The 72,089-nt window shown below is 41.7% G+C and overlaps 3 protein-coding genes and 2 pseudogenes across 7 annotated transcripts in view; 3 read left to right on the top strand and 2 right to left on the bottom strand.

Moving 5' to 3' along the window:
- Positions 1 to 720, bottom strand: part of LOC135510550 (uncharacterized) — a 3,724-nt gene extending 3,004 nt beyond the window's left edge. For 2 of the 3 annotated variants that reach the window (XM_064931564.1, XM_064931565.1), the window contains exons 1-2: positions 386 to 585; positions 1 to 236 (exon numbers count right to left, since the gene is read on the bottom strand). The exon at positions 1 to 236 is cut by the window's left edge and continues 76 nt beyond it. In XM_064931564.1, the coding sequence (XP_064787636.1) occupies positions 1 to 236; positions 386 to 488 (339 nt within the window). In that variant the 5' untranslated portion in view covers positions 489 to 585. The other variant, XM_064931566.1, reaches the window with a different exon arrangement.
- A 16,126-nt stretch (positions 721 to 16,846) lies between these two features.
- On the top strand, positions 16,847 to 19,405 carry LOC135510560 (uncharacterized). Its single transcript, XM_064931575.1, has 6 exons — positions 16,847 to 16,976; positions 17,128 to 17,493; positions 17,656 to 18,006; positions 18,135 to 18,254; positions 18,358 to 18,407; positions 18,511 to 19,405. Exons 1-6 carry the CDS (start codon positions 16,919 to 16,921, stop codon positions 18,628 to 18,630), a joined length of 1,065 nt encoding a protein of 354 aa, XP_064787647.1. The 5' UTR covers positions 16,847 to 16,918; the 3' UTR covers positions 18,631 to 19,405.
- A 1,851-nt stretch (positions 19,406 to 21,256) lies between these two features.
- LOC135510540 (uncharacterized) lies at positions 21,257 to 23,838 on the top strand. 3 transcript variants are annotated; one of them, XM_064931550.1, is made up of 7 exons: positions 21,257 to 21,336; positions 21,484 to 21,849; positions 21,952 to 22,299; positions 22,391 to 22,519; positions 22,661 to 22,710; positions 22,833 to 22,952; positions 23,280 to 23,838. In XM_064931550.1, exons 1-7 carry the CDS (start codon positions 21,294 to 21,296, stop codon positions 23,472 to 23,474), a joined length of 1,251 nt encoding a protein of 416 aa, XP_064787622.1. In that variant the 5' UTR covers positions 21,257 to 21,293; the 3' UTR covers positions 23,475 to 23,838. The 3 variants fall into 3 exon arrangements, with proteins under 3 accessions (XP_064787622.1, XP_064787623.1, XP_064787624.1); XM_064931551.1 differs by having other exon boundaries at positions 22,833 to 23,366; XM_064931552.1 differs by lacking the exon at positions 23,280 to 23,838 and having other exon boundaries at positions 22,661 to 22,744; positions 22,833 to 22,946.
- Positions 23,839 to 37,223: 13,385 nt separating this feature from the next.
- On the bottom strand, positions 37,224 to 62,930 carry LOC135510080 (uncharacterized; annotated as a pseudogene).
- LOC135511209 (uncharacterized) lies at positions 49,908 to 51,974 on the top strand (annotated as a pseudogene).
- Positions 62,931 to 72,089: the final 9,159 nt, after the last annotated feature.

Below are 72,089 nucleotides of genomic sequence, written 5' to 3'. Positions count from 1 at the left end.
GTTGGATGTCGTGGAATCTGAGATGGTCAGCACAAATCTGGTGCCACTCTTCCTTGTAGCAAAGCAAAGCTTTTTGTCAAACTCTCCAAAGACAATTGCAGTGAGAATACAGAGATAACATCTGGGGCTTGTCCTGTCATCGTCATCCACAGTGATGAAGCATTCCAAATCAACTGCGTCTCCAAGAGTGAAGGTGCTCCAAACAGACTGAGTGACAACAACAGCAAGAGACAAAGCTAAAAGATATATATTTATATTAATAAAGACTCCACATATCATAGTTCATGCATGTACTGTAAGAACTCAAAAGATCTGTTTTCTTAAATACATAAGCATGATTGTCCCTTTAATAGTAAGTTTGCACTCTTACTACCCCTAGCTTTACCTGTTCGGAATAACACATAGATTTTCTTCATATAACAGACAGTCATACTGGTCATCTTGTTTGTCAGATAAGAGTGAGAAAGGGGGTTAGCTGTCGTACACATCAGGAGGTCAACATTCTTATCTGTTTCTGTATTTTAAATTGTACCTAAATGATTTGTACATAAATTAACAGTATTTTCAAGTTAAAACAAAATACAATAGTCACAATGAATGTACCTTTTTCTCCAAAGTCCATCATGAATAGGCTTCATCCGCAGTACGTTGCTGTATCAGACTCAAACGTGTGAAAAGATTCCTACATAGGTGTCAGCTATGCCCCTTTCTTGTAGTGTGTTCTTCATGATCTAACTGATATTAGAAAGATGACGAGAATCAACCACAGTGTGAGGTGACAGGAACTACAAGTCTGGAGCCAGAGATGACCTGATATTATTGGTTAGTAGCTCTGACACCCAGACAGAACTGCAGGTTTTGATGATGAGCTATGAGACCTCTCTGCCTTTGTAGCTGGAGCTACAGCCGGGCTATAGGGTTAGCTTTAGGGTTAGGACTAGGGCTATAGGGTTAGCTTTAAGGTTCGGACTAGGGCTATAGGGTTAGCTTTAGGGTTAGGACTAGGGCTATAGGGTTAGGGTTAGGGTTAGGTCTAGGGTTATAGGGTTAGCTTAGGGTTAGGACTAGGGCTATAGGGTTAGGGTTAGGGCTATAGGGTTAGCTTTAGGGTTAGGATTAGGGCTATAGGGTTTGCTTTAGGGTTAGGACTAGGGTTAGCTTTAGGGTTAGGACTAGGTCTATAGGGTTAGTTTAAGGGTTAGGACTAGGGCTATAGGGTTAGTTTAAGGGTTAGGACTAGGGCTATAGGGTTAGCTTTAGGGTTAGGATTAGGGCTATAGGGTTTGCTTTAGGGTTAGGACTAGGGCTATAGGTTTATCTTAAGGGTTATGACTAGGGCATTGGGGTTAGGGCTAGGGCCATAGGGTTAGGGTTAGGTTTAGGACTAGGGCTATAGGGTTAGCTTTAGGGTTAGGACTAGGGCTATAGGGTTAGCTTTAGGGTTAGGACTAGGTCTATAGGGTTAGGGTTAGGGCTATAGGGTTAGCTTTAGGGTTAGGACTAGGTCTATAGGGTTAGGGTTAGGGCTAGGGCTGTAGGGTTAGGGTTAGGACTATGACTATAGGGTTAGCTTTAGGGTTAGGACTAAGGCTCTGGGGTTAGCTTTAGGGTTAGGACTAGAACTATAGGGTTAGCTTTAGGGTTAGGACTAGGGCTCTAGGGTTAGCTTTAGGGTTAGGACTAGGACTATAGGGTTAGGGTTAGGACTATGACTATAGGGTTAGCTTTAGGGTTAGGACTAAGGCTCTGGGGTTAGCTTTAGGGTTAGGACTAGAACTATAGGGTTAGCTTTAGGGTTAGGACTATGACTATAGGGTTAGCTTTAGGGTTAGGACTAAGGCTCTGGGGTTAGCTTTAGGGTTAGGACTAGAACTATAGGGTTAGCTTTAGGGTTAGGACTAGGGCTCTAGGGTTAGCTTTAGGGTTAGGACTAGGACTATAGGGTTAGCTTTAGGGTTAGGACTAGGGCTCTAGGGATAGCTTTAGGGTTAGGACTAAGGCTATAGGGTTAGCTTTAGGGTTAGGACTAGGGCTATAGAGTTAGCTTTAGGGTTAGGACTAGGGCTATAGGGTTAGCTTTAGGGTTCGGACTAGGTCTTTCGGGTTAGGGTTAGGGTTAGGGCTATAGGGTTATCTTTAGGGTTAAGACTAGGGTTAGCTTTAGGGTTAGGACTAGGGCTATAGGGTTAGCTTTAGGGTTCAGACTAGGTCTTTCGGGTTAGGGTTAGGGTTAACATCCATAGACTATCTGTAGGGACTGTCCAAATAAAGCATCCCAGCAGCTATAACCATGCATTGAAACAAATTCAACACCCACAAATGTTGTTGTTTCAAATTATTATTCAAGTCAAATGTTATTCGTCACATGCTTAGTAAAGAACAGGTGTAGATAAAAGTGAAATGCTTACTGATGAACCCTTCACTACCAAGGCAGATAGAAATAACATAGAAAATGAAACAAAAGTAATAATAAATACACAATGAGCAACGATAACTTGGCTACATGCCCGGGGTAACAGTAGCAAGTTGTATGCAGGGGTACTAGTTAATTGAGGTAGATAAGTACATATAACTAGGAATAACGTGACAGATAATAAACGGTAGCAGCAGCGTATGTGATGAGCACAGGGGGTTAATTAGGGAGAACTGGCTCATGGTAATGACTGGAGTGGAATCAGCGGAATGGTAACAAATACATCAAACACATGGTTTCCAGGTGTTTGATGCCATTCCATTTGCGCCATTCCAGCCATTATTATGATCCATTCTCCCCTCAGCAGCCTTCTATGGTGATGTGTCAAAAAGGTTAGTGCAATGCAGATAGTCCGGGTAGATATTTGGTTCACGTTTTATCTAACTATACTCAACAAAAATATAAATGCAACATGCAACAATTTCAATTATTTTATTGTTACAGTTCATATAAGGAAATCAGTCAATTGAAAAAAATCTTTAGACCTTAATCTATGGATCTCAGATGACTGGGCAGGGGCCCAGCCATGGGTGGGCCTGGGAGGGCATAGGCCCACCCACTTGGGAGCCAGGCACACCCACTGGGGAACCAGGCACACCACTGGGGAGCCAGGCCCAGCCAATCAGAATGAGTTGTTCCCTACAAAATGGCTTTATTACAGACAGAAATAGTCCTCAGTTTCATTAGCTTTCCGGCTGGCTGGTCTTAGACGATCCCACAGGTGAAGAAGCCGGATGTGAAGGTCCTGGGCTGACGTGGTTACACGTGGTCTAAGGTTTGTGAGGCCGGTTGGACATACTGCCAAAATCACTAAAACGACATTGGAGGCAGCTTATTAATATGAAATTCTCTGTCAACAGGTCTGGTGGACGTTCCTGGAGTCAGCATGCCAATTGCATGCTCCCTGAAAACTTGAGACATCTGTGGCATTGTGTTGTGTGACAAAACTGCACATTTTAGAGTGGCATTTCGTTGTCCCCAGCACAAGGTGCACCTGTGTAATGATCATGCTGTTTATTCAGCTTCTTGATATGCCACACCTGTGTATGGCAAAGGAGAAATGCTCAATAACAGGGATGTAAACATTTGAGAGATATAAACTTTTTGTGCATACGGTAAATGTTGGGGATATATTATTTCAGCTCACGAAACATGGGACCAACACTTTACATGTGGTGTTTATATTTATATGTTGCATTTATAGTTTTGTTCAGTATACTTTTGACTTTTGGCTTGGGGTAGAAGCTGTTCAGGGTCCTGTTGGTTCAAGACTTGTTGCATCGGTGTCACTTGCCATGTGGTGGCAGAGAAAAGAGTCAATGACTTGGGTGGCTGTAGTCTTTTTTAGCTCTTTCCTCTGTCACAGCCTGGTAGAGAGGTCCTGGAAGGCAGGGAGCTCAGCCCCAATGATATACTTGGCTGTACGAACTACCCTCTGTACGGCCTTGCGGTCAGGTCCTTAGTTGAGTTTGGGAAGGCACTATGGTGTTGAACGCTGAGCTGTAGTCAATGAACAGCATTCTCACATAGGTGTTCCTCTTGTCCATGTGGGAAAGGTCAGTGTGGAATGCAATAGAGAGTGCGTCATCTATGGATCTGTTGGGGCGGTATGCGAATTGGAATGGGTCTAGGGTGCTCTGAGTACGCGTCCTGGTAATCCGTCTGGCCCTGCGCCCTTGTGAACCTGTTTAAAGGTCTTACTCACATCGGCTACGGAGAGCTCAATCACACAGTCGTCCAGAACAGCTTGTGCTCTCCTGAATGGTTCAGTGTTGCATGCATCGCAGTGAGCGTAGAAGGCATTTAGCTCATCTAGTAGGCTCGTGTCACTGGGCAGTTCGCGGATTGGTTTCCCTTTCCCATACATTTGTAATCTGTAATAGTTTGCAAGCCATTCCACATCCGATGAACATCAGAGCCGGTGTAGTAGGATTTGGTCTTAGTCTTGTGTTGACGATTTTTCTGTTTGATGGCTCGTCAGAGGGCGTGGCAAGATGTCTTATAAGCATCCAGATTACTGTCCCGCTCCCTTTAGTTTACTCAACTTTTGGGTCCAAGTGTAACCTGAACAATAAAAAAATTGTTAGTTTCAACTTCAGTCAATTTAAAATGTAAAATGATATGTTTGCTCAACTTGTCTCATAGGTTCATTCAACTATCAATTATTATTTTGGCATCTTAACTAAAAAAGGGTGTGGAAATAGTTACTCATACACAGTGCTCTTAAAATACAATGCCAACTTACATATTTGACACACATTATGCATGTTTATTTATACAGTTCTTATTATTCAACGTGTCCTCACCTGGGATTTGAACTCACAACCTCTTGGATCATGGCTACACTGATCTTCCAGCTATGCCACCATGTCTGTTGTAATTATCAGTTAGGCTGACTATTCTCTCATCATTGATTTAATTTCCTTATATATGAAATGTTCTGTGGTGTCTTCCTCAAAATCACAAAAGTAGAAATAGCTGACAGTAGCCTGTAATTCTGTGGATTGTTTCCACAAGGCTACATGTCAAAAAATGCTATGTACGTTTTCCACTATTTGTCTGGCTTTTGATACATGTGAAAATGTTTATCAAGCTAATCAGGAGTTATCACAAAAGAAATGCAAACCATTGCTGGCCATATTTTTTATCATTTTAATTTTGAGGAAAATAAATTATATATTCTACTGATCCTGATGTTATAGGACACAAAGGACATGAGGAAAAGCTAGAGTACTTTAATTTAAAGACAGTGGGTTTCTCTTTCTTTCCACGTAGATGCAAAACAATTTTCTTTAAATAAAAAAAAAGTACTGCATTTTTAGCTCTATCATTAAAGGATCACAAACTGATTTAATTACATTTCATCTAATAGGACATTTTAATAGAACTATCGGTCCTGTAGGAGAGAATGAAGAAACCGCCATGATCCTGGGTGTTGTGATTACTGTTCACCTGATAGTCATCCTCATCCTGGTCCTCAGGATCAGACAAGATGCAAACACACACAATAAAGTTACAATGAAAGACCATGAGCATTTTCTAGAAGGTGTATGTCTCAGATGATTAGACTATCAACTGAGTGTACAAAACATTAAGAATACCTGCTCTTTCCATGACATAGACTGACCAGGTGAATCCAGGTGAAAGCTATGATCTCTTCTTGAAGTCACTTGTAAAAATCCACTTCAATCAGTGTAGATGAAAGTAAAGAGATTTCACAACAGATTAAGTGTGTGCCTTAAGGCCACTACTACCACATATCTACAACACAAAATGTGTGTGTGTGTGTATATACATATTGTGTATGTTATAGTGTGTGTGTGTATATTGTGTGTGTGTATATTGTGTGTGTGTGTGTGTGTGTGTGTGTGTGTGTGTGTGTGTGTGTGTGTGTGTGTGTGTGTGTGTGTGTGTGTGTGTGTGTGTGTGTGTGTGTGTGTGTGTGTGTGTGTGTGTGTGTGTGTGTGTGTGTGTGTGTGATTGTGTGTCTGTGCCTGTGTGTGTCTCTTCACAGTCTCCGCTGTTCCATGAGGTGTATTTTTATCTGTTTTGTAAATCTAATTTCACAGCTTTCATGAGTTACTGGGTGTGGAATAAAGTACCATGTTGTCATGGCTCTATGTAGTACGATGCACCTCCCATAGTCTGTTTTGGACTTGGGAACTGTGAAGAGACCTCTGGTGTGCCATTCAGAGGGTGAATGGACAAGACAAAATATTTAACTGACTTTGAATAGGGTATGGTAGTAGGTTCCAGGTGCACCGGTTTGAGTGTGTCAAGAACTGCAACGCTGCTGTTTTTTTTTAACCCTCAACAGTTTCCTGTGTATATCAAGAATGGTCCAAAACCCAAAGGACATCCAGCCAACTTGGCACAACTGTTGGAAGCATTGGAGTCAACATGGGCCATTATCCCTGTGGAATGTTTTCAACACCTTGTAGAATCCATGACTCAATGAATTGAGGCTGTTCTGAGGGCAAAAGGGATGCAACTCAAAATTAGGAAGGCGTTCCTAATGTTTTGTACACTGAAAGAAATGTTTGTTTGTGTACTGACCGAAATTCCTCTTTACTTATTCAGATATTGAGGCTCAACTACAACCACAAAATAGCCAGGTAATAGAAACTGTTAAATGTACTTGATATGTGTACATAACCTAAAGATAACAGTACTTGGACTAAGCTATCTTTTGGAAGTGTTTGTTTTGTTGATACAGTATTTGCATGTGTTGTGTAATATTATAATTTGTTTTCTACAGGATCCGGGTCAGGACCCAGACTCTCTGAACTACAGAGTTGAGATTCAGTCAGAAGAGGACAAGGAATAAGAAAACAGCTAAATGTCTAATAATGAAGATGAAGCATCTTGTGTACGCTGCCACAAGATCATGTTTTAATGTTGATTTGATTAGCACTGATGAAGAACAAATGTAATACACTGAATAGTTGTTTTATAATTGACTTTTGTTGTGCTCTGCCCCCCTATTTCAAGTTGTCAAAAATCCCCTTTTGACAGCCATCATGGTTAGAGGTAGAGTAGGAGGGGCCAATGAGCAATGCATCACTTGCTGTAGTGTGAGTGACAGGAAGGAGCCCAGTGTTGAGTGAGACCTGCTGAGGTGAACATCATTGGGCCTCTCATGACATTTGTCTGAAAGACAGTAGAATAAAACATTTTTTAAATAACTATAGAATAGATTCCCAGTATTTTACCATCTTTTAAAATGAAAGATGACATAGCCCTGTGGTAATATATCTAATTCTGTGTAAATAAGATTACATAATAATACTTGTGGTAATGTACTGCACTATATATTTATGGGGAAATATCCATTAAAACTAACAAATCGTACCAAATAATACTTTTTGTAGTTTGTGTGCATAATGTTGACTCTCTCGCTCTATCTCTCTGTGCACCAAAATCGCACACATTCTCTTCTCACCAATCATGCCTCACATCTCTTTCCATCTATACCACCAGACTACAAATACCTGACCAAAACCAAACTACCCCAGGCTTTTCTCTCTCTCTCTCTCTCTCTCTCTCTCTCTCTCTCGCGCTCTCATTTAAACAATAATACATTTGAATTTAATTGAATGCTGGACACCTGGGGTTTGGGACACCTGCACAACGTCATCATATGAAACACTTTGGAGCTCTTGTAGGTCTACTTCAGTCATAGTGCATCCATGAGGTATTTGCATGCAGAGTGAATTCATCCATAAACAATAGACCTACTGCTGCAATGTTGAGTGTACAGAGGCAGGTGTCAATCCTCTCCGCAGACTCTCATCTGATGCATTCGCTGCAGACGCTACATCCTCGGCCTGTGGTCAGTGTCACCTCGCTGGTAAGAACAGGGATGGAAAACAACACACACCTCATACAAAGATCTCTGTGGTCAGAAGTTTCCACTCAACAACTCAACAAACAGACATCATGCCTTCATACATTTGGCATACACATTTCTTTCTTAGGTACTTTTGATTTCACACCTCATATTTCCTGTGACATGGTGTGTTTTATGTGTTATAGTTTGCTACCAATGCAGTTTGATTTGCATACAGATCATTTGTCTCATTGTATTTATAAGGCCTGTGATGAGCCTTGTGATGTCTTTGGTCATCATGCACTTTTTCAATTTCTGTATTTGTTCTGAACAGAGGGATTCAGAAAAAGTTGATGACCAAATGTCACAGGGGTATTTTGACGTCTTACACTTATGGCCCACGGTTGTTTTCATGTCCTCATTGTTTAGGCGGACATGAGGGTGCAGTAAGGACATGCACACATCAAGACTGCCTAAAACCATTATCTACCTACCACAGGAGGCTGCTGAGAGGAGAACAGCTCATAATAATAGCCAGAATGGAGCAAATGGAATGGCATCAAACACCTGGTAAATATGTTTCATGTATTTCATACCATTCTACTGATTCCACTCCAGTCATTACCACAAGCCCATCCTCCCCAATGAAGGTGCCACCAACCTCCTGTGCTACCTAAAGCATAAACCAAATGACAAATGAGCTTCCAAAATGGCACCTTGTGTGCTCTGGTCAAAAGAAGTGCACTATGTACTGTAGGGCAGGGATCATCAACTAGATTCTGCCACGGGCTGATTTTTCTCTTGAGCAGATGGACAAAACATAATGGATCACAGCATTAATCAAATGACAAGTGTAACGGCTTTCTTGGTGTGAAGGAGAGTCGGACCAAAATGTGGCATGGCTATTGAGATTCATGTTTAATAAAACCAAAACAGCCTATACTGGTGCAAAGTAACACAGAGACAGAAACAATGACAATCCCCCACAACACACTCAAAGAATATGGCTGCCTAAATATGGTTCCCAATCAGAGACAACGATAAACACCTGCCTCTGATTGAGAACCACTTTAGACAGCCATAGACTTTGCTAGCAAACCCCACGAAGCCACAATCCCAATACCTATGAAAAACCCCAAGACAAAACACACCACATACCAAAACCCATGTCACACCCTGGCCTGACCAAATAAAGAAAGAAAACACAAAATACTAACACCAGGGCGTTACAACAAGTGTGCTTCCAAATATTGTGGGCCCTATTCAAAAGTAGTGTACTGTACAGTCTTAGATTTTTTTTTTTTACAGAAATCTCAAAAATCTATATTTATTATCATGTGACTATTGATTATCAGGCTCTCCACGTGGTTATTTTGTAATATAACAAACAATTATTAGAGCCTTGGTTTTATTGTGTAAAAGGTGCAGATTCCAGGAACAATCATCTTACTCAGCAGTCTGTGTCTGAGTCAGTACAGCAATGAGACTCTGAACTGTACAATACACACTGAGACCTGTGCAGGAGAACACAGTGTCTATCGGTTCAGACATGGCTCAGGAGAATCCCATCCAGGAATCATTTACACCCATGGAGACAGGAGAGATCAGTGTGAGAGGAGCCCTGAGGTTGGGTCTCTTACACAGAGCTGTGTCTATAACCTCCCCAAGAGGAACCTCAGCCTCTCTGATGCTGGGACTTACTATTGTGCTGTGGCCTCATGTGGGGAGATACTGTTTGGGAACGGGACCAAGCTGGATGTTGAATGTGCTCACTCTGATCCACAGATGAGAATTCTCAGAGAGTTCTCCTCTGCTGTCTGACCATCTTCATCATCATCTACCTCACCAGAAAATACATAAAGCTCAGGCCAATGTCTGCAGAGCTTAGATTGTCATTGCAGTAATTGTTGGATATATCATCACTATCTAATGCAACTTATAATTTATTGAGATTTCTGAGTTTGATATTGCATTTTTTTGTATTAATGGCTGCGAACTGATGTGTCTTCTTTTTTATGAATAAATATCAATTTAAACAACTGATACTGACTAAAATAGACTTCTTCCATCTTTTGTGTGAATACCCAATGTGTGTATGAATGAATGTGTGTGCAGAGAGCTTGCAAAGGGAAGATTTAAACTGACCCAAAACGTGGGTGTTACCATGCTAAACACAACCACACATGCACGCACACAGTTAGCTGTTCACACGTATCTGAACCCGTTGGTCTCCTGTAAGCACAAAACGAGGCCACTACTATGCTTTGGACAGGCGTGAAAGCCTTCTACACACCCTCTCTCTATGTGGTTTTCAGCAGGATGTCTGTGTGGTGTCACTGTTTTCTCTTGTTGTTCATGACAATGACAATTAGCAATACAGTCCACTGACATGTAAGACCCACACAGTATACTATCACCAAAACTGAATAGAAAGCCAGGTTGAATGAATTATTGGGACTACAATCATTAGCTCATAGTGTCTAAATTGCATTTATCTATTTATCCCAGGCTGCATCCAGAAGGTCTTGTCAGTTAACCGTTACACCCAAACTAAACCGACAGGTGTTACACTTCAGTTAGAGCATGAATCTGTGAATGATAGGTAATGAGACTGACATAAAAATAGACTTGTGTCATCCTGTAGTGTATGTTATTCCCCCATATACACTCATGATGCTCCACCACTGTTCCCCCTGGTACATATCAAGACCTGTTGTAAACCAAACAGACCTCCTATTGGTCATCAGGAGAACTGTAACTGTTACATGGGGTTGGGCCAAGTCTAAGGAAGATAACTGGGTGTCAGACCAAGAGCCTATACAGGTCCTTGTACTGTAACTGTAGCTCTTTACTGTTTGTACTCTGTTTGAAAATGTATTGTATGCTTGACAGATAACAATTTCTTACTGAAGAAAATGCATCTGTTTTCACACTGCAACCTCAGTATTGTAGGTTCTTTATCACAGTGCCATCCGTTTGTCACCAAAGCCCCATACACTACCCACCATTGCGACCTGTACGCTCTCGTTGGTTGGCCCTCGCTTCATACTCGTCGCCAAACCCACTGGCTACAGGTTATCTACAAGTCTCTGCTAGGTAAAGCCCCGCCTTATCTCAGCTCACTGGTCACAATAGCAGCACCCACTCGTAGCACGCGCTCCAGCAGGTATATCTCACTGGTCACCCCCAAAGCCAATTCCTCCTTTGGTCGTCTTTCCTTCCAGTTCTCTGCTGCCCATGACTGGAACGAATTGCAAAAATCTCTGAAGCTGGAGACACATCTCCCTCACTAGCTTTAAGCACCAGCTGTCAGAGCAGTTTACAGATCACTGCACCTGTACTTAGCCTATCTGTAAACAGCCCATCTATCTACCTACCTCATCCCCATACTGGTAATTATTTATTTATTTATTTTGCTCCTTTGCACCCCAGTATCTCTACTTGCACATTCATCTTCTGCCGATCTACCATTCCAGTGTTTAATTGTTATATGTAATTACTTCGCCACCATGGCCTATTTATTTCCTTAACTTACCTCATTTGCACTCACTGTATATATACTTTTTGTTTTCTTTTGTTCTACTGTATTATTGACTGTATGTTTTGTTTATTCCATGTGTAACTCTGTGTTGTTGAATGTGTCGAATTGCTACACTTTATCTTAGTCCATGTCGCAGATGCAAATGAGAACTTGTTCTCAACTAGCCCACCTGGTTAAATAAAGGTGAAATAAAAAATAAATCCAACCGGTGAAAGAAAATGATACAATGGTTCCACAAAATGAATTGATCATCTAGACACCAAACAGTGTATATACTTCACACACCCTGCACAACATATCCTACACGGTAAGCATTGGTCCACTTAAACGGGATAGTTACATATTGGTTTCCTTACCCCATAAGCATATAAGCATTCTATGGACAAGGTATAAAAGCAATCCATGCTTTGGTTCAGTTTCCCTGGCACTGTTTCCAAATGCTAATGTTTTAGCATTTGTGGCACAAATCCCATTCAAGTCATGGGACCGATATTATCATTTTTCGCACATCATGTCCAAATCATTTGAAAGTATCTCAAATTAACTGTGAAGCTCAACAAAGCCATCGTTAGATGATTGAACATCATGCTAAAATCTGTACCTTTTGCGCTTTTTTGAATATTATGTCTTGAACATGAGGTAGCTATGCATATAATCAGATATCACTGTATAGGAAACAGACTTAGTGACATGTAGACTTTCTTGACAGGTTAGATACGGGACCAGGCTGGACATCAAAGGTAAGTGTGTCACAACTCCTGCCGAAGTCGGCTCCTCTCTTTGTCTCGGCGGTCGATGCGACCGGTCTTCTAGCCACCGCCGCTCCACCTTTCATTTTCCATTTGTTTTGTCTTGTTTTCCCGCACACCCTCACACTCTACGTGTATATTATCCTCTGTTCCCCCTCCCCATGTCTGTGAGTGTAATTGTTAGTTACGTTTATTGTGTGACGCGTCAGGTTGTTTTTTTCCAGGCTTTGTTTAGAACCCGTGGTATTGTATTGTTGTACATTATTTTGTGTGACTAGTGTGCAATTCGCTTTTGCCTTTGGCTGGAGTGTTGTGGCTGTTCCATCAGACTCTTTTGCTTCTGCTAAATAAAGTGTGCCCGTTCACTCATCTCTGCTCTCCTGCACCTGACTCCAGTTGACCAGTTGCGCGCACACAGTCTGACAAAGTGACACATCTTACTTTTGTTTATAACAATTGTACAATATACTGTGTCAAAATGTATACAGTACTAGTTCTTTATATCACATAAGAAATTGTGCCAGCCTCAATATAGTAAGTATACCACGATACTATATACAAGGGTATATGTAGTTACTGTACCATACTTCTATCACCATATTAATTGTCTTTGAATTTTGAATTGAATTTACAAGATTAACAAGAGTGCATGTCTGCAGTGCACAGGGAAGTGACTCTTTCTTAGAAGTTGCTCTTCTTTGATATCACCATCTACAGATGGAGGAAGAGACGGTGTACTCTGGGGTCAGACAGTAAAAGAATACTATACAATACAAACAACACAAAATACGTCCATTAAAATGAATTAGCTCTTTATTGACTCCAGTTTTTAAAAACTTTATTAGCTGTATTACTGTAACTGTAGCTACTAATGAATAAAGTAAATGATTTGACATGGACTGGCTTGTGATAAAGCATTTAACAATAATCAAGACAAAGGATGGTAAATGTATTTATTTAGGCCTTACGCAGTCCTCTTTAAAGAGTAAGTGACAAAGATGTAGCACCATAAAACATATAAAATATAATATATATAGAAAAGTATGTGAGTGAATTTGGCTATTTCAGTCAAACCCATTGCTGACAGGTGCATAGAATTAAGCACACAGCCATGCAATCTCCATAGACAAACATTGACAGTAGATTGGCCTTTCTAAAGAGCTCAGTGACTTTCAATGTGGCACTTTCACAGGATGCCACATTTCCAACAAGTCAGTTCCTCAAATTTCTCCCCTGCTCAACTGTAAGTGCTGTTATTGTGAAGTGGAAACATCTAGGAGCAACAATGGCTCATCCATGAAGTGATATGTCACACGAGCTCACAGAATGGGACCACTGAGTGCTGAAAAGCGTAGTGTGTAAAAATCGTCTTCGGTTGCAACACTTACTACCCAGTTCCAAACTGCCTCTGAAAGCAATGTCAGCACAAGAATTGTTTGTCTGTGTCGCACCAGCCTTCGCTTTGGCTCCCCCTCCTGTCCAGCTCAGGTGTTCGGCATCGTCGGCCTTCTAGCTGCTGCCTAACCTACTACTGGCAAACGCCCTTCACTCATCAACCCTGGACATGTCTCATCATTACACACACCTGGTGTAAAACTCGCCGCAATTGGACTCTGGAGCAGTGGAAACGTGCTCTCTGGAGTGATGAATCACACTTCACCATCTAGCAGTCCGGCGTACAAATCTGGGTTTGGCAGATGCCAGGAGAATGCTAACTGCCCCAATGCATACTGCCAACTGTAAAGTTTGGTGGATGAGGAAAAATGGTCTGGGGCTGTTTTTCATGGTTCGGGCTAGGCCCCTTAGTTCCAGTGAAGGAAAATCTTAAAGCTAAAGCATACTGTACAATGACATTCTAGATGATTATGTGCTTCAACCTTTGTGGCAACAGTTTGGAGAAGGCCCTTTCCTGTTTCAGCATGACAATGCCCTCGTGCAAAAAGAGAGGTCTATACAGAAATGGTTTGTTGAGATCAATGTGGAATAACTTGACTGGCCTGCACAGAGCCCTGACCTCAACCCCATCAAAAACCTTTGGGGTGAATTGGAACGCTGACTGAGAGACAGGCCTAATCGCCTAAAGTCAGTCTCCGACCTTACTAATGCTCTTGTGGCTGAATGGAAACAAGTCCCTGCAGCAATGTTCCTACATCTAGTGGAAAGCCTTCCCAGAAAAGAGGAGGCTGTTATAGCAGAAAAGGGGGGACCAACTTCATATTAATTCCCATGATTTTGGAATGAGATGTTTGGCGAGCAGGTGTGCACATACTTTTGGTCATGTAGTATATGTATTATACACCAAATTAAGAATATTACACACATTTGCTTTCTTCGTTTTGTGATAAGCGACAAGGGTGGACTGGCCATCTAGCATTTTGGGCAAATGCCCGATGGGCTGGTTCATTTTAAGCACAGTGGGCCCATCTAACTTGGGGTTTTCACACAAAAATATCACTCTGGTTAATAATGGCAGCCTCAAGGGAAAAAATGGCCAGGGTGGGGGCCTCAATTATTAAAATGGGCCAGGGCGGGGGCCTCAATTATAAAAATGGGCCAGGGTGGGGGCCTCAATTATAAAAATGGGCCAGGGTGGGGGCCTCAAGGTAAAAAAGGAGTTGCTGTGTTCGAAATGCCAAGGCCAATATCTAGTCCTAGAACGCCCCTGACAAGCGAGCACATAGAAATGCTAATTTTCATGTTATCATACATTCATAGACATTTCTATACTCATTTGAATTGGAAAGCAGCCGTACGTTTGGGCCACAGGAATTTGGTCGTACCTTAATTGGGGAGAACGGGCTCATGGTAACGACTGGAGCGGAATAGTGGATACTATATCAAATACATCAAACACATGGTTTCCAAATGTTTGCTGCTATTCTGTTTTCTCCACCTGCCCCTGTACCATTATAAACAATGTTTTTACAAGTGAATGGGATTTCCAGCTTGCTTGCCTGATCATTTGATCGATTGCAAATACATTGATTGACAAAGAAATATGCAAACAGTCATTCAAGTTTGAGTAAATGAGTAGCGAGCTGAGTTAGTCACACTTCTTGGTAGATCATCTCAATAGCTGTATCCACCGAAGCTGAAAAATAAAAATAAAACGTTTTGGGGGAACAAATCTGCCACTCCATCACTTGTCCAGGTTCTAGCATAGCATCTTTCCAGGAGCTAGTTACCAACAGTATAAGGCTCTGTCATTTTATGTTGGCTTGTTATCAAGCCATATAGCTAGCTTCCTAAATAAGTAGATCTACATAAATAGATAAGCTATAGCCTTAGCTACGTAACGTTACTGCATAGCTAGATTGATTGTGCTGAGATTCCCAATCATTGCCCTTTTCGTCCAATTTTGTCCAAAATATTGTGAAACTGAAACCGTTCATCCCTTGAATGGTTGGAGGCAGTAAACAATGTAACATTACTAGTTGTGATTTACAACCTGCAGACAATATTTATTAGACTACTTAGCGATTTATTGGTGAATTTGATTAATGATGCATTGACTGCAACCATTTCATTCTGCCAACAATGCTTTACTCCAAATAATGTAATTTTAAGTCAAATAGAACATATTTTTAAAACCTGTTATAAAGAAGGCTTTCAAGCATGAAGTGCAAATGTGATATTTTGGACAGATATCTGTTTGTTTCATTTCTGCAAAGTAAGTTGAAGTTTAAGCGGTATCAGTTCCACGTTAAGTTCTAGGGTTTAACAGTTGTTTCCCCTCTCATGCCACTAACACCCCCTCACAGTACATAGCAACCTATTTAGAGGTACTCTGTGGTCTGTATCTATGCTTTGTTAGGGCCTGCTGGCCTGTTGCACACAGGGCCCTTTTCTCACTCTCTCTCGCTTTCTCTCTCTTGCTCTATCTGTCTTTCTGTTTTTTTCTCGCTCTCTCACCCCCTCTCTTTCCTCTTCTCTCTTCCCCTCTCTTTCTCCCTCTCTCTCTCTCTCTCCCGCTATCTCCCTCTCCCTCTATCCCTCTCCCCCTATTTCTCTCTCTCTCTCTCTGTTTCTCTCTTTATGTGGTTTTCAGCTGGCTGTCTCAGAGCTGTTACCTCTCTCATACGGAACTTAGTCTATACTCCACTTGCTCTTCAAGTTAACCATTTTAGTAACCAACAGTAAACCAACTCTTGATAAGGCCGCTTTATCTATTCATAGTTGACTGGAATCTGTGAAAATACACAAATAGATATTTATTAGGTAATTTGACTTAGTGATTTGTAGTTCTTAGTCATACACAAACCCTGATTTTAAGTGTGATGTTTGGCCTCTAGTACCATTGTCCTACTCAATAACAATATCATGGGAGGGCATACTATCCATCTGTTCTACTGAGTTTAAATCCTGAATGAGAGATCACTAAAAGAAGACTACTGTATTGTGTTTGCTGTGTTTTCTCCATAGATGGTTTTAGCGAGGTGGAGTGGCTGTATGGTGATTGAAGTCCTCGTGGATGACAGTGTCATAGCATGCATGTTCCAAAAAGGTCACAACTATGACTTTCTTTTACAACAGTAGCTGCAGTGATAAAGAATAACGGATGCCAAACTTCAATAATAAGTACTTCATTTGTAATAAATCTATAATGATCAGAATCTACTTATAAAACAACTATTATGATTTAGTCCAGCCAGAATAACCTGTGAGACAGAGCTGTACTATCTATACACATGAGAAGGACATGGGCGCGCCTGAATGAGGCATCAACAAAAATTACGTGTCCAGTTCGACCAATCACCTGTAACTCGATTGTTGAAGTGTTGTACACAGGGGTAGAGTTTTTCCACTCAAGACAAGTTGTGAAGAGGATGACAACTTTAAAGATGATCACACTGTGTCTGATATTTGCACTTCTCGTAGAGATGGGTAAGGAAATCCTTAATATTTCTCTTATGTGATGTCCACACTTGATTTGGAGACACAGGGTTTTAAATTCTTGTTTTACAGACACTTTGACAATCTAATGTTGTATTTGGGGTAACCTATAGCAAAGTTACTATATTTTCATGTTCTCTAGTTGATGTGCGAGCGGGAACGGAGTCTTCATCCATACGTCAAGAGAGTGGTCTCATGTCAGTCAACGTTGGAGACACAGTGGTATTGCACTGCTTTCAAGAAAGTGACATGGCAATATTGTTCTCTTGGTACAAGCAAACCTTGGGAGATAAACTTCAACTCTTCTCAACTGTCAATAAGTTTGAAAGGAACGCAACATTTTACCATGAGTTTAAGGATAACCCTCGCTTCTCGGTGGAAAATGGCCAAGAAAAGAATCACCTAAGGATCTCAGACATGCAGCTGTCAGATTCAGGCACTTACTACTGTGGGAGCTCTTATAGCAATAAGATGGAGTTTGGAGATGGAGCCATTCTCATTGTAAAAGGTAAAGAGAAATATTTTTTTTAAATCTGAAATTAGACATATACGGTGAAAATATGAGGTATTCTCTTAATCAGATGAGATTTTAATTTAACAAATGATCAGTTAGAACACTTGTTATCGTGATATTCTAGAAAATCTATGGGTTAATTTACCTTTTTGTCAGTTTCAGGGTCCAGAAACATGACTGTGCTCCAGCAATCTGTGTCTGAGTCGGTCCAGCCAGGAGACTCTGTGACTTTGAACTGTACAATACACACTGAGACCTGTGCAGGAGAACACAGTGTCTATTGGTTCAGACATGGCTCAGGAGAATCCCATCCAGGAATCATTTACACCCATGGAGACAGGAGTGATCAGTGTGAGAGGAGCCCTGAGGCGAGGTCTCCTACACAGAGCTGTGTCTACAACCTCCCCAAGAGGAACCTCATTCTCTCTGATGCTGGGACTTACTACTGTGCTGTGGCCTCATGTGGGCAGATACTGTTTGGGAAAGGGACCAAGCTGGACATTGAGGGTAGGTTAATTTGCAGGCGAGGTCTCATTCTAAAGTCTCTTAAAAAAAGATTGAATTTCAGATTAGACAATCTACAGAAATATATGATCTACACTTAGTTCCCTCTATCACTGTTTTAATCATCACAGGCCATAGAGCAGAACCTCTTCTCTTGGTGTACTGCCTGGGTGTAGCATTGGCTCTTTCATTCATCCTGATCATTGCACTTGCTGGCATCATGTACAAGATGAACAAGAGAAAGTGCAGAGGTAAATGATTAAAAAGTTACTATTCTTTGATATCACCATCTCTGAATGTAGCAAAAGTGGAAGACGTGGCAGGATTTACAGTCTTTTGTGTCGCTGTTCTCAGAACTGGTCTCTCAGACAAGAGGTCCTACAGTTTCCCAGACAGACGCAGGGGTAAGCATGAATCGTTCTGTGTTGTGATGAAAATAGGACCTCAGTCAGCTCGCAAAAAAAACGATTACAATTAATGTTAAAAATTTAGTTCTGTTTCTCACAGGCCGAAGATGCAGACAGTCTCCATTATGTAGCTCTGAATCTGAGCAACAAGAAAAACAGGTCTAGAAGACAGAGAAGCAACATGGAGGAAGAGACGGTCTACTCTGGCATCAGACAGTAGAACTGGATGAATGAAACAGTTGCCATTGTATGCAAGATACCTCTTTAATAACTAGCTCTATATGAATGCTTCAGTAAAATGTGATAGACTCTTTCAAGTGTAATATAATATGAATAAATTGAACTCAGAATGCATTCTGTTCACACTCCTCTGTGGTCATAGTTACAGTGACTTTCCAGACCTTTAACAGACCTTTAACACAGGAAGACTGACCTGCAGCAACACACTGCACTATACTTTTCCTCTCAGGGCCAAAGTACTGTTCCTACCCCTGAGTGCAATACTGGTCTCTAAACACAGTGCTTACAAGGTAAAGGTCAATGTTCTCATTTATGTGAAGTCAGGTGGTCCCATCCATCATGTTACAGAAAATACAATGCAGTTGTGGTGTAGGAGGTTTACTTCTTTGTTTTCTCTTTAAGACATAGGCCTACTGATTGCATGCCAAACACCCCCTCACATACTCAGCAACATATTTAAAGGTATTCTGCGGTCTGCTATGAACAAAACTCGAGGCTGTAGCTACCTACACTTTGTTAAGGCCTGTTGGCTTCTACACAGGACGCTCTCTCTCTTTCTCACTCTCTCTCTCGCTTTCTCTCTCTCTCTCTTTCTCTCTCTCTCTCTCTGCTCTTTCTCTCTCTATCTCTCTCTCTCTCTCTCTCTCTCTCTCTTTCTCTCTCTCTCTCTTTCTCTCTCTCTCTTTCTCTCTCTCTCTGCTCTTTCTTTATCTCTCTCTCTCTCTCTCTGCTCTTTCTCTCTCTATTTCTCTCTCTCTTTCTCTCTCTCTCTCTCTTTCTCTCTCTTTCTCTTTCTCTCTCTTTCTCTTTCTCTCTCTCTTTCTCTCTCTCTCTCTCTCTTTAATTGGTTTCAGCAGGATATCTCAGTCAGTTGTATGACATACACGTTTGCTCTTCATGTTGTCCTTTTTAGCAAAAATATAACTATTTTAATGAGGCAACAAGTTATCTATATATATTCTACAGAAGTCTGTGTAAAAACCCAATGAACTATGTATTAGTTAATTGACCTAGAGATCTGAAGTCCGTAGTTAAACACAAACCATGGTCTGAAGTGTGATGTAAAGTATCATCATCATCTGGACCAAGAAGAAAGAGCCTCCTTCTAATTATATGATGGGAGGAATTTTATCTGTCAATACATTACAAAATAAAAATATTTAAGTAAAGGGATCAATTGACTCTTGCTGTTGTGTCTCTTACTTTGGGTGGACAAGCCCTCTGTTGGCCAGCTGCAGTACATAGTTGTTAATTGTTTTTCTTGCCATTATGGTCCATGGGAGTCATACAGTAGTTGGGACCTGGTTGGCCACATGTTATGACACTGTCATCCTCTAGGGCCTCTATGACTTCCACACAGTCACTTAGTAACACAGAGAAACAGAAACCATGTCAATAGACAGTATGAGGTGTCGTTCGTTCACAGTTAGGTCATAAAGTTGTGCAACACAGAATCAAGCTATACAACAACATGAAAGTATGGTGTTTGTTCCATTCGTGGCCTACTGGGCCGCCTATCGAGTGTTCAGCCAATGAAATCTGACTATGAAAAACAGACGGTACCTTAGATTTTATTTCTATTAAACCTTTATTTAACTAGGCCAGTCAGTTAAGAACAAATTCTTATTTACATTGCACTGCCCTATGGGACTCCCAATAATGGCCAGATGTGATACAGCCTGGATTCCAACCAGGTACTATAGTGACAAATCTTGCACTGAGATGCAGTTCCTTAGACCACTGTGCCACTCGGAAGCCCTAAATGAACCAATGAACGCAAACGCAGGTTTCCATTCTTTTCTGTAGAGAGACTGCATTTTACACAGGTCAGTCTCGTCCCGTGAAAGAGCAAGCAAGGAAAATCAACTCCTCACCTTTCTTTTAATCTGGAAAGCATGTCAGTAACATCTAACTCAAATGACTAATGTTATACATGTTTACTATACAGTTAAAGTGCTTACTATAGGTGTCTGGTAAATGTAATAAATGCAGTAAATATCGTTGTTTTCAGGTGCATCTCAACACCAGTTCTTGTTCAGCCCACTTCTTCCCAGAAAGCAAAGCTGAGCGACAATGTGACTATTGAATGTCACATAACCAGTGAGAACACAAACTACATGCTACGGTACAAACTCACCACCGGCATGGTGCTTTGGTACTTCGCTAAATGTTCTAAGTACCTGAGTGATGTGGTATTCTACAATGAATTTGATGATGGGTATCAAAGGATCACATCTTTACTTTGTCAAAAAGGTGCCAACCTCACCAGAGTTAACTTCCTCCTGAAAGCTTGAACTGCGTTCTACAGACATGAAGTGAGAAATTCAATGTAAACCCTCTGTGTATGTCAAAGAGGACATATGTACCTGTAGTCTCAGCCACCGACCCAAACGATGAAAAAATACAAACCAGTAACTCTGACTGTACATCATTTGAAGGGCTGCTCTAACTATGGTATGCCCCAGGACACATGTTAGATTGAAGTTTTTATCACATGTTTTATGCCTGTTCAGACAGCCAATAAAATCACTCAGTTCAGAGTTTCCACCTACTTCATAATGATTACCCAATGAGTGACATCATATAAATGGTGCCCCGTTGTAAGACCCACACTCTATACAGTTCAGAAAGGACAGTAAAATTATGATTATATATTGGACAATCTTTTTGTTTCACGCCAATTTGGGTAAGTAAGAAAAAATACATGTGGATCCTTTTACATCATAGTCTTTTTGAATCCATTTGAATGACTATGTAGTCTGAATAATGATAATAATGTATAATTCTGTACTATAACTTTGTCTTTGATTTATTTTGTTTGTTTGCTTCACAGGCTGTGCACTTGACAAGGATGTAATCCAACCAGACCCTGTGATAGTTACACAACTGGGACAAAGTGTATCTCTCACTTGCTTTTGTCGATCTAATTTGATGGTCAGGGTCTCTTGGTTCAAGCAAACTGTTGGACAGAAGCCTCTTCTCATGGAATCATCATATTATCCCACTAAAAATAGTTTTTATTCCAAAAACTTTAACAAAGACTTTAGTGAGACTAAACGTTTGAGTGTGAAGAGAGGAGATGGCAGCTCTAACCTGACCATCTCCAAGACAGAGTCAGGTGACTCAGCTACATACTACTGTGGTGCTATGGAAGAGGGCAAACTCAAATTTGCAGAAGGAACTTCTTTATTTGTCAAAGGTAACTTAAGTCGCAACCGAATGTGTGTGCATATAATGCTAAATGAATTAATCTAGCAGGCAAAGAAAATGTACACACAATGATCTTACTCACTCTCTTCAGGTTCAGAGTCCAACAGCATGTCTGTGCTCCAGCAGCCTGTGTCTGAGTCAGTTCAGCCAGGAGACTCTGTGACTCTGAACTGTACAATACACACTGAGACCTGTGCAGAACACAGTGTCTATTGGTTCAGACATGGCTCAGGAAAATTCCATCCAGGAATCATTTACAACAATGGAGACAGGAGAGATCAGTGTGAGAATTGCCCAGAGGCTGGGTCTCCTACACAGAGCTGTGTCTACAACCTCCCCAAGAGAAACCTCAGCCTCTCTGATGCTGGGACTTACTACTGTGCTGTGGCCTCATGTGGGGAGATACTGTTTGGGAAAGGGACCAAGCTGGAAATGGACTGTTAGTGATATTTCTGACAATTCTAAAATGTTCTAATATTTTATCCATGCTTGAACAAAATGTCCTGAATTTCCTGTCTGTATTTCCACAGATGGTTGTAAGAAGGAACTTCTCTTGGTGTACTGTCTGGGTGTAGCGTTGGCTCTTTGTGTCATCATCATCATTGTCCTTGGTTGTGTTATGTATAAGATGACCAAGAAAACCTTTCTGCTGTGCAGTGGTAAGCGTTATCATTAACCACAATATATGCTTAAACTGTTGGTGCAGTATACATTACATGTTATAGTCATGAAACTGGGTTGATTCATTTTATGTTGATGATGTTGATGATGATGATGATTCCTTCATGTTTGTCTGAAAGGAACGCATCCTCAGCCAAGTGGTCTGACAGTCCCCAGTTCTCATGACCAGGTATTCAGACCTTATAGTGAACTACTCCCTTATAGTGAGTATTACTTTGATGAACTGTAAACAGATCCTTCTATCAAATTTCCAATTTCAGTCTTTGGAATTTGCTTTGTTATTCCTCTTAGGATCAAGAAGATGATGACACACTCACGTCGGTCCATTACGCTGCTCTAAATATGATCCACAAGAAGCCAAAGACGCAGAGACAGAGGAGCGCCATGGAGAGAGACACCGAGTACTCTGGGGTGAGGTGCTGAAACATGGACAAAAAACATAGATTGATCTCCTCTAAGACTTGCATAGCTTTTTCTGTTAAACACTGTGTTTCTATCATTATAATTGTGTTGCAATTGCTTATATTCTGTCTAACTCCTTTTTACATTACTGTTGTGATACTGTTGCCCATTTTAGATCAAATAAAACATGAATTCACTGTAATTTTTATGTATTGTTTGATTTTCACTCATATTCTTCAAGTTTAACTGGTAAGTTTGCATGGACATTGTATCCTGATTGCATGGTACGCATAATATCATTCGTAGCTTTCAGTTGTCTCAAACTCTCTTTTTAAGCTGTATCCTGTATCGGATCTCTGTGGTGTCCTGACGGCCCTAAATGGATTTTCCACTCAGCTTAACTCATCTTTAAACCCCAGAAATGACCATCAGTCCTCACCACACACTGTCTTCACACACCTCAGTGCATCAAAACCACAAACATCCATGTCACTAAGAGCACAACTCACTCTCATCATGAGAAAAGCCTGAACTAAAAATATACTTTTTAGCCGAGTATATTTTGAAGGGAGCTTATAGTGTTGAACATATCATCCAAATATTACAATGTACACATTGTAATTAAGAAGTTTTTGCAAACAATAGAAAATGTGAATATGCATATGTGCAGGTTGAAGTAGTGTACTTCATTTATCTTTCAATAGGGTGCAACAGTGTACATAGAAGTCCTCATAACTGCTTTACCTTCAGAGTTGGCAGCAACTTTTATAATTGTCCAGATATTAATCTTTTTCACTAAGAATCATTGAAAATGTACTTTCCCATGATATATCATGTGTGTAGTCATAATAGCTGTCAACAAAGGTCCAATAAAGACAATGTTCGGTTAAGAATCTTTAACGAGGTAATTTATTACATGCATATTACACATCTGTATCATGTTATAAATCCATTTCAGCATCATAGAGTCTTGTATCAAACAGTCTAGGTAGTCATCATCACTGGATCATTACTACTAATATCAACTAAGTTACTATAAAGTGTTGCTAAGTTACCAGGAGGTAGCAGAGTGATCTCTATATGATGAAGACAATGACTCATGTGTTTGTGTGTAATTTTCTATTGAATTCTAGGGAGTAGTTGAATAAGAAACAACCTATTTATTTAAGTAATCTCTCCTCTGTGATGTGTTGTCCTCTTTAAGTTGTGTTGATAGCATGTCAATCACACCCACCCCCACACAACAAGTTCACAGGTACTCTGCAGACTTCCGTAATCCCAAGAAGAGATTGTGTCTACGCTTTAGTCAGGTGGGCCTGCTGGCTTTGTGCAGACAGGTCCCTCATACCTGCTCTCTGTTTCTCTGTCTCTATGTGGTTTTCAGCAGGATGTCGATGTGGTGTCACTGTTGTTATCATTATCTTTACTTGCTGTTCATGTTGCCCCTGACAGATTACATCCAAAGCAAAACAGTTATTTATTTAAACTGACTCAAATATATATATGTGACCCGTTTCAGGAAACAAGGCATATGGCGCAAGTCACTACTTCACAGGAAAGGCATTTAAACGTTTAATAGTATTTTTATCTCAATGTATTTTTTTTGCCAGAAATGCCATCTGGAACATGTGCACTTTCATGTGGCGAATAACACACTTTTATAAATATGAATACAAAAAATATTACGAGCCTATCTATTGTTTATCCACAATATTTTTTATCTGGACACTTCCTATTTTTGATATTGCTAATATGCAAATATGCAAGTTGCTATGTCACTGTAGCTTTTACACATTCCAGCAGGCCCACCTGTATCCTGTGCAGGTGACAAATAAACGTTGATTTTATTTCTTATAGTGTGTGTTTATCAGAGACAGAGGGTGTGAACGATGCTGAACAGGTGTAGACAAAGAAGAGGTCTCCAGTAGGTGTACCAAAACATTCAAAAAGTTATCAACTATCAAAGCAGATTTACTTTCCCAGATTTACTTGATCCTCAACTGCAGTGTATGACATTTCATTTTGAGTCTCTACTTTCATCCAATATTTTAAAAAATCACCATTTCAAATTTTGCCACATAAGACCCGAATTGAGGTGGTCGGTCAAATGTACATAAAATTCCCATGACCCTCCCCTGTACTGTAAAATAAATGTAACACCCTCCCCCCTCACAGAATTAACTCAAAATAATGTTTACGACCACAAATAACAATAACTGTAGCGACCCTGCGTTTATAAATGTGGATATCAACTTTGCCACTTCCACATGCTTTTGTGGCACAGTAGATAACACACAGTGCTACGAGCCAGAAGGTTGAGGGTTTGCCCACAACCACAGACGAGCTGACTCTCCCTGCCTGTTTCATTACACTACGATCAGAGCCGGCTGCAAGCAATGATCAGCTAGGGGGAAATCTGATTTTCAAAATGTTGATGAAATATTTATAATTCTGTAAAATATATTCAATGAATTTTCCACCAACATGTTATTGTGCCAATGCACCACACAACCAATAAAGAAAGCATACCGATCTTGGGCACTTCAATGTCATGGTTTGCATTTTCAACACCACAAAAAATAGACAATGTCATTCTTGACAAACAAAAAAAACATCCCTCCCTAAATTGTAGGCTTTTCCGGTATCAAATAAAAATAAAAATCTAATTGTATTAGTCTCATGGGCCGAAAACAACAGGGTTCACTTTACAGTGAAATGCTTACTTACGAGCCCCTAACCAACAATGCAGTTTAAAAAATATGGATAAGAATAAGTAATAAAAGTAACAAGTAATTGAAGAGCAACAGAAAAATAGCAATGTGATACTATATACAGGGGGGTACCGGTACAGAGTCAATGTGCGGGGGCACCGGTTAGTTGAGGTAATATGAACAGGTAGGTAGAGTTATTAAAGAAACTATACATAGATGATAACAACAGAGAGTAGCAGCGGTGTAAAAGAGGGGGGCAATGCAAATAGTCTGGGAAGCCATTTGATTAGACGTTCAGGAGTCTTATGGCTCGGAGGTAGATGCTGTTTAGAAGCCTTTTGGACCTAGACTTGGTGCTCCGGTATCGCTTACCGTGCGGTAGCAGAGAGAACAGTCGATGACTAGCGTGGCTGGAGATTTTGAGTTTTTTTGGAGCCTTCCTCTGACACCACCTGGTATAGAGGTCCTGGATGGCAGGAAGCTTAGCCCCAGTGATGTACTGGGCCGTTCGCACTATCCTCTGTAGTGCCTTGCATTCGGAGGCTGAGCAGTTGCCATACCAGGCAGTTATGCAACCAGTCAGGATGCTCGATGGTGCAGCTGTAGAACCTTTTGAGGATCTGAGTACTCATGCCAAATCTTTTCAGTCTCCTGAGGGGGAATAGCTTTTGCCGTGCCCTCTTCACGACTGCCTTGGTGTGTTTGGACAATGTTAGTTTGTTGGTGATGTGGACACCAAGGAACTTGAAGCAACCTGCTCCTCTACTGCCCCTTGATGAGAATGGGAGCATGCTCAGTCCTCTTTTTCCTGTAGTCCACAATCATCTCCTTTGTCTTGATCACGTTCAGAGAGAGGTTGTTATCCTTGCACCACACAGCCAGGTCTCTGACCCCCTCCCTATAGGCTGTCTCGTTGTTGTCGGTGAACAGGCCTACCACTGTTGTGTCATCGGCAAACTTAATGATGGTATTAGAGTCGTGCCTGGCCGTGCAGTCATGAGTGAACAGGGAGTACAGAAGGGGACTGAGCACGCACCCTTGAGGGGCCCTCGTTTTGAGGATCAGAGCGGCGGATGTGTTGTTACCTACCTTAACCACCTGGGGGTAGCCCATCAGGAAGTCCAGGATCCAGAGGGAGGGATTTATTCCCAGGGTCCTTAGCTTACTGGTGAGCTTTGAGGGCAGTATGGTGTTGAACGCTGAGCTGTAGTCAATGAATAGCATTCTCACATAGGTGTTCCTATTGGCCAGGTGGGAAAGGGCAGTGTGGAGTGAAATAGAGATTGCATTATCTGTGGATCTGTTGGGGCAGTATGCAAATTGGAGTAGGTCTAGAGTTTCTGGGATAATGGTGTTTATGTGAGCCATGACCAGCCTTTCAATGCACTTCATGGCTAAAGACGTGAGTGCTACGGGTCAGTAGTCATTCAGACAGGTAACCTTAGTGTTCTTGGACACAGGGACAATGGTGGTCTGCTTTAAACAAGTTGGTATTTCAGACTTGGACAGGGAGATGTTGAAAATGTCAGTGAAGACACTTGCCAGTTGGTCAGCGCATGCTTGCAGTACACGTCCTGGTAATCCATCTGGCCCTGTGGCCTTGTGAATGTTGACCTGTTGAAAGGTCCTTCTCACATCGGCTGCGGAGAATTTCAACACACAGTCATCCAGAACAGCTGGTGCTCTCATGCATGTTTCAGTGTTATTTGCCTCGAAGCGGGCATAGAAGTAGTTTAGCTCTTCTGGTACACTCATTTCACTGGGCAGCTCTCGGCTTTGCTTCCCTTTGTAGTCTGTAATGGTTTGCAAGCCCTGCCACATCTGACGAGCATCAGAGCCGCCGGTGTACTGCGTTTAGTCCTCTATTGATGCTTTGCCTGTTTGATGGTTCGTTGGAGGACATAGCGGGATTTCTTACAAGTTTCCGGGTTAGATTCCCGCTCCTTGAAAGCGGCACGCTTGCCGTTAGCTCAGTGCGGATGCTGCCTGTAATCCATGGCTTCTGGTTGGGGACGACTTTTTCGATGCACTTATTGATGAAGCCAATGACTGATGTGGTGTACTCCTCAATGTCATCGGAGGAATCCCGGAACATTTACCAGTCTGTGCTAGCAAAAACAGTCCTGTAGCTTAGCATCTGCTTCTTCTGACTATTTTTTTTATTGATCTAGTCACTGGTGCGTCCTGCTTGAATATACTTGTATGCAGGAATCAGGAGGATAGAATTATGGTCAGATTTGCCAAATGGAGGGTGAGGTAGAGCTTTGTATGTGTCTCTGTGTGTGGAGAAAAGGTGGTCCAGAGTTTTCCTTCTCCTCTGGTTGCACATTTAACATTCTGATAGATATTTGGTAAAACAGATTTCATTTTCCCTGCATTAAACCTCAGGGTATGTGTTTTCCTGTATGCTTATGGTGGAAATACAACTCATTCAATGCGGTCTTAGTGCCCGCCTCAGTCTGTGGTGGTATGTTATCAGCTACAAAAAATACAGATGAAAAATCTCTAGGTAGATAGTGTGGTCTTCAGCTTGTCATGAGATACTCTACCTCAGGCGAGCAATAGCTCGAGACTTCCTTAGATATTGTACACCAGCTGTTATTTGTAAAAATACATAGTCCGCCGCCCCTTGTATTACCAGACGCCACTGTTCTATCCTGCCGGTACATCGTATAACCGACCAGCTGTATGTTGATAGTGTTGTCATTCAGACACGACTCCGTGAAGGACAAGATATTACAGTTTTGAATGTCCCGTAGGTAGTTTAATCTTCTGCATATGTCATCTATTTTTTTTCTCCAAAGATTGCATGTTTGCCAGCAGAATGGAAGGACAACACAATTGGTTGGGGACAGGTTAAACGTCAGCCTTCTTCTCCGATGCCATCTTAACATATTGAAGGCTTGACTTGACAATCTCCGAATGTCATTCGACTTTTTGGTGTTTTGTAACAGATATCTCTTTCAATTCATCAATTTGTTGCTGAACAATTTAGAACGCTTGATTGCTTGATGTTATTTGTAAACAAAAAAATACATATAACATAATGTATATTAAGTGCCTTGGGAAAGTATTCAGACCCCTTGACTTTCTCTAAAAATCTGTTATGTTACAGCCTGACTCCAAATTTGATATTTCCCCCAAACAATCTGCAATCTACACACAGTACCCCATAACGGCAAAGCAATAATACATTTTTAACACCACTTTATTTTTAGAATGTGAAATGTCAGAATAACAGTAGAAAAAAATATTTCTTTCAGCATTTCTTTCTTTCATCACATTCCCAGTGGGTCAGAAGTTAACATACACTCAATTAGTGTTTGGTAGCATTGCCTTTAAATTGTTTAACTTGGGTCAAACGTTTCAGGTAGCCTTCCACAAGCTTCCAATAAGATGGAAGAATTTTGGCCCATTCCTCCTGACAGAGCTGGTGTAACTGAGTCAGGTTATTAGGCCTCCTTGCTCACACACTCTTTTTCAGTTCTGCCTACAAATTGTCTATGGGATGGAGGTCAGGGCTTTGTGATGGCCACTCAAATACCTTGACTTTGTTGTCCATAAGCCATTTTGCCCCAACTTTGGAAGCATGCTTGGGGTCATTGTTAATTTGGAAGACCCATTTGTGACCAAGCTTTAACTTCCTGACTGATGTCTTGAGATGTTGCTTCAATATTTCCATATAATTCTCCCTACCTCATGATGCCATCTATTTTTTGAAGTGCACCAGTCCCCCCTGCAGCAAAGCACCCCCATAACATGATGCTGCCACCTCCATGTTTCACGGTTGGGATGGTGATCTTTGGCATGCAAGCCTCCCCCTTTTTCCTCCGAACATAACGATGGTCATTATGGCCAAACAGTTCTATTTTTGTTTCATCAGAGCAGAGGACATTTCTCCAAAAAGTACGATCTTTGTCCCCATGTGCAGTTGCAAACTGTCGTCTGGCCTTTTTTATGGCAGTTATTGAGCAGTGACTTGTTTTACTGTAGATATAGATACTTGTGTACCTGTTTCCTCCAGCATCTTTACAGGGTCCTTTGCTATTGTTCCTGGATTGATTCACACTTTTCGCACCAAAGTACATTAATCTCTAAGAGACAAAACGCGTCTCCTTCCTGAGCAGTATGACGGCTGCGTGGTCCCATGGTGTTTATACTTGCGTACTATTGTTTGTACAGATGAACGTGGTACCTTCAGGCGTTTGGTACTTGCTCCCAAGGATGAACCAGAATTGTGGAGGTCTAGAATTTCTTTTGTGAGGTCTTGGCTGATTTCTTTTGATTTTTCCATGATGTCAAATGAAGAGGCACTGAATTTGAAGGTAGGCCTTGAAATACATCCACGGGTACACCTCCAATTGACTCAAATGATGTCAATTAGCCTATCAGAAGCTTCTAAAGCCCCAACATAATTTTCTGGAATATTCCAAGATGTTTAAAGCACAGTCAACTTAGTGTATGTTAACTTCTGACCCACTGGAATTGTGATACAGTGAATTATAAGTGAAATATTCTGTCTGTAAACAATTGTTGGACAAATGACTCAATTACTCTCATGCGCACAGTAGATGTCCTAACGGACTTGTCAAAACTATAGTTTGTTAACAAGACATTTGTGGAGTGGTTTGAAATTAGTTTTAATGACTCCAACCTAAGTGTATGTAAACTTCCGACTTCAACTGTATAACAAAAGTTTGGGGACACTTAGAAATATCCTTGTTTTCCATGAAAACATATATGAAATTAGTTGCAAAATGAATAGGAAATATAGTCAAGATGTTAACAAGGTTATAAATAAGGATTTTTAATTGAAATAATTGTGTCCTTCAAACTTTGCTTTCGTCAAACAATCCTCCATTTGCAGCAATTGAAGCCTTGCAGACCTTTGGCATTCTAGTTGTCAATTTTTTGAGGCAATCTAAAGAGATTTCACCACATACTTCCTGAAGCACCTCCCACAAGTTGGATGTGCTTGATGGGCACTTCTTACGTACCATACGGTCAAGCTGCTCCCACAACAGCTCAATAGGGTTGTGAATCGGTTGACTGTGCCTTGCCACTCCATTATAGACAGAATACCAGCTGACTGTTTCTTCTCTAAATAGTTCTTGCATAGTTTGGAGCTGTGCTTTGGGTCATTGTCCTGTTGTAGGAGGAAATGCACCATCCACAGGGTATGGCAAGGCATTGCAGAAGGGAGTGATAGCTTTCCTTCTTCAAGATCCCATTTACCCTGTATGAATCTCCCACTTTACCACCACCAAAGCATCCCCAGACCATCACATTGCCTCCACCATTCTTGACAGATGGTGTCAAGCGGTCCAGCATCTTTTAAAAATTTCTGCGTCTCACAAATGTTCTTCTTTGTGATGCTAAAACCTCAAACTTTGATTTGTCTGTCTATAACACTTTTTTTCCAATCTTACTTAGTCTATTGCCTGTGTTCTTTTGCCCATCTTATTCTTTTATTTTTATTGGCCAGTCTGAGATATGGCTTTTTCTTTGAAACTCTGCTTAGAAGGCCAGCATCCCGGAGTCGACTCTTCACTGTTGATGTTGAGACTGGTGTTTTGCGGGTACTATTTAATGAAGCTGCCAGTTGAGGACTGTTTCTAAAACGAGACACTCTAATGCACCTGTCCTCTTGCCCAGTTGTGCACTGGGGCCTCCCACTCCTCTTTCTATTCTGGTTAGAGCCAGTTTCTGCTGTTCTTTGAAGGGAGTAGTACACAGCGTTGTACGTGATCTTCAGTTTCTTGGCAATTTAATTTCTCAGAACAAGAATAGACTGACGAGTTTCAGAAGAAAGCTCTTTGTTTCTGGCCATTTTGAGCCTGTAATCGAACCCACAAATGCTGATGCTCCAGACACTCAACTAGTCTAAAGAAAGCCAGTTTTTTCCTTCTTTAATCAGAACAACAGTTTTCAGCTCCGCTAACATAATTGCAAAAGGGTTTTCTAACATTCAATTAGCCTTTTAAAATGATAAACTTGGATTAGCTAACACAACTTGCCATTGGAACACAGGAGTGATGGTTGCTGATAATGGGCCTCTACGCCTGTGTAGATATTCCATTAAAAATCTGCCTGTTTCCAGCTACAATTGTCATTTACAACGTTTGATGTTATTTTAATGGTAAAAAATGTGCTTTTCTTTCGAAAACAAGGACATTTCTAAGTGACCCCAAACTTTTGAACAGTAATATGTATATATATATATATATATATATATATATATATATATATATATATATATATATATATATATACAGTGCCTTGCGAAAGTATTCGGCCCCCGTGAACTTTGCAACCTTTTGCCACATTTCAGGCTTCAAACATAAAGATATGTAACTGTATTTTTTTGTGAAGAATCAACAACAAGTGGGACACAATCATGAAGTGGAACGACATTTATTGGATATTTCAAACTTTTTTAACAAATCAAAAACTGAAAAATTGGGCGTGCAAAATTATTCAGCCCCCTTAAGTTAATACTTTGTAGGGCCACCTTTTGCTGCGATTACAGCTGTAAGGCGCTTGGGGTATGTCTCTATCAGTTTTGCACATCGAGAGACAATTTTTTTCCCATTCCTCCTTGCAAAACAGCTCGAGCTCAGTGAGGTTGGATGGAGACATTTGTGAACAGCAGTTTTCAGTTCTTTCCACAGATTCTCGATTGGATTCAGGTCTGGACTTTGACTTGGCCATTCTAACACCTGGATATGTTTATTTTTGAACCATTCCATTGTAGATTTTGCTTTATGTTTTGGATCATTGTCTTGTTGGAAGACAAATCTCCGTCCCAGTCTCAGGTCTTTTGCAGACTCCATCATGTTTTCTTCCAGAATGGTCCTGTATTTGGCTCCATCCATCTTCCCATCAATTTTAACAATCTTCCCTGTCCCTGCTGAAGAAAAGCAGGCCCAAACCATGATGCTGCCACCACCATATTTGACAGTGGGGATGGTGTGTTCATTGTGATGAGCTGTGTTGCTTTTACGCCAAACATAACATTTTGCATTGTTGCCAAAAAGTTCAATTTTGGTTTCATCTGACCAGAGCACCTTCTTCCACATGTTTGGTGTGGCTTGTGGCAAACTTTAAACTACACTTTTTATGGATATCTTTAAGAAATGGCTTTCTTCTTGCCACTTCCATAAAGGCCAGATTTGTGCAATATACGACTGATTGTTGTCCTATGGACAGAGTCTCCCACCTCAGCTGTAGATCTCTGCAGTTCATCCAGAGTGATCATGGGCCTCTTGGCTGCATATCTGATCAGTCTTCTCCTTGTATGAGCTGAAAGTTTAGAGGGACGGCCAGGTCTTGGTAGATTTGCAGTGGTCTGATACTCCTTCCATTTCAATATTATCGCTTGCACAGTGCTCCTTGGGATGTTTAAAGCTTGGGAAATCTTTTTGTATCCAAATCCGGCTTTAAACTTCTTCACAACAGTATCTCGGACCTGCCTGGTGTGTTCCTTGTTCTTCATGATGCTCTCTGCGCTTTTAACGGACCTCTGAGACTATCACAGTGCAGGTGCATTTATACGGAGACTTGATTTACACACAGGTGGATTGTATTTATCATCATTAGTCATTTAGGTCAACATTGGATCATTCAGAGATCCTCACTGAACGTCTAGAGAGAGTTTGCTGCACTGAAAGTAAAGGGGCTGAATAATTTTGCACGCCCAATTTTTCAGTTTTTGATTTGTTAAAAAAGTTTGAAATATCCAATAAATGTCGTTCCACTTCATGATTGTGTCCCACTTGTTGTTGATTCTTCACAAAAAAATACAGTTTTATATATTTATGTTTGAAGCCTGAAATGTGGCAAAAGGTCGCAAAGTTCACGGGGGCCGAATACTTTCGCAAGGCACTGTATATATATATATATATATATATATATATATAAAATCTATTATTATATTATTTACATTGAATACTGTCTTTGTGAGAATACTGTCTTTGTGACTTTATGCCTATCTCTGTAACTGCCAAGCAGCCTACTGGTCTGACTTCTGTGTATCACATACAGTACTGCATCAGTCCAGTTGGACTTGTGTCAGGGCAAGAGAGAGTAAACATTCAACGGACTGCAAGATGATTCTAGTATTCATCTGTATGGTGATTCTGCATCTCACTTGTAAGTACTGTATGTAACCTGCATGGACTTCCAAGTCTATTTCTCCTCTGTGTTTCAGTATCTATTTACTGTAAAGCAGGATTGAGGTCAAATACATTTAAATTCCAGTCAATTCAGAATGTAAACAAAATTAAAATTCTAAATTTTCCTCATGAAAGCATTGATGAGAATTGCAATTTCAGTGTACTTCCTGAATTGACTTGAATTGAAACGGAATTGATCCCAAACCTGACTGTAAGATGACTAAATATGTCCTCTGCCTTGGCTCAACTTACTTACTTTAACTCCTATGTAAATGTCTACATCTTAGCCAAACATGAGCACTTTACCTATGAAAGGTTTACACTGTGGGCAGATAATTCCATCTCCAACTATGTACTCCATCCTGTGTGTTACAGATGTGGCCATGCATCAGACTGAATCTCAGCCTGTGCAGACAGAATTGGTGCCTCTAGTGGATTCTGTAACCCTTGGATGCTTCTCCACAGTGGACTTAGTGTTATTAGTGTAATTTCACATTGCAAAAGCATGAAAATAGTGGAGAGCCAGACGTGATCACCAGGAAGGAACATGGGAGCCTCACTGTGGTGGCAGTCTGCCTAATACTTCTGATGGAGGACTGGAGTCTCAAGTGGGCAGCGTTCCACACATCCTCTGCGCACCGGAACCACTCGACCACTACAGGAGCCTCGGTCTGGCTCAGAGTCCACGGAGCTAGGGCCGGCTGATATCCCAGGACGCACTGGAAGGGAGTCAGCCCGGTAGAAGACCCTAGGAGACGGATGGTCACACGGTTGCCCCTCTGCCCCTCTGCTCTAGTGGACCCAGGGTTAGCACGTTGAAGCTGGTGCCCCTCCTGACCGCAAGAGCTGTCTCTGGCGACGCTGGAGAGGTGTGTGGCCCCTACCTCCGTGGGTTCAAGTTTTACACCGGCGTTCCCGAAGAAGGTTATCCAGACGGATGGCCATCGAGATGAGAGCGTCCAAGCATATGTTGTCATCCCGACATGCCAATTCCATCTGGACCTCCTCACACAGTCCACTGCGGAATAGAGTGGGGAGCGCCGGCTCATTCCATCCGCTGGAGGATTCCACAGTCAGAAAGGTGAGGGCATACTCTGCAGCGGTCTTGTCACCCTGCTGGAATTGCTCACCTCCATCTCTGCCCTCTGGAGGATGGTCGAAGACCACCCTGAACAGAGCCATGAACCTCTCATGAACCTCTCATAGGAATCCAGCTCCTCCTATACTCTCTCCAAGACTGCTGTAGCCCACTCCAATGCCCGTCCCATCAGCAGGGAAATGACCATGGCAACATTGGACCTCTCGGTGGTGGGGGCTCCCGTTTGATAGGCAAATAGAGGGAGCACTGGAGTAGGTAGCCACAGCATTTTGATGGAATACCGTCATACTTCTCCGGAAGGATCAGTCGGGCATCACTGACTTGGGCGGACAGATGGGTCGGCTGGGGACTGGCTCACTTGACGACGCGTGGTAGGAGGCCCTCTGATAGGGGCATGGAGAACCTTGTTGGTGGTGTCGTTGCGGAGGAGAACGGAGGATCTCCTCCATGGCCGTACCCAGTTGCGCCAGCTGGTAGTGGTGTTGGTGGGGTAGATGACCCTGTTCGTTGACCGTCTGGAAGATTGTTTTATATTCTGCTGTTTCCATATTGCAAGGTGGTATTCTGTAACATATACGCCGGGAGTCAGGTGCAGGAAGGGAGTTTAGTAATGATGAAAGGATAAACAAGAACAAACATCAGCCGCATACTGAACGTGAGAGAAAACAATATCACCTAATGACTGAGGAAGACTGAGGGCTAAATAAAGGGGGAGTAATCAAGGAGAAAATTATGAGCAGGTGTGCTTAATAATGGGCAGCAGGTGTGCGCAATGACGGCTGCCAGGTGTGCGCAATGTGGGTTGGTTAGTAGACTGGCAATGTCCAGCGGGAGTGAGGGAGCAGGAGAAGAGTGTTTAAAAAATGTGCTAAAAATGTGCTAAAAATAACACACAAAAATTAGGGTTGAGCAAGGACACTTCACTCACAATCCAAGTGAGTAACTTTGAATTATATTTTTTGCCTGATATTAAACTGCTTTACGTCCTCCTGCTTCATATTGGTAGCTGGGGTAATTTAATAATTGTGGATGAAGTATGTATCTATCTCTTATATTTTAGAATCTGAAAGTGGACACGGAGAGTTACGCTGCACTGAGCTTCTCAATAAACAGATCTGAGCGTGAAAGAGGGATGCCAGGATGAATGAGATAGATACATGTTAGATGAATGAGACCAAAGCGCAGCATGGAAGGTGTTCATGATTTTTAATACTGAACTCCGACAAAACAACAAAATACAAAACTGAACGTAAAGTTCTGCAGGGTTAAACAGAAACTATGCAAAAACAAGATCCCACAATCAATGGTGGGAAAAAGGGCTGCCTAGGTATGATCCCCAATCAGAGACAATGATAGACAGCTGCCTCTGATTGGGAACCATACCCGACCAACAAAGAAATAGAACAACTAGAATGCCCACCCAAATCACACCTCGACCTGACCAAATTGAGAAATAAAAAGGCTCTCTAAGGTCAGGGCGTGACATTGTGTATGCTCCCATAAAGCAACAGCTGTGAAATAGTCTTGTTTGATTATATTAACCTATCATATCTACTGTGTAATTGTGTCAGTATCACATAAAAATGTGCATTTTATTTAAAAAAATATGCATTTATTTATTGAAATTCTGAACAGCAATATCTACATCATCAACATGTCAAAGGCTGTCATATGGATATTTTACTTTTACATTGTGTCACCTAAACTGACGAGCACTGAAACATTTGAGCAGACAGTAAACCACATTTGTGTTTGTAACAGCTGAAGGATTAAGAAACTGAATCATTGAGTTAATCTATTTACTGGTGAGGTAGATGATGAAGAAGATGGTCAGACAGCAGAGGAGAAATACAATTCTTATGATGGAGAAGAGGACAAGGATCCTCATATCTGCTTTAGTCGCCACTTGAATACCCCCCCCTCCCTCCACCCCCCTGAAGAATTTACATGTTTTCTATTATACAGTAGAGGTTATTACAGTGTAATAGCATGTATTTTATTTTGCCTTCATTTGATCAGGTAAGTCAGTAGGTAGGACGGCAGGTAGCCTAGTGGTTAAGAGCATTGGGCCAATAACAGAAAGGTTGCTTGTTTGAATCTCCTAACCGACAAGGTGAACTATCTGTCTATGTGCCCTTAAGCAAGGCACTTGTCGTAACCCTAATTGCTCCTGTAAATCGTTCTGGATAAGAGTGTCTAGTTCTAACTAATGACTAAGATGTGAATGTAAGTCATTGAGGAGACATTGTATTTTACAATAACCACCTGTGTATGTAAATATAGTGTTATTGTCATTTTAACAAAGGATCAAAAGAGGTTTATCTTGAATTTCCAGCTTTGTCCCATTCCTGAACAGTATCTCCCCACATAAGTCCAGAGCACAGTAGTAAGTCCCAGCATCAGAGAGGCTGAGGTTCCTCTTGGGGAGGTTGTAGACACAGCTCTGTGTAGGAGACCCAGCCTCAGGGCTCTTCTCATGCTGATCACTCCTGTCTCCATGGGTGTAAATGATTCCTGGATGGGATTCTCCTGAGCCATGTCTGAACCAATAGACACTGTGTTCTCCTGCACAGGTCTCAGTGTGTTTTTTTACAGTTCAGAGTCACACACACAGACTGCTGTGGCTGAGTAAAAATAGAAATGTTCTATTGAATATGCCATCATAACAAAAGTAAGTAAAACATATCCATATCTCCAAGAATAAAAAATGTTCACAGTGGTGCAAACATCCTAACAGCTATTATCTTCTTCAAAACCTGTGTCTTGAGTGGAAAAGTCTATCCTCTGTAGAACAACACTTCTCAAATTAGGTTATTTTGTCTCTTCTATGCGACAACATGGGTAGGCCTGACTTATCCACTAGGAACGCAACTAGAGACCTTTCTGTCGACTCTCTCCAGCAGACGGACCGGCGACGACAGAGGCAGACAACAAGGCATACGCTCGTAAATATGTACAGTACCGTTTAGAAGTTTGAGGTCACTTCGAAATGTCCTTGTTTTCCATGAAAACATACATGAAATTAGCTGCAAAATGAATAGGAAATATAGTCAAGAAGTTGACAAGGTTAGAAATAATGATTTTTAATTGAAATAATAATTGTGTCCTTCAAACTTTGCTTTCGTCAAAGAATCCTCCACTTGCAGCAATTACAGCCTTGCAGACCTTTGACATTCTAGTTGTCAATTTGTTGAGGTAATCTGAAGGAATTTCACCATATGCTTCCTGAAGCAACTCCCACAAATTGGATTGTTGTAATAAGGCATTAATAGTAGTAAGTGTTTTGATGATTTTTGATGTTATGGATTAAGAACCAAAAATAGCAGCACTGTAGTAACTATTACAGTACAACGGTTTGTTTTGTTTGATCGTAGCTAGCTAGCTACATAGCCGTCTTTGTATCTAAGACAATTGTGTAGCCTAGAGCGATTTTCTAGGTTAGCTAGCCAGCTATTGTCGTTCTTTTAAGGTAACGTAACGCAATCAACCTGCTAGCTAGCCAGCGAGCCCCCGAATAGCAGCACTGTAGAAACTATTACACTCGACGGAACGACTTGATTAGTGTAGTGTCAACATCGCAGCCACTACCAGCTAGCCTACTCCAGCAGTACTGTATCATTTCAATCATTTTAGTCAATAAGATTCTTGCTACGTAAGCTTAACTTTCTGAACATTCGAGAAGTGTAGTCCACTTGTCATTCCAATCTCCTTTGCATTAGCGTAGCCTCTTCTGTACCCTGTCAACTATGTGTCTATCTATCCCTGTTCTCTCCTCTCTGCACAGACCATACAAACGCTCCACACCGCGTGGCCGCAGCCACCCTAATCTGGTGGTCCCAGCGCGCACGACCCACGTGGAGTTCCTGGTCTCCGGTAGCCTCTGGAACTGCCGATCTGCGGCCAACAAGGCAGAGTTCATCTCAGCCTATGCCTCCCTCCAGTCCCTCGACTTCCTGGCACTGACGGAAACATGGATCACCACAGATAACACTGCTACTCCTACTGCTCTCTCTTCGTCCGCCCACGTGTTCTCGCACACCCCGAGAGCTTCTGGTCAGCGGGGTGGTGGCACCGGGATCCTCATCTCTCCCAAGTGGTCATTCTCTCTCTCTCCCCTTACCCATCTATCTATCGCCTCCTTTGAATTCCATGCTGTCACAGTTACCAGCCCTTTCAAGCTTAACATCCTTATCATTTATCGCCCTCCAGGTTCCTCGGAGAGTTCATCAATGAGCTTGATGCCTTGATAAGCTCCTTTCCTGAGGACGGCTCACCTCTCACAGTCCTGGGCGACTTTAACCTCCCCACGTCTACCTTTGACTCATTCCTCTCTGCCTCCTTCTTTCCACTCCTCTCCTCTTTTGACCTCACCCTCTCACCTTCCCCCCTACTCACAAGGCAGGCAATACGCTCGACCTCATCTTTACTAGATGCTGTTCTTCCACTAACCTCATTGCAACTCCCCTCCAAGTCTCCGACCACTACCTTGTATCCTTTTCCCTCTCGCTCTCATCCAACACTTCCCACACTGCCCCTACTCGGATGGTATCGCGCCGTCCCAACCTTCGCTCTCTCTTCCCCGCTACTCTCTCCTCTTCCATCCTATCATCTCTTCCCTCTGCTCATACCTTCTCCAACCTTTCTCCTGATTCTGCCTCCTCAACCCTCCTCTCTTCCCTTTCTGCATCCTTTGACTCTCTATGTCCCCTATCCTCCAGGCCGGCTCGGTCCTCCCCTCCCGCTCCGTGGCTCGACGACTCATTGCGAGCTCACAGAACAGAGCTCCGGGCAGCCGAGCGGAAATGGAGGAAAACTCGCCTCCTGCGGACCTGGCATCCTTTCACTCCCTCCTCTCTACATTTTCCTCCTCTGTCTCTGCTGCTAAAGCCACTTTCTACCACTCTAAATTCCAAGCATCTGCCTCTAACCCTAGGAAGCTCTTTGCCACCTTCTCCTCCCTCCTGAATCCTCCTCCCCCTCCCCCCTCCTCCCTCTCTGCAGATGACTTCGTCAACCATTTTGAAAAGAAGGTCGACGACATCCGATCCTCGTTTGCTAAGTCAAACGACACCGCTGGTTCTGCTCACACTGCCCTACCCTGTGCTCTGACCTCTTTCTCCCTCTCTCTCCAGATGAAATCTCGCTTCTTGTGACGGCCGGCCGCCCAACAACCTGCCCGCTTGACCCTATCCCCTCCTCTCTTCTCCAGACCATTTCCGGGGACCTTCTCCCTTACCTCACCTCGCTCATCAACTCATCCCTGACCGCTGGCTACGTCCCTTCCGTCTTCAAGAGAGCGAGAGTTGCACCCCTTCTGAAAAAACCTACACTCGATCCCTCCGATGTCAACAACTACAGACCAGTATCCCTTCTTTCTTTTCTCTCCAAAACTCTTGAACGTGCTTTCCTTGGCCAGCTCTCCCGCTATCTCTCTCAGAATGACCTTCTTGATCCAAATCAGTCAGGTTACAAGACTAGTCATTCAACTGAGACTGCTCTTCTCTGGATCACGGAGGCGCTCCGCACTGCTAAAGCTAACTCTCTCTCCTCTGCTCTCATCCTTCTAGACCTATCGGCTGCCTTCGATACTGTGAACCATCAGATCCTCCTCTCCACCCTCTCCAAGTTGGGCATCTCCGGCGCGGCCCACGCTTGGATTGCGTCCTACCTGACAGGTCGCTCCTACCAGGTGGCGTGGCGAGAATCTGTCTCCTCGCCACGCGCTCTCACCACTGGTGTCCCCCAGGGCTCTGTTCTAGGCCCTCTCCTATTCTCGCTATACACCAAGTCACTTGGCTCTGTCATAACCTCACATGGTCTCTCCTATCATTGCTATGCAGACGACACACAATTAATCTTCTCCTTTCCCCTTCTGATGACCAGGTGGCGAATCGCATCTCTGCATGTCTGGCAGACATATCAGTGTGGATGACGGATCACCACCTCAAGCTGAACCTCGGCAAGACGGAGCTGCTCTTCCTCCCGGGGAAGGACTGCCCGTTCCATGATCTCGCCATCACGGTTGACAACTCCATTGTGTCCTCCTCCCAGAGCGCTAAGAACCTTGGCGTGATCCTGGACAACACCCTGTCGTTCTCAACCAACATCATGGCGGTGGCCCGTTCCTGTAGGTTCATGCTCTACAACATCCGCAGAGTACGACCCTGCCTCACACAGGAAGCGGCGCAGGTCCTAATCCAGGCACTTGTCATCTCCCGTCTGGATTACTGCAACTCGCTGTTGGCTGGGCTCCCTGCCTGTGCCATTAAACCCCTACAACTCATCCAGAACGCCGCAGCCCGTCTGGTGTTCAACCTTCCCAAGTTCTCTCACGTCACCCCGCTCCTCCGCTCTCTCCACTGGCTTCCAGTTGAAGCTCGCATCCGCTACAAGACCATGGTGCTTGCCTACGGAGCTGTGAGGGGAACGGCACCGCAGTACCTCCAGGCTCTGATCAGGCCCTACACCCAAGCAAGGGCACTGCGTTCATCCACCTCTGGCCTGCTCGCCTCCCTACCATTGAGGAAGTACAGTTCCCGCTCAGCCCAGTCAAAACTGTTCGCTGCTCTGGCCCCCCAATGGTGGAACAAACTCCCTCACGACGCCAGGACAGCGGAGTCAATCACCACCTTCCGGAGAAACCTGAAACCCCACCTCTTCAAGGAATACCTAGGATAGGATAAGTAATCCTTCTCACCACCCCCCCTTAATGATTTAGATGCACTATTGTAAAGTGGCTGTTCCACTGGATGTCAGAAGGTGAATTCACCAATTTGTAAGTCGCTCTGGATAAGAGCGTCTGCTAAATGACTTAAATGTAATGTAATGTAAATAAACTGTAATAACATGTACAACTATGTACTGTAAACATTGAATAAAAAATAGAAACTAGACCCAAAATCCTAGGGGAGAGAACGCCTCTGACACTCCCGAGTTGGGGGGGACAAGTCTAGTTTCTACACTGAAGACAATATAACGGTTTGGACAGAATAATCATTTTATTGTAATAGTAATACTGTATATTAATGCTCAAGCAGTATTAGTCGACAGACATAGACAGTAAATCGTACCCAAGTTTTAGTATACGTGAGTCTAGATATAAGAAGCATAAAAAGTGAAATTGAAAGTAAAACAAGAGGTACTCTAAGTCTGATTGATATTATCTAAGATCCCGAAACCAGCCTAACGGCATCACACAAGGCTAATCTCTGGGCAGGATACATAACCAGGTCAGTCCGGCGGACCTGTGAGTCACCTGTTAGCCGGGTGACATAAGAACTTAAGTGAGACGACTTGTATCACTCTCGACGGGGGTACCTTAACGGTCCTATAGCAAAATCCCCTACCGCGACAGATCCAGTAACTGTGCTGGGCACTCCATTATAGACAGAATACCAGCTGACTGCTTCTTCCCTAAATAGTTCTTGCATAGTTTGGAGCTGTGCTTTGGGTCATTGTCCTTTTGTTGGAGGAAATTGGCTCCAATTAGGCACCGTCCACAGGGTATGGCATGGCGTTGCAAAATGGAGTGATAGCTTTCCTTCTTCAAGATCCCTTTTACCCTGTACGAATCTCCCACTTTACCACCACCAAAGCATCCCCAGACCATCACATTGCCTCCACCATTGCATCAAGCACTCCTCCAGCATATTTTAAATTTTTCTGTTTCTTACGAATGTTATCTTTGTGATCCTGTCACGCTCTGACCTTTAATATCTCTGTTTTCTTTATATTTTGGTTAGGTCAGGGTGTGATGAGGGTGGGTATGCTAGTTTTGTATTGTCTAGTGTTTTTTGTGTGTCTAGGGTTCTTGTAGGTCTAGGTGATTTGTATGTCTATGGTGGCCTGATATGGTTCCCAATCAGATGCAGCTGTTTATCGTTGTCTCTGATTGGGGATCATATTTAGGTTGCCATTTACCATTTTTTGTTTGTGGGTTCTTTTGTGTTTGTGGGTTCTGACAGCTGGTGTGGGTTCTTATTCTATGTTTAGTTGCCTGTCTGCACTATTCGTATTAGCTTCACGGTTAATTTTGTTATTTTGTTCATTTGTTCAGTGTTCATTCATTAATAAAAGAAGAATGTACGCACCTTGGTCTCCTTCGTATGACGGCCATGACAGATCGGAACACCTCAAACTTAGATTTGTCTGTCCATAATACTTTTTTTCCAATCTTCCTCTGTCTATTGCCTGTGTTCTTTTTCCCATCTTAATCTTTTCTTTTTATTGGCCACTCTGAGACATGGCTTTTTCTTTGCAACTCTGCCTAGAAGACCAGCATCCCGGAGTCGCCTCATCACTGTTGATGTTGAGACTGGTATTTTGCGAGTACTATTTAATGAAGCTGCCAGTTGAGGACTCTAATGTACCTGTCCTCTTGCGCATTTGTGCACCTTGACCTCCCAATCCTCTTTCTATTCGGGTTAGAGCCCGTTTGCACTGTTCTGTGAAGGGAGTAGTGCACAGCGTTGTACGAGATCTTTATTTTCTTGACAATTTGTTGCATGGAATAGCCTTCATTTCGCATGAGAAGAATAGACTGACGAGTTTTAGAAGAAAGTTCTTTATTTCTGGCTATTTTGAGCCTGTAATCGAATCCACAAAAGCTGATGCTCCAGATACTCAACTAGTCTAAAGAAGGCCATTTTTCAAAATTAGAACAACAGTTTTCAGCTGTGCTACGCATCATTTCAAAAGGGGTTTCTGGGGTTTAAAATAATCAACTTGGATTAGCTAACACAACGTGCCATTGAAACACAGGAGCGATGGTTGCTGATAATGGGCCTCTGTACGCCTATGTACATTCCATAAAAAATCTGCCATTTCCAGCTACAATAGTCATTTACAACATTAACCATGTCTACACTGTATTTCTGTTCAATTTAATGTTATTTTAATGAACCAAAAATGTGCTTTTCTTTCAAAAACAAGGACATTTCTAAGTGGCCCCAAACTTTTGAACTGTAGTGTAAATTGCAATTTCTTTTCGAATGAGCAGTCGTTCATGTCAACTATTAGACGTTTTTAAGAGTGTATTTATCAACCATGAGTTTCTCCTGAATGGGAGATCACTAAAAGAAGACTACTGTATTGTGTTTGCTGTGTTTTCTCCATAGATGTTTTTAGTGAGGTGAAGTGACTTTGTGGTGATTGAAGCCCTCGTGGATGACATTGTCTTAGCATTCATGTTCCAAAAAGGTCACAACTATGACTTTCTTTCACAACAGTAGCTGCAGTGATAAAGAATAAGGGATGCCACAATTCAACAATAAGTACTTCATTTGTAATACATCTATAATGAGCAGAATCTACTTATAAGACAACTATTCTGAATCAGAACAAGTTGTGAAGTGGATGACAACTTTAAAGGTGATCACACTGTCATACATTTCCACTTCTCGTAGAGATGGGTAAGTCAATATTTTATATTTCTCTACTTGCAGTATGTGATGTTGTCACGAATCTCGCCGAGGATGGTGCCTCTTCCTGTTCGGGCGGGGCTCGGCGGTCGTCGTCTCCGGCCTATTAGCTGCCATCGATTCCCTTTCCATTTGTTTTTGGTTATTGGTTAATTGGGTACACCTGTTTTGTATTCGGGTTTGTTTGTAGGGTATTTAAGGGCACTAGGCCCGCTGGGTATTTGTGCGGGCTTGTTTCTTGTTACTCTGTGTTGGATGGTGTTATTTTGTTCTTGTCGTTATTCGCCGGACTATTTCTGTCCTGTTGTTTGGACTGGCAACTTATATACGCCCTGTGTGTTGGCGTGACCGTTTTTGTTGCGCTGGTGAATAAATTTGACAAACGACTGAACCCTGCTCTCTGCGCCTGATTCCACCCACCACTCCTAGTTATTATAACAGATGTCCAATTCTTGTTTTACAGACACTTTGACAATCTAAAGTTGTATTTGGGGTAACCTATAGCATAGTTACTATATTTTCATGTTCTCTAGTTGATGTGCGAGCGGGAACGGAGTCTTCATCCATACGTCAAGAGAGTGGTCTCATGTCAGTCAACGTTGGAGACACAGTGGTATTGCACTGCTTTCAAGAAAGTGACATGGCAGTATTGTTCTCTTGGTACAAGCAAACCTTGGGAGATAAACTTCAGTTCTTCTCAACTGTCATTAAGTTTGAAAGGAACGCAACATTCTATCATGAGTTTAAGGGTAAACCTCACTCCTCAGTGGAAAATGGCCAAGAAAAGAATCACCTAAGGATCTCAGACATGCAGCTGATAGACTCTGGCACATACTATGTGGGAGCTCTGATAACAACAATATGGAGTTTGGAGAAGGATCAAAGACTGACTGTGCTCCAGCAATCTGTGTCTGAGACGGTCCAGCCAGGAGACGCAGTGACTCTGAACTGTAAAATACACACTGTGCAGGAGAACACAGTGTCTATTGGTTCAGACATGGCTCAGGAGAAAATGATTACATGTAATGTTAAAAATACAGTTCTGTTTCTCACAGGCCCAAGATGCAGACAGTCTCTATTATGTAGCTCTGAATCTGAGCAACAAGAACAACAGGTCTAGAAGACAGAGAAGCAACATGGAGGAAGAGACGGTCTACTCTGGGATCAGACAGTAGAACTGGATAAATGAAACAGTTGTCATTGTATGCAAGATACCTCTTTAATAACTAGCTATATTTGAATGCAACAGTATAATGTGATGATAGCTATTTTTAGTGTAACACAAAGTACAAATAATTGAATGCATTGCTTCTGTGTCAAACTCATTTTACATTTGATTTGCATGTGTAAAGAAAAATAAAGCATTTCCAACTGTTAAACCAAATTAATGTCAACAAGTTGAACTCAATGCATTCTGTTCACACACCTCTGTGGTCATAGTGGAGGGTGTTACAGTGACTTTCCACTATTGGAAACTAACTTTCATAGACTTTTAACACAGGAAGACTGACCTGCACCAACACTCTGCACTACTTTCCCTCTCAAGACCACCATAATGTTCACACCCCTGAGTGCAACACTGGCCTCTAAACACAGTGCTTACAGTGTAAAGGTCAATGTCTTCATTTATGTGGAGTCAGGAAGTCCCTTGCATCATGTTACAGAAAATACAATGCAGTTGTGGTGTAGGAGGTTTACTTCTTTGTTTTCTCTTTAAGACATAGGCCTACTGATTGCATGCCAAACACCCCCTCACATACTCAGCAACATATTTAAAGGTATTCTGCGGTCTGCTATGAACAATACACAAGGTTGTAGCTATCTACACTTTGTTAAGGCCTATCGGCCCTCTGCACAGGACCCTCTATGTCTTTCTCTCTCTGTCTCTCTCTCTCTGTGGTTTCAGCAGGATGTCTCCGTGGTGTCAGTTAGTTGTATGACCATTTTTTGCTCTTCATGTTGTCCTTTTTAGCAAAAAGATAACTATTTTAATGAGGCAGCAAGTTATATATATATATATTCTACAGAAATCTGTGTAAAAACACAATGAACTATGTATTAGTTAATTGACCTAGAGATCTGAAGTCCGTAGTTAAACACAAACCATGGTCTGAAGTGTGATGTAAAGTATCATCATCATCTGGACCAAGAAGAAAGAGCCTACTTCTAATTATATGATGGGAGGAATTTTATCTGTCAATACATTACAGAATAAATAGTGTATGAGGTATTGTTGGTTAAGTAAACTATTGACATGTTTTCTGTTTCTCTGTGTTACTAAGTGACTGTGTGGAAGATGTAAGAACATGTGGACAACCAGGTCCCAACTACTGTATGACTCCCATGGACCACGATGGCAAGAAAAACATTAAGTGAAGGATCCACTGACTCTTGCTGTTGTGTCTCTTACTTTGTGTGGACAAGCCCTCTGTTGGCCAGCTGAAGTACATAGTATTGCAGACAGTATGAGCTGTAGTTAGGCCTAATAATAGAGTCTGAATTGAGTGAGTCTGTTTCATCCTCATAGCTCCACGGTCAGTGGTGTAAAGTACTTAAGTAAAAATACTTTAAAGTACTACTTAAGTCGATTTTTGGGGTATCTGTACCTTACTTTACTATTTATATTTTTGTCAACTTTTACTTTTACTTCACTACATTCCTAAATGTACTTTTAATGTACTTTTTACTTTTTTCCCTGACACCTAAAAGTACTTGTTACATTCTGAATGATTAGCAGGACGAGGAAAGGGTCCAATTTATGCGCTTATCAGTTGAACAACCCTGGTCATCCCTATTGCCCATGATTTGGCGGACTCACTAAACATACATGCTTAAGTCTGAGTTTTGGAGTGTGCCCATGAATTCCCGTAAATAAATAAAAAACAAGAAAATGGCACCATCTGGTTTGCTTAACTTGTTGAGTGTATGGGGAAGTATTTTGATGTTTGGATGAAAAACATACCCAAATGAAACTGCCTATTTCTCAGGCCCAGAATCTAAAATATGCATATAATTAGGATTAGGATAGAAAACACTCTAAAGTTTCCAAAACTGTCAAAATATTGTCTGTGTGTCACGATTTACTAAGAGTGGTGGGTGGAATCAGGCGCAGAGAGCTGGGTTCAGTAATTTGTCAATTTATTCTCCGACGCACAACAACGGTCATGCCAACACACAGGGCGAATACAATTACCCAGCCCAAACACAGGACCAAAATAGTCCGGAGAATAAACACACGAAAACCACCATACAACAGAGTAACAAAAACAATCCCGCACAAAACAAGGGCGGGACAACCTACTATATATAAGGACACTAATTAAACTAAAATACAAACATGTGAAACTAATAAGACAAAACCAACAGACAAACAAAAAAGGGATCGGTAGTGGCTAGTAGGACGGTGATGACGACCGCCGAGCACCGCCCGAACAGGCAGGGGAGCCAACTTCGGCGGAAGTCGTGACACTGTGAGTATAACAGAACTGATATTGCAGGCGTAAACCTGAGGAAAATCCAACTAGGAAGTGCTGTTTTTCCTGAAAGCTCTCTGTTCCATTGCATGCCTTCCCTCCATTTAAAGGGATATCAACCAGATTCATTTTCCTATGGCTTCCACGTAGTGTGAAAAGTCTTTAGACATAGTTTCAGGCTTTTATTCTGAAAAATTTGCAAGAAAGATCCCATCGAGTCTGTGGATGGCTGGGTGCCAGCAGTGTTTTGCATGCGCCAACAGAGTGGAGCAGACATTTTCTCTCTCTCTCCTATTGAAGAAGCAACAGTCCGGTTGAAATATTATCGATTATATATTGTAAAAACAACCTGAGGATTGATTATAAAAAACGTTTGACATGTTTCTACGAATTGTACGGATACAAGTTGTAATTCTTGTCTGCCCCATCGTGACCTTACATAAACGCTTGGTATGCTTTCGTCAAAAAGCTTTTTTGAAATCTGACATGCCGGTGGAATAACAACAAGCTAAGCTGTGTTTTGCTATATTGCACTTGTGATTTCATGAAAATTAAATATTTTTAGTAATTTAATTTGAATTTGGCGCTTTGCATTCAGCGGATGTTGACGAAAATGATCCCGCTAACGTGATAGATGCGTCAAGAAGTTAATATGCAGAATTTGAAATTATTTGTACTTTGACTTTTTATACTTAAGTATATTTCAAACTAAATATTTTTAGACTTTTACTCAAGTAGTATTTTATTGGGTGACTTTCACTTCAATCATACATTTTTTTACCCAATTGGTAGTTACAGTCTTGTCTCATCACTGCAACTCCAGTACGGACTCGGGAGAGGTAAAGGTCGAGAGCCATGCATCCTCCGAAACACAACCCAACCAAGCGGCACTGCTTCTCAAAACAATGCCCACTTAAACCAGAAGCCAGCCTCACCAATGTGTCAGAGGAAACACCTACACCTGGCGACCATGTCAGCGTGTACTGTGCCCGGTCCGTGATGGGACAAGGACATCCCTACCGGCCAAACACTTCCCTAACGACGCTGGTCCAAATGTGCACCGCCCCATGGGTTACCCAGTTGCGGCCAGCTGCGACAGAGCCTGGACTCAAACTCAGAAGAGATTCTGACAGAGCAGAGAACAGAGAGAACAGAGAGAGGAAGAAATCATCTACTCTGGTGTGTCATCAAGACAGGATGTGACATGTGAGGGTCATCCAATCAGCATCATTCTAAATGAAGCCCCACCCCTCCTCCGAATTCCCCTTTCATCTTGACAGTGTCCGTGTGAACTGGCGATTATATAGATTTCTCATTTGCTGTAGGATGCTATTGAAAGGGCCTTGCTTCACCTCATATAAATGTAAAATAACTCAGATGCAGAGCATAATTGTCCAGCAACTGTGAAAGCTGATACTAGGATTGTGTCATGGGTCTCAAATCCTCAGCAATAGTGGCTGAGATTGACTGACTGGATACATCTGTTTTTGTAGAAGTGTACAAACAAATGTACGTATATAATGATTTCGCAAATGTCTAAACTCTTACTTTTTATGATAATGGTTTTAACATGGAAGTCTGTAACCTGCCTTTATGTTGGTGTGATAGTTCAATAAGCATATTTTTATTTCCTAGTTTAATGACATCTTACTTCTTACCAATTATTTGCACCAGGTATCAAAATCACATCTTTATTTTGTCAAAAAGGTGCCAACCTCACCAGAGTTAACTTCCTCCTGAAAGCTTGAACTGCCTTCTACAGACATGAAGTGAGAAATACAATGTAAACCCCCTGTGTATGTCAAAGAGGACATATGTACCTGTAGTCTCAGCCACCGACCCAAATGATGAAAAAATACAAACCAGTAACTCTGACTGTACATCATTTGAAGGGCTGCTCTAACTATGGTATGCCACAGGACACATGTTAGATTGAAGTTTTTATCACATGTTTTATGCCTGTCCAGACAGCCAATAAAATCACTTGGTTCAGAGTTTCCACCTACTTCATAATGATTACCCAATGAGTGTCATATAAAAGGTGCCCAGTTGTCAGACCCACACACTGTATAGTGCAGAAAGCAAATTATGATTATATATTGGACAATATTTTTGATTAACACCAATTTGGGTAAGTAAGAATGTCACGACTTCTGCCGAAGTCGTTGCCTCTCCTTGTTCGGGCGGTGCTCGGCGTTCGACGTCACCGATCTTCTAGCCATCATTGATCCATTTTTCATTTTCCATTGGTTTTGTCTTGTCTTCCCACACACCTGTTTTAAATCCCATTCATTACCTGTTGTGTATTTAACCCTCTGTTTCCCCTCATGTCTTTGTCAGAGATTGTTTTATTGTCAGGGTAGTTTTGTGTTGTATAGGTGTGCGGCGGGTCCTCATACCCATGTTTGTTTATGTATGTACCTTTTAGTGTTATGGAGCATGTTACGTGGACTTTATTAAAAGACTCCATTTTACACTCCGTTTGACTCCCCTGCGCCTGACTTCCCTGCCATCAATACACCTATGCCTGACAAGAAATATAAACATGGATCCTTTTACTTATGTCAGTCTTTTTTAAACAATTTTAATGACTGTCTGAATAATGATAATATTGTATAATTCTGTACTTTAACTTTGTCTTTGATTTATTTCGTTTGTTTGCTTCACAGGTTGTGCACTTAACAAGGATGTAATCCAACCAGACCCTGTGATAGTTACACACCTGGGACAAAGTGCATCTCTCACTTGCTTTTGTCAATCTAATTTGATGGTCAGAGTCGCTTGGTTCAAGCAAACTGTTGGACAGAAGCCTCTTCTCATGGCATCATCATATTATCGCACTCAAAATACCTTTTATTTCAACAATTTTACCAAGGACTTCAGTGAGACTAAACGTTTGAGTGTGGGGAGAGGTTTTGACAGCTCTAACCTGACCATCTCCAAGACAGAGTCAGGGGACACAGCTACATACTACTGGGGTGCTATGAAAGTGGGCAAAGTCATATTTGGAGATGGAACTTCTTTAATTGTCAAAGGTAACTTAATTCTGTAACTTAGTGTGTTCATATAATGCTAAATGAATTAATCTAGCAGGAAAATCAAATGTACACACTATGATCTTACTCACTCTCTTTAAATTCAGGGTCCAACCACATGTCTGTACTCCAGCAGCCTGTGTCTGAGTCAGTCCAGCCAGGAGACTCTGTGACATTGAACTGTACAATACACACTGAGACCTGTGCAGGAGAACACAGTGTCTATTGGTTCAGACATGGCTCAGGAGAATCCCACCCAGGAATCCTTTACACCAATGGAGACAGGAGTGATCAGTGTGAGAAGAGCTTTGAGGCTGGGTCTCCTACACAGAGCTGTGTCTACAACCTCCCCAAGAGGAACCTCAGCCTCTCTGATGCTGGGTCTTACTACTGTGCTGTGGCTTCATGTGGGGAGATCCTGTTTGGGAAAGGGACCAAGCTGGACTATTAGTGATATTTCTGACAATTCTAATATGTTCTAACATTTTATGCCTGCTTAAACAAAATGTCCTGAATTTCCTGTCTGTATTTCCACAGATGGTTGTAAGAAGGAACGCGTTCTCTTGGTGTACTGTCTGGGTGTAGCGTTGGCTCTTTGTGTCATCATCATCATTGTCCTTGGTTGTGTTATGTATAAGATGACCAAGAAAACCTTTCTGCTGTGCAGTGGTAGGCGTTATCATTAACCACAATATATGCTTAAACTGTTGGTGCAGTATACATTACATGTTATAGTCATGAAACTGGGTTAATTCATTTTATGATGATGATGTTGATGATGATTCCTTCATGTTTGTCTAAAAGGAACGCATCCTCAGCCAAGTGGTCTGACAGTCCCCAGTTCTCATAACCAGGTATTCAGACCTTATAGTGAACTACTCTGAATATGCCTTTGACTACCTGTAAACAAATCATTCTATCAAATTATCAGGTCATTTCCTGATGTTGTGGAAATTTGCTTTGCTATTCCTCTTCGGATAAGGAACATGATGACACACTCACATCGGCACATTACGCTGCTCTGAATATCATCCACAAGAAGCCAAAGACCCGGAGACAGAGTATCGCCATGGAGAGAGACTCTGTGTCATCTGGGGTGAGGTGCCAAAACATGGATTGAAACATAGATTTACCTCCTTTAAGACTTACATTGCTTTTTCATTCACACAGTGTTTTTATTATTATAATTGTGCTAGAATTGCTTGTATTCTGTCAAATTCCTTATAACTTTACTGTTGTGGTACTGTGGTACATTTTAGATCAAATAAAACATTAATTCACTAATGTTGATGTATTGTTTGATTTGCACTCATATTCTTCAAGTTAAACTGGTAGGTTTGCAGGTACACGGCATCCTGATTACATGATGTTTCTAATAGCATGCGTAGAGTACATTCTACTAACACTTTCAGTTGTCTTCTTTTTAAACTGTGTCCTGCATCACGTCTCTGTGATATTCTGACGGCCCTAAATGGATTTTCCACTCAGCTTAACTCATCTCTAACCCCCAGCAAATGACCATCAGTCCTCACCACACACTGTCTTCACACACCTCAGTGAATCAAAACCACAAACATCCATGTCACTAAGAGCACAACTCACTTTCTTCATAAGAAAAGCCTGAACTAAAAATAGACTTCTTAGCTGAGTAAATTTTGAAGAGAGTTGATATTGTTGAAAATGTAATCTGATTATGACAATGTACACATTGTAACTGAGACATTTTCACAAACAATACAAAAAGTGAATATGCATATGTGCAGGTTGAAGTACTGCACTTCATTTCTCTTTCAATAAGGTACATGGATGTCCCCATAACTGCCTGAACTGTGGAGTTGGCAGGAACTTTTAGAATTGTCAAAATGTTAACATTTTTCACTCAGAATCATTGATAATGTACTCTCCTGTGATATATCATGTGTGTAGTCATAATATTTGTCAACAAAGGCCCAATAAAGACAATGTTCAGTTAAGAATCTTTAACGAGGTAATTTATTACATGTATATTAGACATCTGTATCATGTTATAAATCCATTTCAGAATCATAGCGTCTCATGCATCCATCAGGCTAGGTAGTCATCATCACTGGATCATTACTACTAACATCAACTAAGTTACTATAAAGTGTAGCTAAGTTATCAGGAGGAGCCATACAATCACTCAATATAAAATGGGTCGCAGAGTGATCTCTATATGATGAAGACAATGACTCATGTGTTTGTGTAGTTTTGTATTGAGTTCTAGGGAGTAGTTGAATAAGAATGGGAAACAACCTAGTCATCTCTCCTCTGTAATGTGTTGTCCTCTTTGGGTGCATGTCTTTGCGGGCTATACTCAGCTTTGTCTCAGGATGGTAAGTTGGTGGTTGAAGATATCCCTCTAGTGGTGTGGGGGCTGTGCTTTGGCAAAGTGGATGGGGTTATATCCTTCCTGTTTGGCCCTGTCCGGGGGTGTCCTCGGATGGGGCCACAGTGTCTCCTGACCCCTCCTGTCTCAGCCTCCAGTATTTATGCTGCAGTAGTTTGTGTCGTGGGGCTGGGGTCAGTTTGTTATATCTGGAGTACTTCTCCTGTCCAATTCGGTGTCCTGTGTGAATCTAAGTGTGCGTTCTCTAATTCTCTCCTTCTCTCTCTCGGAGGACCTGAGCCCTAGGACCATGCCCCAGGACTACCTGACAGGATGACTCCTTGCTAGCCCCAGTCCACCTGGCCTTGCTGCTGCTCCAGTCTCAACTGTTCTGCCTTATTATTATTCGACCATGCTGGTCATTTATGAACATTTGAACATCTTGGCCATGTTCTGTTATAATCTCCACCCGGCACAGCCGGAAGAGGACTGGCCACCCCACATATGCTCTCTCTAATTCTCTTTCTTTCTCTCTCTCGGAGGACTTGAGCCCTAGGACCATGCCCCAGGACTACCTGACATGATGACTCCTTGCTGTCCCCAGTCCACCTGGCCGTGCTGCTGCTCCAGTTTCAACTGTTCTGCCTTTTTATTATTCGACCATGCTGGTCATTTATGAACATTTGAACATCTTGGCCATGTTCTGTTATAATCTCTACCCGGCACAGCCAGAAGAGGACTGGCCACCCCACATAGCCTGGTTCCTCTCTAGGTTTCTTCCTAGGTTTTGGCCTTTCTAGGGAGTTTTTCCTAACCACTGTGCTTCTACACCTGCATTGCTTGCTGTTTGGGGTTTTAGGCTGGGTTTCTGTACAGCACTTTGAAATATCAGCTGATGTACGAAGGGCTATATAAATAAATTTGATTTGATTTGATGTCACTCACACCTACCCCCACACAGTGAACAGTTTCACAGGTACTCTGCACAAAGCAGAAGACGAGGCTGTATCTACGCTTTAGTCAGGTGGGCCTGCTGGCTTTGTGCAGACAGGTCCCTCATACCTGCTCTCTGTGTATCTATGTCTCTATGTGGTTTTCAGCAGGATGTCTATGTGGTATCACTGTTGAGATGAGTTCAGATTGGTCTGTCATGTAGCATGTTTCTGTCCATAACATGAGCTGTTCAGTATGTGTACATAAACCTTGCTACTGCAGACTTTTTGAAAGATATGTTAGCCAAGGAGAACAGCAAAAGTGTTGCTACTGCTCTCAATAACATTGCTGACCTGAATTTAGCAGGCGCTATCGAACAAAGATCAGTGGGGAAAAGTTCTGATGGACTACTTTGTGGACACGTTCAGTGTGGACCAGAGTGACTTGACACAACGCGGGCCAAGGAAGCTGTACAAACAAAACGGAGTTAAAGGGGTTCCAGACTGCCTTGAAGGGTTCATCCAGTCTAGCTACAATTTCAGATATTATAAATTTCAAATTTTATCATAAAATACATTTTCACTGCAAATTAAAGCTAGTGAACGTTAGCTTGCTAGATCGCTAGCTAACGTTAAGTGTATGATCTGTGTAGTAATATTATTTGATTTTCAGAAACCCATTTGCGTTTCTAGTTATAGCCTAATGTTAGCTAGCTAGCTAACATTGAACCTAGTTGGTCAGCTTTAGCTACCTGCAGATTCATACTATAGCATTCCATGCATGGTGGCTAGCAATGACAATGTATTTGTATTGCTACAGTATGGGTTGGGATTATGGTTAATTGTTAAGCTAGCTAACTATTTACATGTCTAAACAAAAGACTCTACTTTGCAAGATGATTACATGACCCATTAAGTTAGCTAGTTGTGTCTGAGGGTGATTACTACCATTTAATGTATGTCATGAATGTCTATTAACCTTCATTTAACTAGGCTTGTTCAGGGGCAAAATGACAGGTTTATACCTTGTCAGCTCTGGGATTCGATCCGCCAACCTTTCGGTTACTGGCCCAACGCTCTAACCACAAGGTTACCTGCCGACATGTGTACATGTCTCGACAATAGTGACTCATCCACTTAGCTAGATGTGCCTGAGGGTGGTTATAGCATTTATTTCACATGACCCATCAATTTCGACATCTGTCGTTCTAAGTATCATCTAATAATTTTTGATATTGCTACAAATATGCAAGTAACTATTTCACTGTACGTGTACAACATCTGTATCCTGTGCAGGTGACATATAAACTTAGATTTTATTTGATATAGAGTGTGTGTAATGGTTTTCTTCTGGTGAAAGAGAGGCGGACCAAAACGCAGCGTGGTTATTTATAAACATCTTTAATAAAGATGATAACTTGAACAATGTATAATACAAAATAAGAAAATGTGGAAAACCGAAACAGTCCTAACTGGTGCTAAACACAGAGACAGGAACAACCCGCAAGAAACCGAAAGAATATGGCTGCCCAAATATGGTTCCCAATCAGAGACAACGATAACCACCTGCCTCTGATTGAGAACCACTCCAGGCAACCATAGACTTACCTAGAATACTTAACTAAAAACAATCCCATAAACTACAAAACCCCTAGACAAAACAAACCACATAAATCACCCATGTCACACCCTGGCCTAACCAAAATAATAAAGAGAACACAGAATACTAAGACCAGGGCGTGACAGTGTATTTACCAGAGATGGTCATGTGAAGAACAACATGGCTTAAAAGTGTCAACTATACTGAATAGATGTAGACAAATGAGAGCTCTCCAGTAGGTGTACCAAAACAGTCATTTTCTCAAAAGTGGAGTTACAAGTTTATCAACTTTCAAAGGACATTTACTTTCCCATTGTTCCTCAACTGCCTCAACTGTATGATTTACAATTTTGTAGCTGTGAGTATTTTATACTTTTATCCAATGTAATAAAACACTATTTCAAATTTTGCAACGTAAGACCAAATTGAGGTGGTTGGTCACATTTAGGGACAGATCTACATTTACAAATATTTCCCATGACCCTCTGTACTGTAAAATAAAATTCCGAGTTGGATGACGTATTTTCAAAGAGTATTTTCCCAGTCGGAGCTCATTTTTTATTCAGATTTCCCAGTTGTCTTGAACTCACTGAAGTCTGAGATTTCCCAGTTCCAAGTTTCTAGTTGTTTCGAACACAGCAGAAGTCATGCTTGATTGACAGCATGGCCTATGTTGAATGTTTATCCTTTTAAACTTGTAAAAGAGACCGTTAAACCCAGACTTGGGACCACAAAGCCACTGCACTAAATTGCAGGCTAGTGATTGCTTTTCAATGCTTGCAGTGAGACAATGATTCCTTCCAAACCACTCATTGTTGAATTTCTGATTTCCAACTTCTTGTGTAATGTTTATGTCCAATGGCCGATGAGCACCAATATGTTTTATCTATAATTTCTCTTCATAATTTCTCATCATGACAAGGATGTGCCAATAGATTGTCGACTTGATTCATGATGATGACTGTCAGCTTGCTAGCTAAAATTTTGAAAGTGGGATGTTGACATGATCGGTCCAATCAAAGCTAGAGTACATATAACGATATTTTCTGTCATTTTATCTGTGGCCAATGACCTTGAGCCTTCTTGGATGGGCATGTATAATGTAACTCTATGGCAGCACCCAAGGTTCTTGAATTTCCGAGCTCTCCCTGTAGATTTTGCAGTGACATATTGTCCCCATGAGTGACAGAACACTGAGCCAATCACAGCGCAACTAGAGGACAATGCCAAACCCTATGCTCCGTATTTTCCCTTGGCTGCCCCACCACCACAGAAAGCTGTCGTGTCTTTGGCTATGCAGGATTAAGTGATATGACATGCTATTCTATAAAATAATTTCTCTGTAATTAATATGACCTGATTGAGCTAATCATTTAATTGTAATTAACTAGAAAGTCGGGGCACCACAAAAGATATAAAAAATTCCTAAAATTATGTTTGCTTAGGTTAACTCATCACTACTCTTTGTCTACCAATTCAGACTTTCTCAAAAAATATTTTACGGAATATTAAAATAATTTTCTCAGGACTGTACCTTTTATAGACAATTGTCCAAATTCTAACACATTTGAGTGAGCGCTCCCAAAGTAGTACGTGGCTGAATCCGAGCTGAGATACTGAGTCAGAGATACTGAGGTGATTAATTCCTTGGCCGCATGGCATTGAAAATTGAGGGTTACCCTTGAACTCATGGTAAAATGTAGGACTCTTGTCATACTTATAGATGGTTGAGATGAGCTGAGGTTTTTCTCCCAGGGGTCGCTTGAACCAGGAGAAATGCATGGCCACGTCGCCTTCATAGAAGTGCTGCAAAGTCACTGTGACCCCAACTTTGGCTGATATGAGACCACTCTCCTGTTGTACAACAAAAGAAAAGACAACATCCTATACCATGTTATATATACATAACCATGCAAGATTGGAATGCCTCAAAGTGTCTGTGAGTTTAAATAAAAATGTATTGTATCATTATATTCCCTGATGAAAGCTATTACTAAAAGTGACTGAGTTTAAAAAATGTATACTAAACATGCCATCATAATAAACGTAAATGAAACATGCCCATCTCTCCAAGAAGAAAAAATGTGCACAGTGGTGCGAACATCCTAACTGCTATCAGCTTCTTCAAAACCTGCGTCTTGAGTGGAAGAGAACAGTCTACCTCTGTAATACAACACTTCTCAAATAAAGTTATTTTGTTTCTGAGATAGATTCTGCGGTCTCTCATTCAGCATTTCAGTAGATTTCAGGGTTTTCGCCGTGAACAGCGAAGATATACTGAAGGTAGGGTAAATACCCCTGTTGTGACTTGATTTAACCCAGATTACAAGAGACCGGAACGCCAGAGCTGAATTTCCTGTTGGGCTGACGCTATTGTGCTTATCTTTCAAATGAAATGCAGCAAAGGTGAGAATTACACTTTTGAAATCATATCCCCGATCATGTCCTCTAAATTCCATGTAAGTGTGGCAAAGTCTGAAACTATTAGTAAACATTTGGAATTTCTTCCTTTGTTTATTGAGGTTTCAAAATGGTTTCTCTATGACTGTGATTGGCTGTTATAGATACATCTACCCTGATTGATTTGATATTGACAAATGTTCCACATAAATATTCTGAGGTTGGTGTTTTTTGTAATGATTTAAGTGACCATTGTGCTGTTGTTGCTGTTCGAAATACTAAGGTTCCAAAGACAAACCCACGTTTTATTTGTAAGAGAAATTTGAAGTGTTATAATGAGCAGGGTTTCTTTCATGATTTGTTTTATTTTGACTGGAGCAAGATTGAGTTTATCCCTGATGTGGAAACTGCCTGGAAATTCTTTCATGGTGTTTTTTTCCAAATAGTAAACAAAAATGTCCCATTCCGCATGTTCAGGGTTAAAGGGCGGAATATTCCATGGTTTTCTTCTGAGCTGTCTTGTATTATTCACGACCGTAATCTAGCCTGGGCTAAAGCAAGGAAATCATCTTCTGATGCTGATTGGCTTATTTTCAGGCAGTTACGAAAACAAGTGTTATTTTCTTATCAGGAAGGCCAAGTCTGAATATTTTATGTCTGTTACCACTGATGACCTGAATGACCCTAGAATGTGTTGGAAGGCTATTAAGTCTATGTCTGGTAACAATAATGTTAATGAATAACCTCATGTGTTTTGAAGGACTCTGTTGCTATATATGACAAAACTGAAATGCTAAATTGTTTCAATGAGCACTTTGTATCATCTGGTTTGATTTAGCTGTTTGATTCAGTGTCCTCTGTCTCTGTACAACCCTGTGTGGATGAACCAGTGAGAGCTGGTCAAACTTTTAGCTTCTTGCCATTCTCAGTGCAGGTGGTACATAAAGCTCTGAAATCCTTAGATCAGAGAAAGTCTGCAGGTCCTGATCTTTTGGATCCCTGCTTTTTAAATCTGGCAGCTGATTTCATAGCTGAACCACGTACTATTTAACCCTGGAATGTAATGAAATTCCAAAGATGTGGAAATCCACATTTGTCCTACCACTTTTAAAAGGGGAGATCCAACTCTTTTAAATAACTATAGGCCAATCTCAAAGCGGTCACCCCTGGTGAAAATACTTGAAACCCTTGTAAGTCAACAGCTAAAAGAGTTTTTATTTACTAACTCTATTTTATCAATGTACCAATCGGGCTTCTGGAAGAAGCATAGCACAATTACAGCAGCCATGAAGGTTTTAAATGATATCACTGAAGCCCTTGACAAAAAACAGCACTGTGTCTCACTTTTTATTGCTACGGCTTTTGATATTGATCATGCTATACTAAGGCAGAGATTGTTGATTGTTGGTCTTTCGGAGCATGCAGTTGCATGGTTTGCTAACTATCTGTCTGATAGAACTCAGTGCACTCAATTTGATGGGCTTATGTCTGTTAAATTATCCGTCTTTAATTGTGTGACCCAAGGCTCTGTATTTGGTCCTCTCTTATTCACTATTTATATAAATGATTTAGACAAAAATGTCCAAAATGCACAACTTCATTTTTATGCTGATGATACTGTTATTTACTGTTGTGCCTCATCTCTTACAAAAGCTTTCCAGAACATGCAAACTGCTTTTTATACTGTTCAACATACATTGTGTCAATTGAAGCTTATCCTCAATACTGACAAAACTAAACTAATAGTGTTTTCTAATGCAAAAAATAGACCTCTGAACCTTTCACCTAATACTACCTGTCAGGGCAAAGAGATTGAGGTTTTAAATTGTATATTCAACAACTTACAAAAAAAATTGAAGCTGAAATTGGGATTTTATTTTAGGAATAAGGCCTGTTTTTCTTTTGAAGCCAGAAGGAGGCTGGTATCAGCTACATTTATGCCTTTACAAGACTATTGGGATATTTTATATATGACTGCTTCCGCTCAGTGTTTGAGATCAATTGACACCCTTTACCATGGCACTTTGAGATTTATTTTAAACTGCATAACCCTTACGAGCCACTGCACTTTGTATACCAGGGTTGGCTGGCCTTCTCTAGTCACTCGTAGGCTCAGTCACTGGTATACTTTTATTTACAAAGCCATTTGGGGTTTACTACCTTTTTATTTGTGCAATTTTATTGTTCTGCAATGTGGTGGGTACTCTCTTCGATCGCCGGACTTTATCCTGCTAACTGTTCCAAATGTCCGAACTGAATTTGGTAAAAGGGCTTTTATGTACTCTGCGCCATCGTCTTGGAACGCCTTACAAAATACTTTTAAACTGGAAGAACTTGTCCCGATTGGTGTTTTTAAATCACTGGTGAAGGATTTTGAGGCTGATTCCCTGACCTGTCAATGTTTTTAATTTGCTGTTTTTGATTTTGTTATACTCTTGTAAATTCAATGGTTTTTACTAGATTACTTGTAGTTTTTCATGTTGTCTGTCTGTAATTCTTGTAATGACTTGGTGCTGCCTATCTTGGCCAGGACGCTCTTGAAAAAGAGATTTTAAATCTCAATGAGCCCTTCCTGGTTAAATAAAGGTTTTTAAAAAATTGGGAAGTCTTATCAAAATCAAATCAAACTTTATTTGTCACATGCGCCGAATACAACAAGTGTAGACTTTACAGTGAAATGCTAACTGACAAGCCCTTAACCAACAGTGCAGTTCAAGAAAAAGAAAAATATTTACCATGTAGACTAAAATAAAAAGTAATAATAATAAGTAACACAATAAGAATGACAATAACAAGGCTAAATACAGGGGGCACCGGTACCAAGTCAGTGAGCGGGGGTACAAGCTAGTTGAGGTAAACTGTACATGTAGCTGGGGTGAAGTGACTATGCATAGGTAACAAACAATCAGCGAGTAGCAGCAGTGTACAAAAGGAGGGTTAAATTGTCCGGTGGCGATTTTATGAATTATTCAGCAGTCTTATGGCTTGGTGGTAGAAGCTGTTGAGGAGCCTTTTGGTCCTGGACTTGGCGCTCCGGTACCGCTTACCTTGCGGTAGCAGAGAAAACAGTCTATAACTTGGGTGACTGGAGTCTCTGACAATTTTATGGGCTTTTCTCTGACACCGCCGATTATATCGGTCCTGGATGATAGGAAGCTTGGCCCCAGTGATGTACTGGGTCTTTCGCACTACCCTCTGTAGTGCCTTACGGTCAGATGCTGAGCAGTTGCCATTACAGGCGGTGATGCAACCGGTCAGGATGCTCTCGATGGTGCAGCTGTAGAACCTTTTGAGAATCTAGGGACCCATGCCAAATCTTTTCAGTCTCCTGAGGGGGAAAAGGTTTTATCATGCCTTCTTCACAACTGCCTTGGTATGTTTGGACCATGATAGTTTGTTGGTGATGTGGACACCAAGGAACTTGAAACTCTCAACTACAGCCCCCTTCGATGTTAATGGGGGCCTTTTCTTGTAGTCCACGATCAGCTCCTTAGTCTTGCTCACATTGAGGGAGATGTTGTTGTCCTGGCACCACACTGCCAGTTCCCTGACCTCCTCTCTACAGTATCATCATTGTTGGTGATCAGGCCTGCCACTGTTGTGTCGTCAGCAAACTTAATGATGGTGTTGGAGTTGTGTTTGTCTACGCAGCCGTGGATGAACAGGGAATACAGGAGGGGACTAAGTACACAACCCTGTGGGGCCCCCTGTTGTTGCCTACTCTTACCACTGGGGGGTGGTCCATCAGGAAGTCCAGGATCTATTTGCAGAGGGAGGTGTTTAGTCCCAGAGTCCTTAGCTTAGTGATGAGCTTTGAGGGCACTATGGTGTTGAACGCTGAGCTGTAGTCAATGAACAGCATTCTCACATAGGTGTTCCTTTTGTCCAGGTGAGAAAGGGAAGTGTGGAATGTGATTGAGATTGCGTCCTCTGTGGATCTATTGGGGCGGTATGCAAATTGTAGGTGGTCTAGGGTGTCCAGGAGGATGCTGTTGATGTGAGCCATGACCAGACTTTCAAAGCACTTCATGGCTACCAACGTGAGTGCCACGGGGCGGTAATCATTCAGGCAGGTTACCTTCGCTTCCTTCGGCACAGGGACTATGGTGGTCAGCTTGAAACATGTAGGTATTACAGACTGTCAGGGAGAGGCTGAAAATGTCAGTGAAGACACTTGACAGTTGGTCCACGCATGCTTTGAGTACCGCCCTGGTTATCCGTCTGGCCCAGCGGCTTTGTGAATGTTGACCTGTTCAAAGGTTTTGTTCACATCGGCTACCGAGAGCGTTATCACACAGTCATCCAGAACAGCTGGTGCTCTTGCGCATGCAGTGTCGCTTGCCTCGAAGCGAGCATAAAAGGCATTTAACTTGTCTGATAGGCTCGCGTCACTGGCCAGCTCGCATCTGGGTTTCCCTTTGAAGTCTGTGATAGTTTTCAAACCCTGCCACTTGCGACAAGTGTCAGAGCCGGTGTGGTAGGGTTCAATCTTAATCCTGTACTGATGCTTTGATTGTTTGATGGTTCCTCTGAGGGCATTGCGGGATTTCTTATAAGCGTCCGGATTAGTTTCCCGCTCCTTGAAAGTGGCAGCTCTAGCCTTTAGCTCGATGCGGATGTTGCTTGTAATCCATGGCTTCTGGTTGGGATATGTACAGTCACTGTGGGGATGACGACATCGATGCACTTATTGATGAAGCCGATGACTGAGGTGGTGTATTCCTTAATGCCAATGGATGAATCCTGGAACATATTCCAGTCTGTGCTAGCAAAACAGTCCTGCAGTTTAGCATCCATGTCATTTGACCACTTCCTTATTGAGTGAGTCACTTGTACTTCCTGCTTTAGTTTTTGCTCTATACAGGAATCAGGGGGATAGAAGTATGGTCAGATTTGCCAAATGGAGGGCGGGGACAGCTATGAATACATCTCTGTGTCCCCGGCCACTAGGTGCGCCGCTTCTGGGTGAGGATTTTCTTCTTTGCTTATGGCCTTATAGTTGGTTGAGAGCGGCCTTGGTGCCAGCTTCACTTTGTTGTAGTAAATAGATGGCTATGAATAATACAGATGAGAACTCTCTTGATAGATAGTGGGATCTACAGTTTATCATGAGGTTCTCTACTGAAATGATCAATTAGCTCAGTTGGGAAGGTGTGGTGCTTATTTGGAGTAAACCCCTGCAATACCTGTGGCTCTGCAGGAACAGGGTTACTGTCTCCTGAAATACTGTATACTGAGAAATGAAAGAGTCGGTAAAAGTCATATTGTGAACACTACAATGGAATGATCAGTTTAGCTTCTCTCATCTCTGTTTTATATCATATTCAGGACCTGACTCGCAACGACAACCCAAAAAAAGGAGCAGGTAAATGCTATTTGTTCAGTGAAATTATTTTTAAAATCTGAGAAATTCAGAAACAGTGTAAATGTAGAATTGTATTTCATGGTTCTTCAAATGTACAGAACCAAGATACTGATGCACTGAATTATGCTGCCCTGAATTTCACCTCTGAGAAAAAGAAGGGGGAGAGAAAAAGAGAGAAGGAGTTGGACCCCCATGTAGTGTATGCTGTTACAAGATGACAAAGTGGAGGATGGAGAGGAGGACAAGTGGTTTGCCATATCTTTGAATACAAGTTTAAATCTTCCTTTATTGTATGTGTAGTTAAATCAAATGTATTGAAATGTAAATATCTCTGTAGGTACAATGTACAGAAACTAAGGGCCACTGTAGCCCTGTTCCTCTCTTAGGCCACACAGCTCAGTGGTGCAGGGGTGGTTAGAGAGGGGGAGTTGGACTCCACAACTGATTAATGGCCACAGAGTAGTAGTTGCCTCTTGGTCTCTCTTAGCTTAGTACTCTTGTGTTTTATTAGTGAATTGGTTATTTAATAAGTTGGCCATACAGGACAAAGTACCCAGCATAGGACAATTGTATTACATTGATTACTTAATAAAAATAATAATCCACCTTCACTGCCGACCATGGCCTAGTAGTCCTCACCCAGAACCCCACTGGACTGAGGGGCAGCTCGGAACTGAGGGGCAGCTCGGGACTGAGGGGCAGCTCGGGACTGAGGGGCAGCTCGGGACAGAAGGGCAGCGCGGGACAGAGGGGCAGCTCGGGACAGAGGGGCAGCTCGGAGTAGAGGCAGCTCGGGACTGAGGGGCAGCTTGGGACTGAGGGGAAGCTCGGGACTGAGGGGAAGCCCAGCACTGAGAGGAAGCCCAGCACTGAGAGGAAGCCCAGCCAGGTATTTGGATCCGGCAGATCCTGGCTGGTTGACGGTTCTGGCAGATCCTGGTTGACTGGCAGATCTGGAAGAGTCTGGTTGACTGGCAGATCTGGAAGAGTCTGGTTGACTGGCAGATCTGGAAGAATCTGGTTGACTGGCAGATCTGGAAGAGTCTGGCTGACTGGCAGATCTGGAAGAGTCTGGCTGACTGGCGGATCTGGAAGAGTCTGGCTGACTGGCGGATCTGGAAGCGTCTGGCTGACTGGCAGATCTGGAAGCGTCTGGCTGACTGATGGATCTGGCTGCTCCATGCTGACTGGTGGCTCTGGCTGCTCTATGTAGACTGACAGCTCTGGCGGCTTCTTGCAGACTGACAGCTCTGGCCGCTCCATGCAGACTGGCAGCTCCATGCAGACTGCAGACTGACAGCTCCTTGCAGACTGACAGCTCCTTGCAGACTGGCAATTTACCTATGGGGTTAGCTTTAGGGTTAGGACTAGGGCTATGGGGTTAGCTTTAGGGTTAGGACTAGGGCTATAGGGTTAGGACTAGGCCTATGGGTTTAGCTTTAGGGTTAGGACTAGGGCTATAGGGTTAGCTTTAGGGTTAGGACTAGGGCTAGCTTTAGGGTTAGGACTAGGGCTATAGGGTTAGCTTCGGGACTAGGGCTATAGGGTTAGCTTTAGGACTAGGGCTATAGGGTTAGCTTTAGGACTAGGGCTATAGGGTTAGCTTTAGGACTAGGGCTATAGGGTTAGCTTTAGGACTAGGGCTATAGGGTTAGCTTTAGAACTAGGGCTATAGGGTTAGCTTTAGGACTAGGGCTTTAGGGTTAGCTTTAGGACTAGGGTTATAGGGTTAGCTTTAGGACTAGGGCTATATGGTTAGCTTTAGGACTAGGGCTATAGGGTTAGCTTTAGGACTAGGGCTATAGGGTTAGCTTTAGGACTAGGGCTATAGGGTTAGCTTTAGGACTAGGGCTTTAGGGTTAGCTTTAGGACTAGGGCTATAGGGTTAGCTTTAGGACTAGGGCTTTAGGGTTAGCTTTAGGACTAGGGCTATAGGGTTAGCTTTAGGACTAGGGCTATAGGGTTAGCTTTAGGACTAGGGCTTTAGGGTTAGCTTTAGGACTAGGGCTATAGGGTTAGCTTTAGGACTAGGGCTATAGGGTTAGCTTTAGGACTAGGGCTATAGGGTTAGCTTTAGGACTAGGGCTATAGGGTTAGCTTTAGGGTTATGACTAGGGCTTTAGGGTTAGGGTTATGGCCAGGGTTAAGGTTAGTGGATAGTTAGATGAACATCCATAGACTATATGTATGGACTATCCCAAATAAGATACAAACAGCAAAAACTTTTTTTATTCAAATCACATTTTCTTCGTCACATGCTCCGTAAACAACAGGTGTGGATTAAAAGTGAAATACTTACTCACGGGCCCTGCCAATGCAGAGAGAAATAAAATAAATAAATAATAGAAAAGTGAAACATGTAATAATAAAAGTAATAATAGACACAATGAGTAATGATAACTTGTCTGTATACATGTGGTACCAGTACAGAGTCGATGTGCAAGGGCACAAGGTAATTGAGGTAGATACAGTTGAAGTCTGAAGTGTTCATACACTTAGGTTGGAGTCATTAAAACTCATTTTCAACCACTCCACAAATGTCTTGTTAACAAACTAGTTTTGGCAAGTCAGTTAGGACATCTACTTAGTGCATGACACAAGTCATTTTTCCAACAATTGTTTACAGACAGATTATTTCACTTATAATTCACTGTATCACAATTCCAGTGGGTCAGAAGTGTACATACTCTAAGTTGACTGTGCCTTTAAACAGCTTGGAAATATCCAGAAAATGATGTCATGGCTTTAGAAGCTTCTGATAGGCTAATTGACATCATTTGAGTCAATTGGAGGTGTATCTGTGGATGTATGTCAAGGCCAACCTTCAAACTGAATGCCCCTTTGCTTGACATCATTGGAAAATCAAAAGAAATCAGCCAAGACCTCAGAAAAGAAATTGTAGACCTCCACAAGTCTGGTTCATCCTTGGAGCAATTTCCAAATGCCTGAAGGTACCACGTTAATCTGTACAAACAATAGTAGGCAAGTATACGCTCAGGAGGAGACGCGTTCTGTCTCCGAGAGAGGAATGTACTTTTGGTGCGAAAAGTGCAAATCACACCCTGAACAACAGCAATGGACTTTGTGAAGATGATGGAGGAAACAGGTACAAAAAAGTCCTATATCGACATAACCTGAAAGGCCGCTCAGCAAGGAAGAAGCCACTGTTCAAAACCGCCATAAAAAAGAAACAGACTCCGGGGTGTGCAACTGCACATGAGGAAAAAGATCGTAATTTTTGGTTTAATGTCCTCTCGTCTGAAAAAACAAATATAGAACTGTTTGGCCATAATGACCATTGTTATGTTTGGAGGAAAAAGGGGGAAGCTTGCAAGCTGAAGAACATCATCCCAACCGTGAAGCACGGGGTTGGCAGCATCACGTTGTGGGAGTGCTTTGCTGCAGGAGGGACTGGTGCACTTCATAAAATAGATGAGGTCATGAGGACGGGAAATTATGTGGATATATTGAAGCAACATCTCAAGACATCAGTCAGGAAGTTAAAGCTTGGTCGTAAATGGGTCTTCCAAATGGACAATGACCCCAAGCATACTTCCAAACCTGTGGCAAATTGGCTTAAGGACAACAGAGTCAAGGTATTGGAGTGGCCATCACGAAGCCCTGAGCTCAATCCCATAGAACATTTTTGGGCAGAACTGAAAAAGCATGTGAGCAAGGAGGCCTACAAACCTGACTCAGTTACACGAGCTCTGGCATGAGGAATGGGCCAAAATTCACCCAACTTGTTGTGGGAAGCTCTGGAAGCCTACCCAAAACATTTGACCCAAGTTAAACAATTTAAAGGCAATGCTACCAAATACTAATTGAGTGTAAACTTCTGACCCACTGGGAATGTGATGAAAGAAATAAAAGCTCAAATAAATCATTCTCTCTACTATTATTCTGACATTTCACATTCTTAAAATAAGTGGTGATCCTAACTAACCTAAGACTGGGAATTTGTATTAGGAGTAAATATAAGGAATTGTGAAAAACTGAGTTTAAAGGTATTTGGCAAAGGTGTTTGTAAATGTCCGACTTCAACTGTATGTTAACATATAACTAGGAATAAAACACCAGATAAAACAGTGGCAGCAGCGTATGTGATGAGTCGAAAAAGTTACTGCAATGCAGATAGTCTGAGTAGATATTTCATTAATTAGGTATTGTATTTAACTAACTATTTAGGATTGGTCCGATTGGTTCCAGACTTGGTGCATCAGGACCGTTTGCCGTGGGAACAGTCTATGACTTGGGTGGCTGGAGTCTTTGACCATTTTTAGGTCCTTCCTCTTTCACAGCCTGGTATAGAGTTCCTGGATGGCAGGGAGCTCGGCCCCAGTGATGTACTGGGCCATACACACTACCGTCTGTAGTGCCTTGCAGTCTGGTCAATGGTGATACGCTTGGAGGGCCCTATTGTGTTGAACGCTGAGCTGTAGTCAATAAACAGCAGTCTCATGTACGTATGTGTTCCTTTTATCCAGGTGGGAAAGTGCAATAGAGATTGTGTCATCTGTGGATCTGTTGGGGCAGTATGCAAATTGTGTGGGTCCAAGATGATGGTGTTGATGTGAGCCATGACCAGTTTTTCAATGCATTTCATAGCTACAGATGTGAGTGCTACGGGACGATAGTCATTTAGACAGGTTACCTTTGCGTTCTTGGACACAGGGACTATGGTTGTCTGCTTGAAACATGTACAGTACATTGTGCATGTTCATTCATTGTCACAATTTACTAGGAGTGGTCGGTGGAATCAGGCGCAGAGAGCAGGGTTCAGTAGATTATCAATTTATTCTCCGGCGCACAAAAACGGTCATGCCAACACACAGGGCGCATACAATTGACCAGCCCAAAACACAGGACTAAAATAGTCCGGAGAATAAACACACGAAAACCACCATACAACAGAGTAACTAAAAACAATCCCGTACAAAAAAAAGGGCTGAACAACCTACTATATATAAGGACGCTAATTAAACTAAAATACACACAGGTGAAACTAATAAGACAAAACCAACAGACAAACGAAAAAGGGATCGGTAGTGGCTAGTAGGACGTTGACGACGACCGCAGAGCACCGCCCGAACAGGCAGGGGAGCCAACTTCTGCGGAAGTCGTGACATTCATACTATAATTATTATTAATGTCCTCTCCTGGGACTTGAACTCAACCTCTTACGGGGATTATCCTACTACACCACCATGTTTGTGCCAATGATTGACTATTCTCCATCATTGATTAGATTTTCTTATTTCAGCAATTTTCTATTTTTTTCTGTATAGTTGTCTAATGTTGGTGTGGCATATCACGTTGTTTTAATGTTACACATTAATCACTATGATAAATAAAATTGTTTTTCTTGAGTGTTCTTTTAACAGAGCTGATGTATTTCACAAACACATACTTCTATTTTTACATTCCACATAAACACCTGTAGGAGTATCACTTCCTGTAGACACTGTAGTCCAATACCAACTACAACGCCCCCTACCACTGAAATCCCCCTAGACTCAGTCTGATCTCAGAGTGAATTAATGATTGATATTCTCTGATTCACGGCCAGACGGAGCAAAACAGATCTACACACATAATGGTGAGAACCTATATACCAGCTCTACTGGTCTATGGATTGAGTAAGTAAGCTACACATGTTAAAGATTTAAATGCATCCGTCATAGAACCTACATTTCCAAAGAATGTATCTTACCAGATGTTTAGCACAGCATGCACTGGTGCTCATTTGAAAAAAAATGGACATGTAATATAAACTATTGCAATCACTAACTTAGTTCTTATGTGTTTCAGGTTTGGTAACTCAGTCTCGGACTATAGTGGTCCGTACTGGGGATACCATCACCTTGCAGTGTTCTAATGTTACAACAGTTCCTGGACACACCGTCTGGTTCAAATAAGTCAATGGATCAGAGCCTGTGTGTATCTGGACTATGTACGGCTCACATCCATCGACAGTTTGGCACAACAAGGGTTTTAAAAATAGTCATTTGGAAATGTATAGCAACACCACCACCATCTTCCTCAAAATCACAAATGTGGATTCATCGGACTCTGGCCTGTGTTTCTGTGGAATGTTTCCACAAAGCTACATGGTCTTTGTCAATGCAACGTTTCTAAAAGGTTCAAGGTAAGTTTTCAACTATTTATCTGGATTTTGATATACACCGAGTGTACAAAACATGAACAATACCTTCCTAATACTGAGTTGCACCACCCCCTTTTGCCTTATGAATAGCCTCAGTTCTTCGGGACATGGACTCTACAAGGTGTCGAAAGCATTCCACAGGGATTCTGGCCCTTGCTGTCTCCAATGCTTTCATAGTAGTTCCAAGTTTGCTGGATATCCTTTGGGTGGTGGACCATTCTTGATACACATGGGAACTGTGGAGCATGAAAAACCCAGCAGCGTTGCAGTTCCTGACACAAACCGGTGCACCTGGCACCTACTACCATACCACTTACATTTTTTTGTCTTGCCCGTTCAACCTATGAATTGCACACATACACAACCCATGTCTCAATTGTCTCAGGGCTTTAAAATCCTTCTTTAACCTGTCTCCTCCCTTTCATCTACACTGACTGAAGTGGATTTAACAGGTGACATCAATAAGGGATCATTACTTTCAAATGGATTCACCTGGTCAGTCTATGTCATTGAAAGAGCAGGTGTTGATAATATTTGACACAGTGTATGTTAGGTATTTTGATGTAACACATAAAAATATGTATGAATCTAATCAGGAGTTAATGAAAGTGTAACCGGTGTCTGACTATTAAGAGGCCTGGGTTTTTATGGCTGCAATCCCAATACCGGGATCGATATGACAACTACCAGTGAAAATAGAGGGCGCCAAAATTCAAACCACAGAAATCTCATAATTACAATTCCTAAAACATACGTGTCTTATATAATTTTAAATCTATTTTCGTTGTTAATCCCACCAAAGTGTCCGATTTCAAATAGGCTTTTCAGCGAAGCACTACAAACAATTGTTAGGTTTCCACCAAACCACAAGCACAGCCATTTTCCAGCAAAATATAGCCTTCACAAAAACCAGAAATAAAGATCAAATTAATCACTAACCTTGAATTATCTTCAGATGACACTCATAGGACTTCATGTTACACAATACATGCATGTTTTGTTTGATAAAGTTCATATTTATATAAAAAAAATCTGAGTTTACATTGGCGCGTTAGATTCACTAGCTCCAAAAACATCAAGTGATTTTGCATAGCCACATCATTCAACAGAAATACTCATCATAAATGTAGATGATAATATAGTTATACACATGGAATTACAGATATACCTCTCCTTAATGCAACCGCTGTCTGTTTTTTTTTTTACTTTATGGAAAAAGAAATGCATGTAATAATCTGAGACGGCGCTCAATTTAAAAAACACCACAGCCGCAAAGATGGCGTCAACATAAACAAGAAATTACATGATAAATATTCCCTTACCTTTGATGATCTACATCACAAAGCACTCCAGGAATCACAGGTCCACAATAAATGTTTGTTTTGTTCGAAGATGTCCGTTATTTATGTCCAAATACCTTCTTTTGTTAGCGCGTTTGGTATACATATCCAAACGCTAATTCTGGTCAGCGTTATATCGGACAAAAACTTCAAAAAGTGATATTACCGGTCAAAGAAACATTTCAAACTAAGTACAGAATCAATCATTAGGATGTTTTTAACATATAGCTTCAATAAAGGTTCAACCGGAGTCCTCCTTCTTGTCTTCGTGAGCAATGGAACGCAAGTGACTACCATGAGGAAAAAGTGGGATCACAAAATGGCTGCTTGATGGACAGCTGATATATTCTGCTCTCATTCACTCCCACAACAACATATAAGCCTCATTATAATTTATATTGGTGGTTGACATATAGTGGAATCACTAGGCAGTGCAACATCATTCATATCTCAATGGGATTTCATTGGGGACTCTGGTGAATACATACAAGTTCAGATTTCTGACTTCCTGTTTTGATTTCAACTCAGGATTTTGCCTGCCAAAATGGGTTCTGCTCACAGACATCATGCAAACAATTTTAGAAACGTCAGAGTGTTTTCTATCCAATACTAATAATAACATGCAACTATTAGCAACTATGACTGAGGAGCAGGCCGTTTGATATGGGCACCTTTTCATCCAATCTACTCAATACTGCCCCTGCAGCCATAAAAAGTTAACTGTCGTTCCCGTCCACGTTGCAGCCCTTACTCTTTCCTGTTAAGGACAAAGCACTGCTGACCATAGTATTTCCTCTCTCAGAAATTACAATTGCGTTTACCAATCTTGATGTTACAGGGTACAACAGAGGTGAGAAAATAGCAGAGTCATCTAAAGAAAGTCAGTTCCTTTTAATGTTGTTTTTTTTACTGTTAAAAAAATGCAGAAAATTTAGCTCCGTCTTTAAATGATCACAAACTGATTTAAAGCTAGAAACCTAAATTGAAACAATACCAAGCCTCTGTTCTAGTACAAAGCTGAGAGATGGGCCTGGAGAAATGGATGGAAGGACTGACCATCCATTATGTAAAAATTATAGTTGTAA

The sequence above is a fragment of the Oncorhynchus masou genome, chromosome 23, assembly GCF_036934945.1.
Source record: "Oncorhynchus masou masou isolate Uvic2021 chromosome 23, UVic_Omas_1.1, whole genome shotgun sequence".
In the NCBI taxonomy this organism is placed as follows: Eukaryota; Metazoa; Chordata; class Actinopteri; order Salmoniformes; family Salmonidae; genus Oncorhynchus; species Oncorhynchus masou.
This window is presented reverse-complemented; position numbering and strand designations above follow the sequence as displayed.

Bases quoted from the DNA above. Each gene is read 5' to 3' on its own strand.
- LOC135510560 (XM_064931575.1), top strand. From the start codon at position 16,919: ATGACAACTTTAAAGATGATCACACTGTGTCTGATATTTGCACTTCTC. The intron at 17,494-17,655 runs GTAAAGAGAAAT...CCTTTTTGTCAG, and splicing joins AGCCATTCTCATTGTAAAAG to TTTCAGGGTCCAGAAACATG. The intron at 18,255-18,357 runs GTAAATGATTAA...CGCTGTTCTCAG, and splicing joins GAACAAGAGAAAGTGCAGAG to AACTGGTCTCTCAGACAAGA.
- LOC135510540 (XM_064931550.1), top strand. From the start codon at position 21,294: ATGATTATATATTGGACAATCTTTTTGTTTCACGCCAATTTGG. The intron at 22,520-22,660 runs GTAAGCGTTATC...TTTGTCTGAAAG, and splicing joins AACCTTTCTGCTGTGCAGTG to GAACGCATCCTCAGCCAAGT. The intron at 22,953-23,279 runs GTGAGGTGCTGA...TCTCTTTTTAAG, and splicing joins GAGACACCGAGTACTCTGGG to CTGTATCCTGTATCGGATCT.